The 72,089-nt window shown below is 35.8% G+C and overlaps 1 long non-coding RNA gene across 1 annotated transcript; it reads right to left on the bottom strand.

The window, feature by feature from the left end:
• Positions 1–20,042: 20,042 nt before the first annotated feature.
• LOC119252083 (uncharacterized) lies at positions 20,043–46,645 on the bottom strand. Its single transcript, XR_005126731.2, has 3 exons — positions 46,422–46,645; positions 39,834–39,925; positions 20,043–22,154 (listed from the first exon to the last, which is right to left on the bottom strand). It is a non-coding gene; the product is annotated as an uncharacterized LOC119252083 (long non-coding RNA).
• Between the last annotated feature and the right edge of the window lie 25,444 nt (positions 46,646–72,089).

Here is a 72,089-nt window from a genome sequence, read left to right as displayed (position 1 = left end):
GGCTAGCAATGAAAGTATGTGAAGTAGCAAGATCAGCCAGCAGAGCCCTGATTTGACTGCAGCTCACTTCAGAGACTGCAAAGCATTGGCTGTGCACCAAATCCGATTTGGGGAGAGTGGTTTGACCATATGAGTCCTGTTAAGTAAACACTGAGATCAGGTTTGAAAATCATATATAGACTTTTAACCAGAAGCTGGACTCAATTATTTTTTTTACTGTAATTGGGTATGAAAAATCATCACATCAAATAAACTACCTGTTAGTTTAATACTTTCACATGGCTTGCAAAATAAATCATTTCGATAATATGACTTTTAATCATAAATGTATATTGGTAACTTCATGGACATATGGCATGTAAGAAAAATGCCTGTTACTGATGGACTCAACTCTGTATTTCCTGGCTAGAATGCTATCTCCTTGTGTACAGACATTACGTCTTCCATGTTCTATATACAATATTCTCATTACCCAAATTCAGTGCAAAGTAGATAATCAGTTAGAAAAAGACTTGGTGTGATATCAATGAACATTCACTTATTAGTACTGGATATCCTTTTTGTATCCTCTCACTATAGATATATTAGTAATGCAAATCAATGTAAGTATCAAACTCAAAAGTAGAAATAGAAAGAAGGCAAGAATCAAGAAACTGAAGTGTCATTAGATTATATCATAAAATTGTAACAAACATCTAACAGAGTTATGTGAAAAGGTTATAATGGAAATTGTTGTGGGTGGAACCAAATTTAAAAATCTAAAATCCATTAAATATGAATTTGGAGCAAATCTGAATACGGAAAAAAAAAGGCAGATTAAACACCACTTGCAAATATTAAAAGTGAGCTGACAGCGATGGGCAACTGGCTCAGACCTATAAAAGAAACAAAAAAGGAAATCCATGTGGGTGATTAAATATCTGACTAGAATAGAAATAGGGTACACAGAGAAAGTAAAATAGCAGGGTCAGGAAGACAGAAAAAGGGAAATGTCAGAGACACAATGAAAGGAGATATTTATTTAAAGCCATGTACTTGGCCCAGCTAACAATACTTTATATATATATATATTGCCTTCTTAGGTACCACATTCCTAAGAAATGGACAATTTTTCTATTCCAACCATTTCAGAAAAATACTCACATATAAGTTTCTTAAGTAAATATGAGCCAAACATCACCTACAACTGTGCTAAAAGAGATTAAAAATTACTAACTCAATAGAGTGCCCCCATTAATTAGGACCATACACATAGTATAGCCAATTTAGTACAGTAAATTTAGGAAAATTATTGATTATAAGGGTTAAAAACAGCCTGGAAAATTTATACAAAGTCTGTATTGAACATAATAGTTCTCCCTTTAATTTTTCCATTGTCATGATACAAGCTTTATACAAATAGCTGTTCAAAAATTTTATAAGCAATAGTAATGAAAATCTAATGTTGATTTATCCTTTATTAAATACTACAAACTGTGAGGTGCATTATTAACTGTGTCATCCTATTAACATCCATTACATGAAAACTATGAAAAAGACTACTGTTCTCACCCCACTGAAACTGAGAGATGATATTTTGCAGCACTTTGGTGATAGATGATCATACTTATTATCCATTTCAATCACAGCTTATTCTCTTGCTGTGTTTAACTGTGCTACTCCCCGTAGTTTTGTCAAGATGATGCAAAACTAATTTAATTAATCTCAGTTCATGACCAGTTAGTTCACTCTAAACTAATCTACTAATCTATTGTTTACATATTCCTGACTATTTTACATTTAGCTGAAATGTTAGTCTGAATGTATCCAAAATACAAGTAGGGATTTAGTGAACAATGAATACACAGTTTTCAAGCTTGAAAACAAATGCAAATATAGAGATATTTTGCCCATCAGTTAACTAATTTAGATCACAAAACCTGTTCTTGAAATTAAAAGACACTATCCTTAGCTATCCAAATTTAATTTTTCAGCTGTGTAATTAATGTATTGCAACCCAGATTCATTTCTATACTTCCTCACATTCTTTGTTGTTATAAATATACCTACAGCTTAATGTTTTGGTTTTTAGTTGATTGTCTTTTGGAAGGAATAAACTTAACCTGAAGATCAAAAAATGTGAATCAAAATCCAGAGTTCATTAATCTTAAATTCAAATGAATAATATATTATATATATATATATGCATTGTCACTTAATTTGCTTTAGATTTATTGGAATGACTAATTGCCTTAAATATGGATAACAATGCTTTACAATGATGTTGGGAAAAGTTGGGAAACTAACTTTTTTTTCTTTATAGTTTTACCAAGAATTTTTTTTCCAACTAACTTGTCTATTAAGAAAGAGAGAAAAATAAAATTTCTTGAGCTCACATAATTAAAAGACTTCCAAGGTAGGTGACACATAGGAATCAAAATCAACTATGTTTCATATTATTCAGAATATAGCTCATGTCTGTCTGGTTTTGTATTTTAATATCAGTGGTCTATTTTATATCAACAGTTTATAATGTAAGTGTTTTTCTCTAAATCAAGTGTTTTTCTCTAAATCAAAATAGTACAAGGAGGTATTTCATAATACTTATTTAAGGCTAAAACTTAAGAAAACCCCTTTTCTTGATCAGACTATCTGTTATTAAAAAGAAGGGTGTACGGTCAACAGTACTTTGAGATGGTACTTGCTTGCTCTTTCTTTTGCATATGCCATAGTGGACCTCTTTGAGTATGGTAGACTTCTGCCCCACCATTACCTCCAAGCTGTAGTTTTGTAAGGGAAGAAAAATACAAAGAGAAAGCTAAAATGGAATTAAAATTTTATAATATTAAAATTAATATAATTAAAAGGGATTTTTTTTAATTCCTTAGAATAGTCCAAGAGAGAGTATACAAAACTTAGAAGAGCAAAAACAAGCCCCTGGGGCCTCTCCTGGTGGCGCAGCGGTTGAGCGCTGGGCTGCAAGGCTGCCCGCAGCCTCTGCAGCGCCGGTTCATTCCCCCGCCACCGGTGAGGGTCCCACAAAAAAAAAAAAGCCCCTGAATAAAAGGTTAAGATTAGAGGAGTATTCTAAAAGATATAATAGGTAGAAATACCCTTTTTCAGGTTAACAAAATGCTAAGAATAGTGGGTCAAGATTGATGTTAATGCTGATTTCCAGGAGTGCAAACATGAAACTTATAGAATGCCATAATGCAAGTTACTGAATTTTTTAAATGATATTTTCTGGTTCTATTTTATCATCAGAGCTTGAATAAAAAGTTGCCAGACATGACAACCATGAGGAATATACTGTGGGATAACAGAGTGTATTGAAATACAATTATCAGTAGACACAGAGGCACTCACAACCCATTTGTTCTAGACAACTTTTCAAGTTATTAAAATTGCATAACACATAACCTTGGAATATGAAATAATGTCTCCCTACAAAGTAGAAAGCAGCTTTTCTTTCTATCTAATATAGTAAAGATCTAATGCTCTGAGGCAAATGCTGGGGATGTTTTTTTAGACCCAATGGGAAAGGCTGGGGTTTCCTATCTAAGCTCAACTTCCTCTCTTGTAATGCAGTCCATTCATCCTACTCAAAACATCACTATGATAGTAACTGGGGTTTAGGAAACTGACAAAAGAAAATGGCAATAATGTGGTCATTGATATTACTTTGAATAATAAATTATCATTTGTTTAACCCAGGAATCTCATGTTTTCTATCAACATCCATAAAACTGTGGCAAGGTAATTCATTAGCTGGCAAACAGAGTAAAAATCTAAGACTCTTTCTAGTCTTTAGAAAAAGGTAATATCCAGCATGAGATGAAGCTGCCCAATGAGAAATGACTGTATGTGACAAGTGTTGATATTAGAGAAGGGGGTAAACATTGGTTGATACAGATGAAATGTAACACCTATTCCATGTTATCAGAAATCAAAGATGTTAGGGAACCCACCAAAGAACTTCTTCACATAAGCAGTATGGTTATCAATACATCACATTTGGATATTTTTAAAGGGTGAACTAAACAAATTAGACAGCCAGAAGATACTGGGAAAATCAATTTTATAGCCTTCAATTCTGTCTAATGGGTTATTTCTCTAGCAGCAGTGACTATTTAAAATATTCACAACTGCCAGAAGATATTTGGGCAGAAAATCCTTTTTATGGCAACACGTACTGCTTTGAACAAATTACACACATACATTATTTAGTTGAAAATAAATTTTTGGAATATTAATACACATATTCTATTTGCCACATTCCATTGTTTAATAGATTATCTCCAAAATAAAATTTGGGACATTATGTAGATGATACTTACAATAATGAATACTAAGGAGGTTTCTAACAATTTAATAATGGATCATTACTTTTTCTAATTTTAGAAGTTTGGAATTTGTAGTAAATTTTTTTAAAGGAGTAAACTAGATTTATACTTGTCACTCTGACCATAAAATTAATGAAGAAATTAGCATAGAAATAGAAAATAACAAATTTCCTCCCTTGTAAAAGAATTTCCAGTGTTATAAGAATATCATGGGTGTTGCAAATTTAAAAATATACTTTTAATGAAACTAAAGCCTGATTACATATGGTGGTGGCTAAATACACTACTTCACGAATCACTTCTACATGGTATTAAATGAGGATATCTAATAAAACATTTTATTATATACATAGCTATATAAAGAAAAGATTATGAAACACTTTCAATGTGTAGAATATTTTCTTAAGCAGGCTGACCTGGCAAATATATTGCAGGATTACAAATTTTCATAATAGTAGTAAAAACTCTAAATCGATCTGTAATAAAGTGATGAATCCAATGAATATCTAACCAGAAGAGGTCTGAATCAAAAAGAGTTCTAAAATACTAGTTCCAAGCCAATAGCTAGAAAGGTAATTTAATTCATTCTGTTCTTAGCAATTTCAGAAAACAAAACAAGATAATATCCTTCAATCGGTATGCAATTTGACAAAAAGCAACTAATACACAACTTACCAAATTTACTTTTTTCCTGATAAAATTCTAATATACATATGTAATTCTAGAATGCAAATATAATTCTAGCTATATATGTGCATATCAAATTCTAATTACATCATTTTGTCTTCCCAGCAGGCTTTGAGGTAGTAGAAGCCAAAAGGAGGAAGAAGAGCTGTGGTTGAGAAAGAGTGATGGGCAGGAATCAAGGGGCATATGGATGCAATTAGAGTAGTTTCTAGATGGGATGTTGGCTGATTCATGAATTACTTAATAAAACCAATTAAATACCTAAATTCATATAGTGTGTTTAACACTTTGGTGGCATTGACAGGACTGACAGTGACAATCAGGGACAATCAGAAACACATGCCTGGTGCTCACAAATCTTGTTGAGTTCTCTGTCTTTTCTCACCATTTCTGAGGGTTGTGGCTATTGTTTTGGCAAAGATCTTCCCACAAAAACACTTTACAAGAAGTCATGGAAAGGACTTTGGCAAATACTTTAGAATACAACCTTTTGGTAAATTAAAGACCATGAAACTAATCTGCATTTAAGAAGACATTGCCTCTTATTTAAGATAACTATTTGGGAAAGTATGTAAGTCTTGAAGCCTTTGTCTTTGAGGTTTTGTTATATATCTGTAAACTAAATTGGATCCTGAATTATTCTAGTTTCCTCAAATATTTGCTGACTCTGTAAACCATTGTTTCCAAATCTCTTGTACCCTCTTAATTTGGAAACACTGAGAACAAAGGCTTCCCTTAAATCTCCATGGAAAGCACTATACCCTGTCTTTTTTCATTGCCCAGAAAGCAGTCAAAGTTTAAAGAATCCAAAGTTTGGGAACACTCTCAGCTAAATAAGGATCCACCTGATATCTGGTCTTGTACAGACACCAAAGACCTGTTAAGTAACTGACATGGATATAGACTGCTTCCACATGAGAATGCAGACAAAGAGTTCGTACTTTAACTCTTTTTCCTTCCATCTTTCTTTCCTTTACTATGGCATTGACTTGGTAAAATAATGTCCTCATCCATATTCCTCAAGCTGCAGGAATGATTGCTGCAGGGAGTGATAACTTCTCAGACTGTTGGATTTTCTATGATGCTGATTCTATAGTTTTGCCTATCAACTTATATCTGAATTTTCAATAATTCAGTTTCTTTGCAACAAACTTAAACTCCTTCTAACCCCATGGGTCCACTTCCTTGTTTCTGGAAATAACAGCAAACCCAGGGAAATTTTCATCCCAGTTTTATACAAAGGGACAGAAGGCAATGGTAACTAACACAAAACCACCAGTGTAAGCAACAGACCCTGAGATTTTAGAGGCCTCCTTAGCAGTAACTGTGCCCTACTTCTTGAGTATATTGCAGAATCTGCTGCTAAAGTAGTCCAACAAAATCCTTAGACTCTCTGGCCAAAGTTATTATGGATTTTGGTTATCTTTAAACTAAGCAAGGAAGTGTCTGTGTTGCACCTGGATCAACACTTCTGGAGAAGTTAAAACTCAGTTTCATAAGATGACTGAGCAAGCCATTTGTCTGAAAAGGGTGACTCCTTTAGAAGGGTCTTTGGTTGTTTTGAATACTGGGACCTCAATTCTGAAGCATATTCCAAGGACTGGGAATTACTTGCTTATACTTTTAATAATTCTCCCTGGTACACTGAATTATCCGAAAAGCTGTGAATTTGTGTTTGTAGTCACTGACAACCAAGCAAAAATCTCACTGAGACTGTGAGAAGGAGGAGAGGACACCTATGAAAAATGAATCTAAAGTTGTTATCTAAATGACCTGTGAACGCCACACAGGAGGTCAGAGAAAATTGTGAAAAACCTTAGCTGGGAGTATGCAGATGCATTAAATATTGATCAAAACTCTCAGTGTTACCAGGAAGAGGATCTAAAATACTGTCAAGTTAGAACCTCATGTGTTACGTGTCTGGCCACCCACCACCACAAATGGAAACAAGGGGGCTGCTGGTGCATGGAATAAATGATTTTACACTAACCAGCAGGGTAGAGGGAAAAGGAGAAGGTCCAGATACAGATTGGTAGGACTAGAAGCTGCTGCAGTCACAGGAGCTGGCAGGCAGGGAGTGGCAGGGACCCACTTTCTGCTGAGGATGGGGTTTCTTTGGGACAGTGGTTGCCTTCCACTGCCTCTCAGATGACAAACAGGGAGGCCCTGTGCCTCACTACTTTTCCTTAAAACTTGGTCCAAAATAGGGGCTTCCCTGGTGACCTAGGAGTTAAGACTCAGCACTATCACCACAAAGGCCTGAGTTAAATCCCCCGCCAGGGAGCTAACACACATGGCACAGCACACTTCTCCTGTTTTGCCCACTGCCTCCCTTAGCAGTGTATTTCTGCCTGCTCTGCTCCCCACTCTGTCTCTGGTGAATCCTCTCACCCACCACCTCTGATCTACACCCCACTTCTGCTACACAAAAATAAGTATTTTTTTTTTTAAATTGCTCCAAAATAGTTCACTCTGCTCTGCCCCATTCCCAGCAGCCCCCTTGCTCAGGACATCAGAGGTACAGTTCAGATGAAGGCATTGTCCTCAGTGTCCTGTCCAGGACATGAGGGGAATAGGTTTAATCCTGAATTGTGATGTTTATCCTCATATTCTGAAGGAGAGGGAGACAAATGAGACAATTTATGCACCCAGCCTGGGAAGCCTGTACTGACCATCCTAAGGGGCCAGGTGCAAGGCTGTTCCAGTACCAGTAAAGGCTAAGGGTATTATGATGAAGATGTAGGAATTGTTAAACAACAGAAAAATCAGGCCCAAAATAGCCATTCATACTGGGTCTAGGCATGATTTAATATCAAATCTTCCTGTGGTTTCAACCTCTCCCAAAAGTTTAATTTTTTTTTAAGATTTTATTTATTTATTTATACAAGCACTGGGTATAGTCAGAAGCGAGGGGGGGGGTGAGAGAATTCACCAGAGCCAGAGCGGGGAACAGAACAGGCAGACTGACGAAGTACACTGTTGAGGGGAGCAGCAGGTGGCAGGAGAGGTCTGTGCGCCAGGTGGGACCCTCGCCGGCCAGCCGGATCGAACCTGCACTGCAGAGGCTGTGGGCAGCTTCGCAACCCAGTGTTCAACCGCTGCGCCACCGGGGAGGCCCCCAAAAGTTTAATTCTAAACCAATTAACCTGGAGTTTCCTAACTAGCACCAGTGAGGTTATCTGCATAAGATCTACCAGTGTTCCTCTGAGGGGAGGTGACTTTACCTGAATAATCTTTTATTTGCTAAATTCCTTGTCCCACTCTCTTTTAGTCTATAGATTCCTCCCTGTTGAAGAGCATATTTACAGTATCTTTTGTATCTATATGGGATGCTGACAATTAATGAATTGATAATAAATCCAATTAGATCACTAAAGATAAAAAAGAATAAAATTAGAATAAGTCATATGAAATTGATATTCTAAAATATTCATACTATCATTAATACTTATGAACATATTTTTCAGCTGTATAAACATACATAAAGACCTAAGAATATTTTGTAACCATCTATTAACCAAAAAGATAAATTCTACTTAGTAAATCAATGTTTTCTTTTAGCAAAATAGCTAATGAAGCACAGGCTAACAAAGAACTTTAAAAAGTCAATATATTCATGAAAAACTATATTGGTAAAAATTCTATATCTAAAAATATGTTTTTCTGTGTTCCCTCTCTGTCCCTAGGTCTCCATCTACTGCAACATGGTTGGGAGTCAAGAGCACATTAAACTTTACTTTAAAACATTTTATGAAGGCAAAAGGAAAGCTGGTTAACCCAACTAACATATTCAAAAGAAACAAGTGAACTTATACTTGTGTGAATTATGTTCTGGCTAATTGACCTAGAGCCCAGCTTTAATCAAGCCTAGCTCTTCAAAAAGGATAGTAGCCAAAATTTCATTTGGAGATGTCTGGCACTTAGCATGACATTGCTGATCTCCGTTACACTGTGTCTCAAATATGATCTACACTGATGTCAGTTTAGTTTTTCAACATTTTCCCCCAGTTTCTCTCTAATTGCCAACATTTTTATATCCTCCAGGGAAACTATGTTGTTCTATAGAAGTGGACACAGCTTACCCAACAGGCATACAGATCTTTGTTTAAAGATTTAGCATTTGTTTTGCTTTTAACATTCAAACTTTACTCATAATTTATTTCTATTCCTAGTTTGCTGAACATTTATTTCTTAATGGTCCATTTAGTTATTCAGCAAAAATTCTGCTGAGTCTTCATTGCACATAATATTTATTATAGTCATTTGCACATTTAGAGACATCCGTCTTCATTCCCTCATCTCAGACATTCATGATAGATAAGCTGTAACCTACAGCCTTAAAAGAAATCCTTGCGGGACTCCATAAAGGGAATTGCTTATAAACTTAAAAATACTCTATCAATAAAAACATAATGTTTTGATTCTCCAACTAATTTTCATTTACCTCATTATATTTTTCCTAAAGTTTCAGGTGTCACATATAAAACCAAAGTACTTAAAGTCATAGGAACACTTCAATATCCATAACATTTTCCAAAATATGGGTCAGAATTTTCATATCACGACTATTGAATACACTCTTCACAATAGTGTAAAAAGGTAATAGTGCCTCCGATATTTAAAAATAAATTGTCGATTTTGACTTAAAAGATATTTCATCATTAAATATACACATTAAATTGAAAATGTTATTTCTAAGGCTAATTAGTGAAAATGTCAAAGCACAACTTAGTATGTAACAGTTTTAATATATTGAGGTAATTGAAATGCCTATGTATCACCAAAGCCTCACAAAAACTTCTTTATATAATCAGAGTAATTAGGGCAATTGTTAACACTGAAAATAGTATTCTAACTGGACTGAAATCATTTTGCTTCATTTTTAGCAAACTTAAGAGGCAGTGCTGAAAACAATCCAACCCCCTGGGTATCCTGGTGGAATGGCGAGGCGGGGAGGAGGGTGGGGGGAGGGTTAAGTCTAGCACTATCACCCTACCACCTGAGTTCAACCCCCAGCCAGGGAGCTAACACACATGGTACAGCAGATCTCTCCAGTCTCTCCTGCTTCTCCTCTCAGCAGTGTATTTCAGTACATCTGCCTGTTCTGCTCCTCACTCTGTCCATGAATCCTCTCAGCCACTGCACCTCTCACCTCTGACCTATACCCCAGTTCTTCTACATAAAGAATAAATAAATAATAAACAACCCAACCTTGATAAAATTATGTGTTAAATAAAATGTGTTTACTCATAAATACTTTATAGCTTCTATATTAAAATAATGTGTAGCATGTCCTTTGGGAAAAAAATAAGTGCACAACGTCTCTACACCTCTCAATGCGTTGTTAGTCATTTTAGAAACAATATAAAAGAATACCAGGAAAGGAAAGCAGGAGGCAAGATAATAGATAGTTTTCAGTGACATTATGATGAACTCTTCCTGGAATTTTTATAAAGAAATATCTTTCCACCTGACGGACTATTTTGTTGGGTCATCTCTTCTTCATAAGATGGTGTAAGTTTCTGCACACAATAACACAGAAAGTGAATGAGGGGCAGGAATCAAGACAAGAAATGGTCCAAGTGTGTTTTTTACTGTAGGCAGGTCTGTACCTAGACATGTAAGATTCTAGAGGGCTTCTCTTCAAAACAATATTCTTTTAACATTTTGTTCAATCTTAGTTAATGTGAGCAACTCGTAAACTGTCCATTTATTAAAAATTATTTTATATAGTCTATATATATAGTGCAATATTTCATTTCAACTTACCATATATTTAGAATTATGTCTGTCTTATTGTTTTTCCATCATTCATGAAATGGATGGTATAGTCACTCAGGCTCAGGGTTTGAGTTAGCAGATATTTGCTTTCCACTCTCTTAAAGTTGCTAAATTAATTAAATAAATTTTAAAACAGAATGGCCAATTAAATCTGAATGTTTGATAAATAGCAAATCATTTTTAATAGTAATATATCCTAAATATTGCACGTCCTACATTTTACTATAAATATGTCCCAATTTACATATATATTTATACTAAAAATATACTATCTGGAATTTTATATTTAATTGGCTGCCCTGTTTTTTTATCTGGTAACCCTACTACCCTCATTTATGAACTGTGGGACTTAATTTGAGTTAAAATGTAATAGCCAGAAATGTTCTATGCCCAGAAAAATCCATGGGTTACAAATTTTTTTAAGGGATTAATTGCAGGTCAAGTAATATGAGTAAAGAATACTTCAGGGTGGAACATGCAGCTGGAAGGTTTAGATTGTTATCTGTTCCGCACAAGAGATGGAGGAGGCTTGCTCTAGAAAGACAGTGGAAAAGGTGAAGAGAAGATAGAATTATAGCATATCAAAGTGGTAAAATCAACAGGGAAGGCTATTTGTCTCAACTATAGGAAGCTAAAGCTTTAGGATGCTAATTTAACAAGGATGTTTTCTTAGGGGAAAACTTGGCAGATTATAGTTCACCTGCATAATTCAGTATCCCTGCAATCAGTCTTCACACAGCAACCAGAGCAATCCTTTCAAAAAGCAAATATAACTTTGTCATTTCCATACATAAGATGCCTTCAATAGTTTCCGATTGCCATCAGGACAAAACTCATTCCTTGTCTGCCCTTTGCCTGGATGTCTGGCTACACAAACTGCCCTGCTCTTTTTGGCCAATCTCAAGTCCTCTGTCCACACTGGATCTCTTTATTTCTCAGACCTGATGGTGCTCCCTGGGCAGAAAAGCATTTTATCATCATTTGTTCTTGATTTTCTGTGTCATGTGACCCTTCTGACCTAAAGTGTAACTTACGGTCAAACCATTCTAGATTTCCTTGACTAGATAAAATCCTTCTGTTATATCTTGTCATCAAACTGGGTATCTCTCTCCAACACTTATCACAGTGAAATCTGTAATCTTTACCATTTTTTATTACAGCAAATATTTAAATAATGTGCAAGTAGAGAATGTATTATAATGAAATCTAATTACCCATTGCCAGACCCAGCAGCTAGCTAGCAGTTCATGACAGTGTCATGTCACTGTGCCCCCCACCAAGCGTTCACTATGACACTAGTAATATTTTGAGAGTTCCCACTTCTCTCAAATAATTAGATACATATATATCTTTAAAAGACACCCTTTTAGTAAAAAACATACTAAGATTAAATTGCAAATGTGTTTTTGCAATAATTTGGATATTTGATTCATGTCTATTATCATGGATGGAGAACTTCAAGAAGATAGGAATTATATCTGTTTTTAATTATAGTATCACAGTATCTAGTACAATTTTGAGCACAGCAGTTCTCTGGCCTATACATAGGTATTAATTGAATAGTTTTCTATTTTTTTTCATTTTACATCCCCTCTTTAACCTACATTGTTATTTATTTTTATGGCTACTGTTATTATATTTTGTAACTAGTACAGAAATTGCTACTACACTGCAGCATCAGCTGGTACCCCAGAGAGCTGATTAGCATGCCAAATAAATTTACTACTCCTGATTCAATTGTAGCTTAAGAATTTCCCTCAAGGGAAGATTGATAGATGAATGCCTAATACTACAGCACCTGAAATTTACCAGAGTTTTGAACAGAGAGTTTTCTCAAATGCTGACATAGCATACAAAATTCGAGGTGAGGAGTGAATGTTAAAACAATATGAAATATAAAAAGATCAAATTTAATAAAGAAAAAAATAGTAAAATTCTACACATGGTAAAAAACACTTTAAAATTTCCAGGTATAGACAATTGTTTCATGAGAGTTCTTTTGAATAAGAACAAAGGAATTTCATTAAACGTGTTTCTCTGAAATGTATATCCACACTGTTAACTGTTCGCCTATAACAAAGTCTGTAGTCAGACATTCTTAAATATTTAATGAATGAGAAAATAAAAGAATGAGTGAACTCTAAGTTCTAACTGCTACATGACGTCATTTAAAGCTTGGACTGAATTAATAAAATTTGGCAACAAAACAAGGAGCAGCCCAACTGCAACAGGAATAGGTCCAGTTCTGAACAACATAGTGAAAGCAAGTGTGTAAAGCCAGACAACAAGGAGGCTGCCAAATGACAATGACCCAGTGGAAAAGGCAGAGGATAATTTGGCCTCTGTGCCCTGACCCAGGCATTCACTATGTAAGCCTCATAATTAAAACCAAGTAAGTATAACAATACATAAGTCAGAGGGTCACTGTGTATAAATTCAGTCTTTATATGGAAAACGACTACTAGATTTGTTGCAGGTGGCACCAATGAGTTCAAAAAGTAAATGACTAGTATTAAAAAATTCAGCTGAAAATAATGTATTAAACCCCTCCAAAAATGCCAGAGAAATGTTATAAGTGGTTTTATTTTAATAATTTGCATTGCTTGTTTTGCCTTTTGAAATGCTCAAGCACAAGTTAGGTAAACACCCGTCACAAGGAAGACAGAAGAAATAAACAGAGTAGAAATCTATAAAATACCTCCAACCCTTAATCTTTTCAATATATTTCACTTATAGAAGGAATATAGGGGAACCAAGTAAGGGATAGGGAAAAGAAAATAATAACAATGAATAAAAAAAATCAACAGGCAACTATAAATCAGAGACATTCTGCAGGGGAGGAGGAGGGAAGGGGATCAAAGGGGGAGGGAAAAACACAAGGGACTATGGTGATGGGGCACAGATGACTTGGAGGTGGGAATTTTACAAGGACTGCACCTGAGAGGAGAAAGCATACATTGCACAAAAAGGAAGAATAGTATAAAATATATGTAAAATTTAAAAAATGAAAAATGATGTCAAATATATATAAATTATAAAAAGATATCTCAAAGGTGAAAAACCTTCTCAATCATAAAATTATCAAAGACAAAAACCAAATTATTTTTTTCAGTAATGCAAAGCAAACTTTAAGAGAACAGATAATCTACGGGTTTGAGGATTATCTGGGAAATGTGATGAACTAGAGCCACGAAGATGCAAATTTATTGAGTTTTCACCAGTACTTTTCTAGAAGTAAATTAAGCCACTTATGAGTAATTATCTAAATATTAGCATAATATATTACTAAAATATGATAACATTTTAAATATGAATGTATCAAAAACATTATCATTTATTAGAAGTAATACAAGCTAGTCCTTTGTGAAACTTCATCAGTGTCCCTCTAGCCTCTCATTAAAAGCATACAGATTTAAGATTTCATCCTCCAAGAAGTAGTTAGATTCAAGATGTGTTAATATGTGTTTTAATTGTTGGAAATTATTCTATGGCAAGTTAAATTTTCCCCTCTCAATAATTTTCACCTCCGTGTTACTCAACCTCCAAAATTTCACAAAATCAGTCTAAACCTTCCTTCATATGCTGGTCCTGGAAATAATCTAAAAAGCAAACAAGTTCCTAAGTCTTTTCTTCTCCAAATGAATCATTCTGAGCCCTTTCACACATTCCTTCTTATATTGATTTCCAATTCGCGAAACAGAAATGTGTACACTGCTTGTCTTTGAACATTCTTCAACTTGCTTCAAGAACCTCCAAAAGAGGTTTCCAGGAGAGAATATAGTGCCCTAAGTGAGTTCTGGCTAGCACAGAGTAGTTAAGTCCCATTTCCTTCTTTCATTTCTGTTAATGCAAGATTACCAAGTCCTTCTTAGAACTCAGCATAAAATGCCATGTTAACTAACAGTGGTATTGATTAACAAATATTAAAAGTTTCTAGTATATTGTATCATGGAGTTCACAAATAATCCCTTTAGAAATAAATATGGTATAAATCAAGCAGCTAATAATGGGGTAAAAAATGTTAATATTATATCCATTTTATAAATGAAATGATACCTATTAAATGATACGTAGAGGCTATAAAAAAGTCCAATTAAGTGGAAACATTTTGAAAATGGAACCAAGCAGTAATCACATAGAAATTGCATTACCAGTCTTGTTTGAACTGGACCAAAGACCTTTGGAGTATACCAAAATCACACTTTCAGAAATGATCAGGCAAATAATTCCTTAAATCATCATCTAGATCACTAGGTAAATGACTATGGACTTTCTTGCTTGAGGATAGCAACAGTAACCAATTATGTGTAGCAGAAAACAGCTTAAACTTGTTAACATTAACATTTATTATTTTTAACTAACCACTTATCTTCTGACTTCTGTCCACCCTGATTTGGGGTTTCTATCAGAATCTATACTCTTCAAATTACGATTCTTTGTTCTCAAATAAATGTGCTTTCTCTTTTCCTGAATTTCCAGGTTAATAAGGCCAATAACCAAGAAGTACAAAAATTATTATAGTTATCTGAGGCCTATTTATTTCACATTTCACACATCATGCCACCTTCTTGCTAAGGGTTTTTCATGATCTTTATTGATAACAAATATATTTATATGTGTTTATAACAAATACATACTTAAATAAAATTCTTCATACAGAAATATGAAAAGTAAAAAAAAAGCGGAAACATTTTTACTGTTTGTTTTGTAACTTTCTGTGTATATTCTTTTAAATATATGAAAAAAGATTTGGGATTTGTTTATTTTAGTTTTTTAAATTTTTTTCTTTTCTTTTTTTTTAAAGATTTATTTATTTATACAAGAACCAGGGTACAGGCCAGTCTTGCAGGAGGGTGAGAGGATTCCCCAGAGACAGAGCGGGGAACAGAACAGGCAGACTGACGAAATACACTGCTGAGAGGAGCAGCGGACGAGACAGGAGAGGTCTGCCGCTCCATACGTGTTGCTCCACGGCCAGCGGGGATCCAACCAGCAGAGATTGTGGACAGCTGCAGAGGCTGTGGACAGCTTCACAGCACTGAGCTCAACTGCCTGCGCCACTAGGGAGGCTCTGTTTATTATTTCTGAACAAGTGTAGGGTCAGGAAAACCACAGGGCAGGTTTTCTGACCCAGCAGACCGGGTAAAGGAGGAATCAGAGTCCTCAGTGGCTTTTGCAGGTCTTTTACTGGGGTTTACCAGGTACACAGCAGGCAGGGGTGCTGGGGGTCGGGAGGCTGGCAGGCCTCCCAGCCCCAGCAAGTCTTCACTCTATCTGGGCTCTCCAGTGTTCTCTGCTTCTTTCTTGGCTTCTGTTCGTTCTCAGCTTCTTGGCTTCTGCTGGCGTCCCTGTGACACCAACCTTAAAAGCCCAGTCTTAGCCCAGGTGAATCCCATGTACTTATGCCCACACCCTATTCCAGGTGCCCGCCCTCAGGCACGCATTCAGGACGGCCAGGATCCACCATCTATCTTGATGGTGGGAGGGCAGAAAGCCTGACATTTTTCCTTACCCTACAACAAGTGAGGGTTTTTTAAAAATATTTTAAAAATAAAAAATAAATAAAATATTTTTAAAATAAAAAAATGGCAGGTAATTTTTCTTAAGGGTCTAGAATGATGAAAGAAGCATTTTATGCTAAGACTTGTGAGACAGTAAACAAAATAAGAATTATGTGCTTAAACCAAAACTTATGAACTATGCATTCAAAATTTACTAGCGTGGACCTAACAGCCACTTAAAAAATTGAAAATGATACAGTTTTTATCAGCTTTGGAGTTCCTTTCCAGCAGAAAATTGAACAAATCCATTAGAGCTACCAACATAATTCAGCAGCAGGTAGGACTCCGCTGTACAGAATGTGGTTGATGTCCAGGAAATAACAGGAACATCTTTAAAGTGAGATATCTAAAGAAACTTAATATGTGTAATTTACATCACTCAGCACCCCTGGAAAATGCTTACTGTCTTAGATTCTCAGCAACATTTGGCTACATTTTCAGTTAATTATTTCTGTAAATTTCTGTGATATTATCATGAGATAATATCATTCTATCATGGGATAATATTGCTATTTAAGAAACACTGAGCGCTAAACCACTCAATTCACTGGAAGTTCCTCACACTATTCTGATGCATCTGGAGGCAAACAAGCTGCAAGTGTGTCAACTACTAATTATCTCCTATGATTGGGGACACACTAGTCTGGCTATGTCAGGACAATGATCACAGTGTTGCAAACATGTTCATTTTTTTGTGATATGGACAACCATGATGTAAGGGGCAGGACAGGGCACAAGGCAGGTTTTCTGATCCCATGCAGACCGGGTAAAGGAGGAGTCAGAGTCCTTAGTAGTTTTGCAGGTTTTTTATTTGGGGTTCACCAGGCATATGGCAGGCAGGGGTGCTGGCTGGGGGGCTGGGAGGCTGGCAGGCCTCCCAGCCCCCAGCAAGTCCTCACTCTATCTGGGCTCTCTAGCGTTCGTTCTGCTGCTTCTCGGCTTCGGCTTCGGCTGCGGCGGCTGCTGCTGCTGGTGCTGGTGCTGCTGGCGTCCCCCCGTGATGCTGCCCTTAAAAGCACAGTCTTAGCTCAGCTGAATCCCATCTACCTATGCCCACACCCTATTCCAGGTGCCCACCATCAGGCATGCATTCAGGACAAGGATCCATCATCTATCCTGATGGCGGAAGGGCAGAAAAGCCTGATATTTTCTTTACCCTACAGTCCACCCCCTCAGGGTTTTCTGCCATACAGTCTATACATATATACACAATTTTCTAAGCAAACAAACAATGCAGCCATGGCCCACAAAAGCAAATACATCAAATAACAAAATACAACATAACAAAATACAACAGAACACAAATAAGTCCAGGCAGGGCACCAAGTGCAAAAGACAATTATTGGTACCAGCAGATGAGCCACCAAATCTGCTGCCGAAGGCACTGCTCATACGAGGGAGGGGAAATCACACACAGCATCTGCTATAACACACCAGGAGCCGTCAGGCTTCCTGGCCTTCTCTGGCTGTAGTCTCGGCTACAAGGCACACACAGCATCCACCCCCAGGATGCACTAGCTCTGGGATTGGCAATTTTATTCTGTTGGGGGTAATCGCCAACCCTCAGGGTTTCTGTCTGCAGTCGCTCCAACACTCGGCCTTCATGGCCACCCATGCGACTCACAGACCCCTGCTCTCAAGCCAACCCACTGCACAAGCACATGGGTTGGGGATCCAAACTTTGCATTTGGCTTGGGCTCCACCCCAAGCCACATTCCCCACCCGTCCCCCAAGGACGGGCTCCTCAGCTCCTCACCCTCACTCAAGAATGAGCAGGGCATCACCCATAGGTGATTTTACGAGACTCACAGGGCTTCAGCATACCCAGGCTGCTTAACAGCCGCTTTAGGGCTTCTCAACTTAGCATCAGTACCAGCTTTTGCCACCTTAGTTGGCTTTTCTCCTCCACCTGGCCACTGGGCATACACAGGCTGCTTTTGGCCATCTAGGCCCACTGGCCACCCCCAGATTCTCAAAAAATAAACATAACCTGCTAAGGTCCTCCGCCTTCTGGCGGGATTGTCAGTCCAAAATCATCAGTTCATCAGTCTATCAGTCCATTGGCCTCTCCCTGCTTCAGCAATGGCCTGCTGCCTCAGGGGTCATTGGCTGGTCCTTTCCGGTGTCATTGGCTGGTCCTTTCCGGTGTCATTGCCTGGTCCTCTCGGGCGTCTCCTCCCTGCGAGGTCTCGTCCCACAGCTCCGGACCGTATCCACCTTCTGTGCCGCCATGGTGCCTCCAGCGTCATCACAGGCAAACAGTCTGTTCTCCTTAGTCCCTCCAGGTCTTCGGAGGGCTCCAATACCCGTCTGCATGGATCTTGCCGACATACGCCAATTGTAAAGGCAGGACTGGGCACAGTGCAGGTTTTCTGATCCCATGCAGACCGGGTAAAGGAGGAGTCAGAGTCCTTAGTAGTTTTGCAGGTTTTTTATTTGGGGTTCACCAGGCATATGGCAGGCAGGGGTGCTGGCTGGGGGGCTGGGAGGCTGGCAGGCCTCCCAGCCCCCAGCAAGTCCTCACTCTATCTGGGCTCTCTAGCGTTCGTTCTGCTGCTTCTCGGCTTCGGCTTCGGCTGCGGCGGCTGCTGCTGCTGGTGCTGGTGCTGCTGGCGTCCCCCCGTGATGCTGCCCTTAAAAGCACAGTCTTAGCTCAGCTGAATCCCATCTACCTATGCCCACACCCTATTCCAGGTGCCCACCATCAGGCATGCATTCAGGACAAGGATCCATCATCTATCCTGATGGCGGAAGGGCAGAAAAGCCTGATATTTTCTTTACCCTACACATGACAACTTATCCTCTCGCCCTTCCTGATTATGACAGTCTTCATAGTTATGTGAAAGTTTTCCATTTTACCTTATCATATTTTACTGCATTCTTTGCCTCCTGCTCTCAGGAGCCTTATTTGGCACTGTTCAGGTTGATCAGACACTGCAATCTGAAAAGATTTTCTCGTGAAAAATATTCATTAGGTCATGAAACAAATTTTTTCCTTATAGTTTTATTCTTTCTTTCAAAGAAAATTAAAAGAAAATTCCGCCCCCCTGGGAAATTTAATCATGTGCATTTCCTCTAAAGACACAGGCCTTGCAGCCATTGCAGTAATTTTTTTTCAATTCACCAAGGATTACTCTAAAATAATGAAAAGAGCAATCAACTTGAGGATTTGTCAAAGAATCCAGGCAATGCCACACATTAAGGTAGTGAGGTTATCTCTCTGAGTTTAGATTTCTTCCTAGGAATTAACACATCTCTAAAAGATACTGTGATAATGTAATTAGGCAAAATATGTGCAAATTCCTGGCTCATTTGCTGACATTTAATAGTTTTCCAAATAGGTGTTTAAGTTTAACTAATATTAAATAAATCAATTAGTATAATACTTGGTTTTTCTTAGTTGGATACATAATTCTCTTGATAAAAACAGGTTACTTTTAAAGCCCTAACCATATTGTAGGAGTTCCTCAAGCAAATAAAAATCATTAACCAGGGACACAAGATATATTATGGTAACAGAAGGTAGTAAAATCTCTGCTGAGTAAATTAAATCTGTGCTACTAACTACACTTTACATACTGACAGCATCATTAAAAAGTAACCCAGAAGTATTATTATTGCACAGATTTTATTTTGAAAACAGCCTACAGCTTTATTTCCAAATTTATTCACTTAACATTCTTTGTTTTCTAATTTCATGTCAGAAATAAATATTGAAAATCTACAGCAGTCAACAAGATTTTAGTGAAGAATGATGCCTGTAAGTCACAGAAATCAAAAATTTGATCTCAAAAAATAAACTTTCTTAGTTCTTGCCCCATCTCCCATATTCCATCAATTCTTACTGATAAGGCTTGTAATAATTAGCTCTTGATGGAAACAAGGAGAGAGAATCAGATTCAATTTTTTTTCTTATTTTTGAGGGCAAGAAAGGAGTCAGCATTGATTGATTATTGAAAGAGCAACTTAGTGAAAGATGAAGGAAAGAGATCTCTGGGAGACCGCTCCGGGCAGTAGAGGCTCCCCCTAGTTGCCAGAGCTTAGGATCTATATAGGTTTTAGGACTGGAGTTTGAGAACAAATGATTGACACTTTATTGGCTGAGAAAGCAAAGAATGTGGACTTGGCCAAAGTCCATCTGTTTGTTTAGTAAGATCCATTCCTTATTACTAATTGTGGGCACCAATCAGTTGCAACTTGGTGGTTGCCTAGGATTGTGAACATCTCTTGGGGGTTGTGCATGTATATGTATGCCTGCAGCTCTGTTTGATCCAGTCTGGTTTCAGGGTCTATAACTCCTTTTTTTTCCCCGCAACAACCAGAGGACTTGATAAGCTGTATTAGATAGTTCAGAGTCCAATTAAAGAGTTGTGTCCAATTTCTGGCAAGCAGAAAAATAAAAGGCATTTCACAGCTAGAGCTGTGGGGAGCCAGATGGGTTTTCAAAGTATCTGCTGGTTCCTAGGAATGCTTTCTGTTCTCTCATTGCTGGAGGCAATCTTGGGCAGTCTTTCTGGATCCCTTTGTGGCTGCCATACAGTTAATCTGAGAAAACTGTTCCAACTAAACATAAGTTTGAATATAGTTTACATAACTCCAGATTTAATTTTTGAGATAAGTTGGCTCTTTATTTCAGATAGGAAACAGAATGTTCTTGAGGGCAAGAAACACCTGCTATAGCTTCCTTCAAAACAATGTTTCCCTACAACTATGTCACTAAAGAGAACTGGTGGAAAATGTGTAAGATAATACTCATTTATTCACTTGAATTAATAAATTGTCTATCATAACAAAACAGTGACTAGTTACAAGGAAGATAACCATGATGGTTATATTATTTGATGTATAGATGTATTTTCACATTTCTATAACACAGTAAAAAATTAATTTCCAGAAGCTGATAGCATTTACTTATCATGGGAGAATGTGAATGGAAGTGATTTCTGGGTTCAATTCTAACCCAGTTTTCAAAGAAGTCTGAAAACCATACCTCTTGAAAGAGCATAATTTAAGTACAATTAATGAAAAAGTAATATAAATATATAATAGATGTAAGCAATAAAAATAATGATAAATGTGAGAAGAACATACAATCTTTGTGTATACTTTTAAATAACAGAAGACTGGCTTGAGGGACTTTAAAATGATAGGCATATTTATAAAATAAATATAAAGATAAGACTGAAGGACATTTTTTCATTATTTCTACATTCTGTAGTTTCCTCACTGAATTATACCTTTTTCTAAAATTTTGGTGCACATTTTCAATTTCTCTAACTCTGGCAAAAAATACATAGGAAGGAATAAAATCACAGTTTTCTTATAGTCATGAGAAATAAGTTGATAGATATGATTTAGGGAAACTCACAATGAGTTTGGATGCCATTTTTATTATTTTTGTTCACATTAAACTTTTAGTATATTTTGCTTGGATTTACAAGCTTTGAGAACTAATGTGTAACAATTTTTGTTGCAATGAAAATATTTTATAGTAAAATTCAAGTATTACATTCCATATCTGTTTAAATGTGTCAAAGAGGAATAGCACCCATTAAGAAACCCCTCTCGGGCCTTCCCTGGTGGTGCAGGCAGTTGAGTGCGGCTCTGTGAAGCTGTCCGCAGCCACTGCAGCGAGGTTTCGATCCCAGTCGGCAGGCGAGAATCCCACATGGCAAAGCAGACCTCTCCTGTCTTGCCTGCTGCTCCCCTCAGCAGTGAATTTCATCTGTTGGTCCGTTCTGTTCCCCACTCTGTCACTGGTGAATCCTCTCACTCGCCCGCGCATCTGGCCTGTACCCTGGATCTTGTATAAAAATAAATAAATCTTAAAAAAAAAAAGAAAACAAAAGAAAGAAACTCCTTCCTCTAGAAAAACAGTCTTATTTCTGGAGATACTAGATATTTTTTCCTTCATTTCCTAGGTAATCTCAGTTTTCAGAAAGCTGATATGTCTGGCAGTCTCTGTCCATATCTCTTAGTAAATAAAATAAAATATATTTTATTATAGCAAAGCTTGGTTACATGCAACTAGAAAATTTGAAAGAAAGAAACAAAAATCAGTGTTTCATCATAATACCAATGAAGAAATTTATCTTTTAATTATTTAAAATATAATTACAGTCCAACTCAGAATAAATGTATATCTATTGCTAATTATTTTACTAACAAATCCTCTATAATATGCCTCTCTAGACAATGTAAGACAATGTAAGTTATTGGGAGCAAAACATCTCCTGAAATATAGATCTTTCAATTTCCTATGATTTAAAAATGAGCCTTATTGTAAGTAAACTTGCATTACAGAGAAGTACTATTTTGATATATCATACTATTTCCCTTGGTTTCCAAATTTCACTTCATTGCTTTTCCTCCTGTGTTCAACTATATTTGATGTTCTCTTTGTGTTATATATGCATCTATTTGCAACAATCAATCTCTGAAATTAAGATTAGAAAACGAACAAATGAGTGAATGTGTCAACAAAATAACAAAATGCAACCTAAAGGCCAACTATTTAGAATAGCAAAAATGATGCCAACTGTCATCTAGACTTGAGAATATCAAATTCACCGGATTTTCTGTAAAAAAATTGTTCTTTCTCTTAGTGAAAGGCACGTGAGGATTAGGTAGACCAAATCAGTAAACGTTCTCTACAAAGACCCAAAGAATAAATATTTTAGAATTGTAGGTTACATATCTTCTTTGTCATATATACTTGAGGATTTCCTTTTTTAACCTTTAAATGTGTCACATACTATTCTTAGCAGACAGTTGTATAAAACCAGGCCTTGGGCCTACTTGGGCATACTGTCTACCAGCAAGCAGCATGTTATAAAATGCTGAGGACAGTGCTACTCTATATTGGGGCTGCTTCCTCATTCAAGTCTGTCTCACACTGGCATGGCATTAACTCTCAATAAGTCACCTCTCTGTTGCTCTAAGTTAGGTCTCTGCTGCTGCTTCAATATCCCCAGCGGCAGCTCTCTGAAACACTCCCTGAGCAGGATTCAATAAACTATGGTCGTGAAATGTGCTGAACTTTGGAGTTGTACAAGTTTGCTACCTAATCTGGTTGTATGATACCCTAACAATGCAACCTTAAGTTAAAGGTGTAAAATGTTCCATTTCCTCCCCTATAAACTGGAAACACTAAAAGCAATGCTATGTGGAGAAATGGAATGAGAGTACATTTGAGAAAGTGATAGAGCCTAGAGCACTGTATTGACTCTGGCCTTGCCAGGTTCCTTGTCTGCAGCTGTCCAGGAACAGGAACAGAAGCAAGTGCTGACATCTAGTAAAAGTCAGTGCTGCATGACTCAGACTATTTCTTTCGCTCAGCAGTTGGCCAGCTCAGTGTTACTCTTTCAGAACTTTCTTCCCATTGAGATCATTATCTGCAAATATTTGTCAAGGCACCACTATTTGCTAAAACTCCTAGACAAAATGCCAGAGCACAGAACTAAGGAAATATATCCATGCAAGGGCGTTCTAGAAGATTGACACTCATCTACCCTGGGACTACGTTTCCTCCAAACTAATCCCAGAAAGGCTTGGTTTGAGTATGTGCTTAATGAGATGATGTTAAAAATCACATTCAACATTTATGTAAAGAACTGACCATTTGTCTTTGCAAGAAATAATACTGTAACCATATGTTTGTGTTAGAGTAAAACTGTGTCAAGAAGTGTGATATTAATTGAGAAGGAAGTGATAATAACAAACACGTTCTATGAAGCCAACATTACACTAATACCAAAAGTGAACAAGGACAATGCAAAAAGGAAAACTACAGGTCAATCTCTCCAATGAACACTGATGCAAAAATCCTCAATAAAATTTTAGCTAACAGAATCCAACAATGTATTCATAAGATAATTCACCATGACCAAGTAGGATTTATTCCAGGGACACAAGGATGGTTCAACATCCAAAAATCAATCAATGTAATCCAACACATCAACAAAAAGAAATATAAAAACCATATGATAATATCAATAGATGCTGAGAAAGCTTTCAAAAAAGTACAACACCCATTTATAATAAAGGCCCTTGAAATTCTCAGGATACATGGAACATACCTCAACATCATTAAGACCATATATGATAAGCTTATAGCCAATATCATTCTCAATGGTGAAAAGTTGAAAGCATTTCCATTAAGGTCTGGAACAAGACAAGGATGTCCATTTTCACCACTGCTTTCAATATAATACTGGAAGTCCTAGCCAGGGCAATAAGATAAGAAAAAGAAATACAAGGAATCCAAATAGGGAAAGAAGAAGTAAAACTATCACTATTGCAGATGACATGATAATATACATAGCAAACCCCAATTTCCACAGAAATACTAATCAAACTAATCAATCAGTTTAGTAAAGTTTTAGCAGGATACAAAATCAACACACAAAAATCAGTAGTCTTCCTACACACAAACAATAAATTTGAAGAAGCAGAAATCAAGAAAATCATCCCTTTTATTATTGAAACAAAAAAAACAAATACTTGAAATAAACCTAACAAAAGAGGTAAAGGACCTATACAAAGAAAATCATAAAACACTGTTAAAAGAAATCGAAGACAACACAAAGAAATGAAAAGATATCCCCTGCTCATGGATTGGAAGAATTAATATTATCAAAATGGCCATTCTACCAAAAGTAATTCACAGATTCAATGCTATTCCAATAAAAATTTCAATGACATTCTTCAAAGAAATAGAACATTGATGAAATTCATATGGAGCCACCAAAAACCCCGAATAGCCAAAAAAAAGAAGAAGAAGAAGGGAATGGAGGTATCACACTCCCAGACTTCAAACTATACTATAAAGCTATAATAATCAAAACTGCATGGTATTGGAACAAAAACAGACACATGAATCAATGGAACTGAATAAAAAATCCATAAATAAACCCACAGATTTACAGTCAAATAATCTTTGAAAAAGGAGCAAAGACTATGCAATGGATCAAAGAAAGTTTGTTCAATAAAGGATGCTGGGAACTCTGGGTTGCTACATGCAAAAGAATGAAGCTTGACTACTTCCTCACACCATGCACAAAAACCAACTCAAAATGGATTAAAAAACTAGACATAAGACCTGAAACCATAAATATATATGAATGAAATATAGGCAAAACACTACATGACATATACCTCAGTAACATCTTTAAAGACACATCACCCAAAGCAGTGATAGTGAAGGCAAAGATAAACAGTCGGGACTACATCAAACTAAAGAGCTTCTGTACAGCAAAAAGAGAGAAACCAAAACAAAGCAACACCCCACCAATTGGGAAAAAAATTTTTGCATACAACATTAATGATAAAGGACTGATCACAAAAATCTACAAAGAGCTGACAAGACACAACAAAAACAAAGTAAATAACCCAGTCAAAAATGGGCAGAAGAGCTAAAAAGAAACTTCTTCAAAGAGGAAATACAAATGGCCAACAGGCATATGAAAAAATGTTCAACATCACTTGTAATTAGGGAAATGCAAATCAAAACTACCATGAGATACCATCTTCACCAGTGAGAATGGCACATATTAAAAAAACTAGCAACAACAAATGTTGGCGAGGATGTGGAAAAAAAGGAACTCTCCTGCACTGCTGGTGGGAGTGCAAACTGGTCCAACCACTATGGAGAGCTGTGTGGAGGTTCCTCAATCTGCTAAAGATGGAACTTCCATATGATCCAGCAATTCCACTCCTAGGTATTTACCCAAAGGACACAGAAACATTAATTCAAAAGGGCACCTGCACCCCTATGTTTATAGCAGCACTATTTACAATAGCTAAGCTATGGAAACAACCCAAATGCACCAAAACAGATGACTGGATCAAGAAGATGTGGTACATATACATAATGGAATATTACTCAGCAATCAAGAAAGATAAGCTCATACAATTTGCAGTAACTGGATGGAGCTGGAAGGGATCGTGCTCAGTGAATTAATTAGAAAGAAAAAGAAAAATACCAGATGGTCTCACTCATAGAAGGAATTTAGAAAACCTAAATAAGGGACCAGGAAAAAGACTATAATAAAGTAAAAATCAAAATCAACAAGCAACTATAAACGAGAGACACACTACAGGGGGTGAAAGGGGGAGAAGGCAGTAGGATCAAAACAAGGCGGGTGGGAATTGTGAGGGGACTATAACCAAGATGAAAACATATACATTGTGCAAAAATGAAAAATGATGCAAAAATATATAAAAATAAATTAAATTAAAAAAAGAAGTGTGATATCATGAAATAAAAATGTCTTCATTGACATTATCATGAATCACTGATTTTTGTTTCTCCTTTTCAAATTTTCTAGTTGCATGTAACCAAGATTTGCTATAATAGAATATATTTTGTTTCATAAACTAAGACAGATGGAGAGTGCCAGGTGTAACAGGTTGAAATGAAAGGAAAAAATCTAGTGTCCTGAAAACCATACCATCTTCAGAAATAAAACTCCTTTTCTAGAAAAGGGTTTTAAATGGGTCCTATTGTACTTAATTTCAGTATTAAGAAAGTGATATGATTTTTCACCCTCATAGATGATTTCTCTTGAAGCACTGTCATCACATGTTACAGAGATAGGCACACAGTAGGAAGGTAAGTGCAGTAGCTCCTAAATCTAAAAAGAACTAATTACTTCTGAAATTTAATTTCCCTTATTGTTATAAAACACTTAGTTTCTGCTGATTAGTTTCCAAACCTGCAAAGAAAACTTCCATGCTGAAATTCCTGATAGCTAGTGTTACTAGCTATGGTGTTACTAAAGAAGTGTTACTAAAGAAGTAATGGTGTTACTAAAGAAGTAATAATGATTTTAGAAGTTATCAGATTTTTCCTTCAGAGTCATTATCTAAGTCACAATGTGCTACACAGGTCTTCCCAGTAATGTGCACCGAATGTGCAAAATTCCTCATCATGTCTCTTCATTCTATTACTACATAATTAATCAATATTCCATTTATGAACCCACAGCATTGCACTTGCCCAGGAAGGGAAATTTAACCCTGGATTTGCAACAGAATCTCCTATGGAAATCCTTCCATGTTTTATAGATGACAGGTTTCTATGCCAGATTTAGTTCAGGATATAATTTTTTGTCACAGGAATCATTTTTAAATGTTTGCAGTTTATTCTGATGAATATCTAAGATTGAGAACTTTTAAGCTTGGCCTTGTGAGGATAAAGAAGGGCAAATGAAAGAAGCTAATTAAGAAAAAAACTAATAAGTGCTAAGTCTCATGATGAGCTATTAATTTATATTATAATTTAATGCTCATTAATATTCTATCAAGGATTTCATTTTTCTCCTCATATCAGAAATTATACTCTGAAAATAAAATAACTTCCAAGATGAAGTCAGATGTCCAACTCAAAAGCCCATGAGAGTTGTATCAGTTAAAGAAGCCCCTGTTCTAGTGGAGCCATTGAAGCAGTCAGTGATACCAAGATCCCTGTGACCTGACCCTGCTCAGACCTCGCAGGGCTCTTGAGTACCTACATTGGCTCCACTCAGCTGCAGACACTTCATGTACAAGATATGTGGTTGATGGTAAGAAATGCTTTTGAAATTCCTTTTCCTCCTTTGTTTCCTTATATCTCTGGTTAAGTCCCTTATTTAGTATCCAGTATTCCATGGAAAAGATAAAGATGACACAATAGAATATAGTTGCAGAAACTTGGTGTTTCTCTTATTAAATCCCTAATCTCTTAGAGAAAAGGAAGGTGTTCCTGTACATGAAAAATATACAGTACAATATATCAATAGTAAAAGGAAGTCTTCCCACTCCAGAGAATGGAAGAGACTTCACAGAGTGACAGGGAAGCAAAGATGTAAGGGCTGGGATGACAAAGATTTGAGGGTTGGGGTGAGTGATTCTGAGCTGGAAGTACAGTGGTGCAGCAGGCAGCAGAGATAGCATCTACTATCCACCATGCTCCACTCAAGAGAGCACATTCTGTAGACAGCAGATAGAAACTACATATAAAACCAATTGGGACTGACAAACTATCCAGTCACTTCTCAATGACTGTCATACATTACCTATGCCATGTATCACCTAAGAGTTTCATTATTATCCATCAAAGCTCTTCCTTTAATAATGGGTAACATATTGACAAGAGGTTCAAGACAACCTGACAGGAGTAATGTGTTATGCCCTGGAGGTGCATCTGTTCTCTATGGTCTCAGAAAAATATCCCTCTTTTGACATATACGGGAATATTTTCCCTAAGTCCAAGAGACCAAGAGGCACTTTGAAAACTGCTGTTGCAGATGATGTCTGAAGTGGCACAGTGCATTGGACTGCAGGATTAAAATATTTAGTGTCTAAAATCAAGAGGGCCTGCTTCTTCAACAGTGTATCAAGGATGATACTATACCTAAGGAAAGAGTACATCAGCTGTAATTTACTAAGTACATCCTACTAGACTCTTTAACAAGCAATAAGAAAATTGAATCTCTATGAAATGAAATAGGTATTCAAGATATAAAGCTTAGATTCAAACATAGCTGTGTCTCAGGATCATTCAAAGTGCTAGTGTGTTTTCCAACAGATGTAGATGCATCATACTTTAGTATAAGACTTTGCTCCCTTATTAAATCTCTGGATTAATAAATAGATGAAGTCCTGCATACTAGAGAGGCGAAAACTGCACACAGAGAACGCCAGAGACCTGCACTGGTTAACTGTATCCAGCACACACAAATCTGGGAACAGTACCTGATCTAATCATCCAGAATGGAAAATCTCATAAACCACGGGCACTAGGTGGAGGGTCTCCTCACAGTACTAGGCATTAATTTGTCATGGACAGAGCACTGCTCTGGTCCCATTCAACAAATAGTAAAAGTAAATGTGACCAGGTCAATCTGCTTTCAAGTATCTTAAATGAGTTCCAGAAAAACTCAACAAAATATATGGATGTACAAAAATATCCAGCACCCAACAAAGTAAAATTCACAATGTCTGGCATTCAATATGACATAATCATGCATGTAAACCAGCAACAATATCTGTGGCCCAAAATGATTAGACAAACACAATTATTTAAACCAAGAAATACTTGATGGAAATGTTAGAATTAGCAGATATAAGGGCATTGAAACAATTATTATAACTGTATGCCACATATTCAAAAATTTAAAGAGTTGTGAAACATTTTTAAAGTCTCAAATAAAAATCCTAGAGATTAAAACCACAATATGTGAGATAACAAATATATTGGGTGGAATATAACATATATGAAGTGGGACGGGGAGTTAGCAGAATAATTATTTGATGAAATAATGGTCAAAACTTTTTTTTTCTGATTTGGATGGAAACTACAAATCCACAAGAAGCAAAAAAGTTCAAGTTCAGGAATCATACAAACTAAGGTACATCATACAGCAAACTAAGGCACATCCTAGTGAAGTTAATTAATGGAAAAATCAAGAAAATCTTAAAAGCAACCAGAAAACCAAAAGACACATGACTTAAATATGAATAAAGACTAAGATGTCAGGTTTTTTGCTCAAAAACTGCAAAAAAAAAATTTAAAAAGGCAGTAGATTAGTATCCTTAATGTGTTAAAAGAAAAAAATCGGTACCTCTGGAATTCAATATCCAAGAAAGTGCCTCCCAAAAACAAATAAAATAACATTATTATGATGCATATAGTAGGTTAAACAAATTTATCACCAGCAGATATACACTATAAGGAATGTTAAAGAAGGTCCTTGTGACAGTGAAAGTTGATGCTAAATCAAAATAAAGGCCTATATGAAGAACATAAGAGATAATGTCTTCTGGGTAAATACATAAGATTTTTATCTTTTTCTTTAAGTATACTTAATATAATATTTAGTTTATAAACAAAAATAACATTATAGTATGGACTTCTAACATACATATAAATCAGTGATTATAAGGTTCTATCTAATGTACTATAATATCATTTGAAGTTAGACTGATAAATTAGATAAATCTAGAAATAACAGACACAATAGTGTCTCTAGTTCACAAAAAGAGAGGACGTCACATTAGATAAAAACAGCAAACCCCAACTTATATTTCAAATATACTAACATTAACCAAATGAAAACGGGAAACATTTTACACTAACATTAACCAAAAGGAATCACAACACTATATTAATCAAATAGATTTTAAACAAAGAACACTACTGGAGATTAAAAAAAAAAAAAACTGTGTGGATCAGTTCCAAAAGAGAACATAACAACCCTAAATGATGCTTACCAGGGCTTCAAACACACATGCAAGCATGCACACACTGATAGAACTTCAAAGAGAAACAGATAATTTTACATAGTTGGAGATTCCAGTACTTCTTAATAATTGATAGAACAAATAGAAAGTCAGTTACATGATAAAGAAGGACACCATCAAGTTGATGTAATTAACATTTCAGAACACTCTATCCAAAGATAGGAAGAACAAATAAGACCCAAAGTAACTAGAATGATTGGAATGACAAAGTTTAGAGAATAATTAGATAAAACAGAAGGAAGAAAAATAATAGAGAAAAATCAATGGAATCTGTTAGAGAAAAATCTATAAAAATGTTAAATCTATAGGTAGACTGGAAAAAAAGAGAAAAGACATAAATAGCCAATATCATGAATGAATGAATGAATGAATGGACATCACTACAGTTTCCAATGGTGTTAAAGTCATAACAAGGGAGTTTCAGAACAGCTTTATTTCAAGAAATGTGATAAATAAAATGGAAGGTATTTTTTGAAATCATGAAGAAAGATTACTTGAGTAGATTATCTTTTCAAAAATTTAATTTTTAGGTAAACACTATCTCAGAGAGAAAACATGAGTAAAAGGAGGTTCATTGATGAATTCTATCAAACATTTAAGTAATAATACCGGTTCTACGAAAGTATTCCAGTAAGTTGAAACATAGAAACTACTTCCTCTAATGACACCAGAATTACTCTATAACCAAAATAAGATAACCTCTACAAGAAAATACCAGAGATTAGTAAAGATAAAGATGATGGACAAAGACTCAGACCACGACTTCCTACTAACCTCAAGATTTGGTAAGAAATAGCCCATTTTCAAATGACTTTAGGTATTTATAAAAGACTTTATCTCATGTCGACACATAATAGATGTTTATTAAATATTGTCTACTACCTCCCATTACTTTTGCTTTCCATTAATATATACATCATATGCATAATTTATTACATATCACCAAATATAAAAGAGACGCTTAAGAGGAGAATTTTGCCACCTTTAAGATATCCTTGGTTCTCAACATCATGGCTCTCGATATGAAAAGGCGGGAACTGAAGACAGGTAGTTTCATAAAATACACTTAAGTGGAATATATTACATAGATTTGAGGTAATATTTGAGGCAAATTTCATTCTGAAAGCATATATATCACTATCCTTCAAGTATGACTGTGCGTGTTTTTTTGGTGTATTTATTCCATCCTTACGAAAACACACATGGGACTGTCATCTCTAGGACATGGGCCCACTACTCCCTTTATTTTTGTTTCCCAACCACCAACTGTCTTTTCATTCCCATCTCCTTCACACATGCCTCCTCATGCTCTTCTCTTTGCCTGAACTTTTTGCTGTGTTTAGCATCATCTATCTATATCAGCTCCAGACAGTATGTGGCTTAATCCCATCCAAATTCCCATTCTCATCTCTAGTTCCCATTAATATGTTCAGCATTAAGACAAGCAGGAAAACATGTGTCCCTCTTTCCCACATATTTTGTGAATAATGGCATTTTGGTCGATCATTTCTGTGACCTGGCTGCCAACATCTAAAGCTCTCCAAATGTCATTACTCATGCTCAGATATTTTCATATTTTAAGTGCATTCAGTTTTCCTATAAATACAGTGACCTCCTTCTTCCCCTAATAAAATTATGCATTAAATCTCTTACTCCTTTATCATTTTTTTTCACAGCTCTACATCTACCATAATCTAGTTTGCTCACATTCAGGCATCCAGCCAACTTCCATAGTACTTTACATTACTGTTCTAGCCATATTATAATGTTTTACATTATTATTTCATTTCATAACAAAACGTAGTCCTAGCAGGCTTTACAATATTACCATTAAATTTTTCTAACACTCTCTTGTTTCAGAGAAAAGCCTTACTAGCATAATTCATAAGATAAATCCCTATGAAGTAAAATATAGCACTGTCTCATTATAAGAATGTACATAATTGCAAATACAGCCATGAAGTGGAGTAGTGCTAGTTTCCCATTTGAGCCTGCAATAAAATGACAAGACTGCTCCTAGATACATTAAATCCTGGAATAAACAGAGGTCACTCTCTACACAAGTGAGCTTGTATTTTGAGTCTACTCCAAAAGAGAAGGAAACCCCAGCAACTAGCCAAAACAATTTAATTATCTTCTTATTCTCCCTCAGAAAAGTAATAAGCAATATTCAGATATTATATTTCTTTAACTCTGTTGAGATGGGATTTTGCAATGGTCAAGACTGTTCTAGATCTCAATTTGACAGATTATAAAATGCTTAGATACAGTGGGTGAACATAGATTTTGCCTGTAGCTTAAAGGAAAGCTTCATATGGGTTTGACCATATGAAGGCTACAAAAGGGGGATTATTCAGTTATCCTTCTTACACAGCTATTGTGCAGGAATTGTGAGCTCCTATTGGAATCCTGCCATAATGCTCTTGACTTCATAGGATACTGAGAGCCAACTTTCTTACTGCTCATTAATAAAAGTATAAATTATTGGGTAATATAATTATGAACAATGATAATTATTTTTATGAATTTTAACAGACTTTCAAAGATATATTTACTTTAGTCTATCTCCTGTTTTAATAACAGTCATACTAAAATAAGTTTTATTTTTGGTTTGGGGGGGAGAGAGAGAGAAAGAGAGAGTCTGTATACCTTATAGTTCTTACTTAAAGCTCATTGGTTAACCGCAAGCAGTGCTAGCAAAACTAAAACTCCATACTTTTTTTTTTTGAAATAATATGTTTGAAAGTTAATTGGCATAACTTAACATTTGGAAATTTACTACTTTGGAATTTTAAAAACAGAACCAGAAGAGGTTTATCACTTGTATTCCACTGAGAAATTTAGTAATATTATATTCCCGGAAGTTATATACATAACTATATTTTCAAGAAAATGTATTAAAATAGCTAACAAGTTATATTGCTCAATTTTTCTTAAATATTGCTAAAATGGGCCTCCCTGGCACAGGAGTTAAGTCTCAGTGCTATCAAGTCATGGCCAGCCACTGTGGCCTAATTTTGATCCCTGGCCAGGGAGCTAACCCACATGACTCAGCAGACCTCTCCTGTTTCACCCACCCGCAGCTCCCCTCAGCAGTGTATTTCAGTAGATCCACCTGTTCTGCTCTCCACTCTGTCTCTGGTGGGTCCTTTCACCCCCAGCACCTCTGGCCTACACTCCCGTTCTTATATGCATAAATAAATAAAATAAATCTCTAATAAAATAATATTGCTAAAATGTTTTCATATTAAAATGAGCTGAAAAATGTTCAGAAAAATTTTCAGATGTAGGTGACTTTAATATTATCACAGGCCTCCCCCTGGACTGCAAAAATCCAAATTTAAAGATGACTTTAGGGCCTCCACGGTGGCGCAGCGGTTGAGCACTGGGTTGCGAAGCTGCCCGCAGCCTCTGCAGCGCCGGTTCGATCCCTGGCTGCTCCCCGGCCAACGGAGGAGGGTCCCGCTTGGCGCGCAGACCTCTCCTGCCGCCCGCTGCTCCCCTCAGCAGTGTACTTCGTCAGTCTGCCTGCTCTGCTCTCCCCTCTGGCTCTGGTGAATTCTCTCACCCTCCCGTGCTTCTGACTGTACCCAGTGCTTGTATAAATAAATAAATAAATAAATAAATAAATAAATAAATAAATAAATAAATAAATAAATAAATCTTTAAAAAAAAAATAAAAATAAAGATGACTTTAAAGTAAAAGAAAAATATGGAAGAATATTATTTAAGCTACATATTTTTCATTTTCTATTCATAGCTGCAAATAGTAGACACAATTAAATGAGTTCTAAAGAGATTTGAAAAAGACATATGATATACACACACAAATACACACAAACCTCACATGTGTAAGTTCCCACACACAGCACAAGTCATGTAATTCCATTTTATGTAAGAAAAAACAGAAAACTGGCAGGAATAAAAACTTAAAATTTATCAAGTCATCTACAAAACTGATCATTTTAAAAAGAAACTATAAAAATATGTGAATTTAAAATTAGAATAAGTGCAGAAAGACTGTTTTGGCAATGCACTATCTGGGAGTCATTTATTATACAGTAAAAATCAACCAGTAAATGTACTGATATTTCTCCTCAATGATTTCCTGAAAGATGTAATTGAAGGCTTAAGATGAGAGTTTAAAAATTCTCATTGCAGTATGTCTATGGAAATGTTACAAACACTTGACTTTTGAATTCAATTTTCCATAAGTTATTAAGACAAGCTTTCATATCTATGGTTGCCACTTTATATTACTTGAGAATTAATAATCATTTTGAAAGTCATAGTAAGCTAGAAATTGTAAACATGTTGAATTATATGCTTATTGTATAGTTGACATGGGAACAAGGTAGCAAAGTCAGAATCTGATGAGATTATCAATCAAAAAGGACACTTTGCTCATATATTAAAATTATTTTTTTTCTAAACTCTTCAATTATTTATGATAAACTTCTGAGATTACCCAATTAACTTTCTGAACACTTTAAAATTATAGTTTTTCTGAATTGTATATCTTCTATTATTACATTTAGAAGATCATGCTTTGACCTGATTACATTTCTAAATAGGACTTAATTTCTTGTTATTTTAAATGACACTTATTACCTGCTTCATAAAAAAATTCTTAAATTCAGTGTGTTCTTTTCTAGTTATATTCAGTATCCAGATCACTGTTACAAAATAGGGTCTTGCAAAAGATACCACCTTTCCTTACTATGCAAAGCTGTAAAAAATACTGACTGCATAAATGTATTATAATATGGATAAAACTATCTAGGCTATAGATATGCAGAAGTGTTCAAAGAACAGTAATTATCTGAAGATACTGAAGATGATCACATAAAATTCAGTAACAGCTCAAAAGTAAGAAAAACAGCTTTTTACTTCTAAATATGGTAGAATGCCTATATTTGACAAAACAACTGCTTATTCTTATTCCCAAGAAAAAATATAAATGCTTGATAAAATACTGAGATGAACATAAAATCTACACCAAAAATATTTTTAAGACTTTAAAGACAATACAGATAGCCAGAATGTGAATGTCCAAAACACTAGAAAGAAACAAAATATTGAGAAACACAATGGAGATTTGGCATACAAAGCAGATTTAATTATTTTTTGGCCATGTATTAATCTCTATTTTTTTTAATTTAAATTTTATTTTTATATTCCCCATACAATTAAAACCCCCTTATTTTGACCCAACCCCTCCTTTCCCCGCCCCCCACCCCTCATAGAGTGTCTCTGGTTCATAGTTGTTTGTTGATTTTGATATTTTCTTTCTTATAGTTATTCTTTTTCCTGGTCTCTCATTTAAGTTTTCTAGATTCCTGCTATGAGTGAGACCATCTGGTATTTTTCTTTTTCTTTCTGGCTTATTTCGCTGAGCATGATCCCTTCCAGCTCCATCCATGTTGCTGCAAATTGTGTGAGCTTATCTTTCTTGATTGCTGAGTAATATTCCATGTTGTATATGTACCACATCTTCTTGATCCAGTCATCTATTTTTGGGTATTTGGGTTGTTTCCAAAGCTTAGCTATCGTAAATAGTGATGCTATAAACATAGGGATGCAGGTGCTCTTTGGAATTGATGTTTCTGTGTCCTTTGGGTAAATCCCTAGGAGTGGAATTGCTGGATCATATGGAAGCTCTATGTTTAGTAGGTCAAGAAATCACCACACAGCTCTCCATAGTGGTTGGACCAGTTTGCACTCCCATCAGCAGTGCAGGAGCGTTCCTTTTTCTCCACAACCTCGCCAACATTTGTTGTTGCTAGTTTTTTTAATATGTGCCATTCTCACTGGTGTAAGATGGTATCTCATGGTAGTTTTGATTTGCATTTCCCTGATTACAAATGATGTTGAACATTTTTTCATATGCCTGTTGGCCATTCGCATTTCCTCTTCAGAGAAGTTTCTTTATAGTTCTTCTGCCCATTTTTTGACTGGATTATTTTCTTTGTTTTTGTTGAGTCTCATCAGCTCTTTGTAGATTTTTTTGATCAGTCCTTTATCATTAGTGTTGTGTGCAAAAATGTTCTCCCAGCTGGTGGGGTTTCTCTTTGTTTTTGTTATTGTCTCTTTTGCTGTGCAGAAGCTCTTTAATTTGATGTAGTCCCAACTGTTTATCTTTGCCTTCACTATCACTGCTTTGGGTGGGTGATGTGTCTGTAAATATGTCTTTGATGTGCATATCATGGAGTGTTTCGCCTATATTACCTTCTATGTATTTTATGGTTTCAGGTCTTATGTCCAGTTCTTTAATCAATTTTGAGTTGGTTTTAGTGCATGGTGTTAGGTAGTAGTCAAGCTTCATTCTTTTGCATGTAGCAACCCAGTTTTCCCAACACCATTTATTGAACAAACTTTCTCTGCTCCAATGCATATTCTTTGCTCCTTTGTCAAAGATTAGTTGACCATAAATCTTTGGGCTTATTTATGGATTTTCTATTTGATTCCATTGGTTTGTGTGTCTGTTCTTGTTCCAATACCATGCAGTTTTGATGATTATGGCTTTGTAATACAGTTTGAAGTCTGGGAGTGTGATGCCTCCATACCCTTCTTTTTTTTTCAGGAGAGCTTTGGCTATTCAGGGTTTTTGGTGATTCCATATGAATTTCATCAATAATTGTTCTATTTCTTTGAAGAATGACATTGAAATGTTTATTGGAATAGCATTGAATCTGTATATTGCTTTTGGTAGGATGGCCATTTTAATAATGTTTATTCTTTCAATCCATGAGCAGGGGATGTCTTTCCATTGCTTTGTGTCTTCTTCTATTTATTTTAACAGTGTTTTATAGTTTTCTTTGTATAGGTCCTTTACCTCTTTTGTTAGATTTATTCCCAAGTATTTGACATTTTTTGTTTCGATAATAAAAGGGATTTTTTTTTGGGTCTCCCCTGGTGGCGCAGCGGTTGAGCGCTGGGTTGCGAGGCTGCCCGCAGCCTCTGCAGCGCCAGTTCGATCCCTTGCCACGGGCGAGGATACCACAAAAAAAAAAAAAAAAGGATTTTTTTTTTTTTTATTTCTTCTTCAGATTTATTGTTTGTGTATAGGAAGGCTACTGATTTTTGCGTGTTGATTTTGTATCCTGCCACTTTACTGAACTGACTGATTAGTTGAATTAGTTTTTCTGTGGAGTTTTTGGGGTTATCTATGTATATTTTCATATCATCTGCAAATAGTGATAGTTTGACTTCTTCTTTTCCTATTTGGATTCCTTGTATGTCAAAGCAGATTTAATTTTCACTGCTTCATAGCAGATGCTTTTTATAAAAAGTAGATGCTACTGTGATAGCATAGTAAATGTTAGATAATGCCTACCTTTTGGAATAAATAAATATATAGGGGAAAAAACTAAACACTTTCTGTACCAAATGACATTAGAAAATACCCTAAGAATAGATAATTTTATTTTATTGTGGAAAGCAAATATGCACTAACAAATTAATTGTTATAATTAGGAAGTTTATTATATTATATCCAGGTAGAGTTCTACTTAGGTAAATTTTTTAAATTTTTATCTCTTGGGGAAATGTAATTTCCTGTATGTAAAACAAAGTAATCCAAAATTCCAACATTTTGAGTTTTTCTACAATCTTATTAATTTTATGACACTGAAAATCTGGAAAGTCATCTGTATAGTATTATTCCTTAAGCTAAGCTGCACAGATTTATTTGAATTTCTTTTCTCCTATATGGTAGGACAGTGTATTTATATATGAACATATTCACATAGAAAATATGAGCTTCATTTATATGTTCTTCCCTTTTAAAGCTCTCCCCTTTAAAAGGTCATCCCTCTTTAAAAGATATGTCTAGTGAAGAAATAAATTATAATGTAGAAAAGTACTGATGTACTTTCCCAAAGCTAAATGATTTTTCATACAAATGAAAGAAACTGCAATATATGAGAATGATATAAACTTTCCAGAGACAGGTTGTAAACATCAAAAATAGATCTAAAAAGAAATTTTTCTGTTAATTCTGAAGTAAAAATAAAGGTGATCCATTTTTAATAGACAATAAAATAACTGATGATGATGATGATATACATCATGATTTGCAGAGTGGAATTATGTGACCGTGAGGGTTATAATCCTCCCTAGACTCACTTTGGTTTGTGGACTTTTCAATCAGATGAAACAGGGAGTTGAGAAATGTTTATAGAAAAGTGTTAGTATATCCTCCTTGTCTGATGAAGATGGAACATTACTGAGCTGACATCACAATTAAAAGAATATGAGTAGGGAAATTTGTGAGCTACTGCTCAGACCCTAATCAAGACTTGACTTTCTTCACTGAAAGAATATATAGCTATGCTGCACAGAACTGTGGAGGCTGGGCACTATATACAGGTATATATAAGGGGGTACTGGAAGCAGAAATTCAGTCTGGGTTCCACCTAACAAACAGTGTAATCGAGATATTAAATCACTTGCAAATATATTTGATTAAAATTCACAGTGAATATCAAAATAAAAGCAAAAAAAAGTCAAAGAATTTGAGCATGATTCTATTAATCACATATAATTTATCCCTTCTTTTCTACAAATAATTTTACAGTAAATGTTCAAGAGGTTGCTTAAAAGAGTGGTTAGTCTAATCCACTGCATAAAGGTCCTAAAGTCTAACTGCATGTAAACATTGGGGAAAACATTTCTGCCTATTACCTACAATTCACATCTACAAATATATCTTAAAGCTAACATTTCTTCTAAAGTTGAAAAGATCTAGAAATATCCCAATTATTCCCTATCTTTCAATCACAACATGATATTTTTATAAAACATATATCTTGCTATTAAAGAAATTTAAAAACAGTAATTTCTTGACGTTACTTGAAGAAAATGAAATATCTGTGCTAATAAGTATTTTACATTTAAATAAAAACCAGTCTATAATAAGTGCAAAAATTATCTAAGATTTATATCTAAAAATGGAAAGCCCAAATCATTAATTTTCTAATTCTATTTTATATTTTGATTGTAGCAAACATGAAGGGGTGTAAATATATAAATACACATAAAGATCATAAATTTTGTATTTTTCTTTTTTCCTGTTTTTATTTCCTATACCTGAAAATGGAAAGTTAGATATAACTGAAAATTTATGAAATACTTTTAAAATAATAGCCTGTATTTAATGACTTAAGTTTCCCCAAGCCAATAAACAAATCACACTTACTCTTAAGTCTGCATGCTGGATCAGTTGTTCAGGGCTTGAGTGTCAAAGTTTATGGCTTGCTTTAGAAACTCGTAGAATCTTTCTTCTTTTACCTTAAGGAGAAATTAAAATAAAATGAAATATACCATTTAAACATTTGTAACTGAGACAGCATTAACACTCTCAGCATAACTAAATTTTAGACAGGTTTCTTCCTGTCTACAGGCTCCTGACCTTCCTTTTCTTGTTTACTTAACAAAACTTTTTATTACAAATACTTTTTTTGCCCTTTTGTGATGTAAATCACTTTCTTATCAGTTTTACAAACCAGGGATGCCTGTCTCAAGAAGGTAGGAGCCATCTTTTGAAATATAAACATCAGGGAAGGTTGGGCCCTATCTCCTAATCTCTGTATAAGAGATTCAATAAACTTGAATTAGCATATAGAGGTGACCAAATCACATTGACCAACAAACCCACTAAAAATCTAATGTACTTTTCCATTAGCTCATCCTTCCTAAAGAATACACTACAAAGATGCAAAAGCTGGGACCCAATGTTAAATCTTCTTCATCTGGCATCTAGGTCACCAGTGGGTATGAAAAGCTTGGTTTTAGCTTTCAGATAGCAGATTCCACATACGGGATGCAGCCTGTGAAGATGACTTTACTCTCTGGTCTGCTAGACTAGTATGGGGCAGCCCAGAAAATTTTACAATATGTTCAGTTTTAATTTCCTCTTTATGATTTTCATGATCTTTTAACTTAGCAGACTATTTTGGATATTACTAACTGTCAGAACAAGAAATAATTGCACTCACTGCAATTTCCCTTGCTTTTCCTCTAATTAAATTTAAAAAGTACTTTTTCTTTTAAAATATAATATCTGATGTCATCTCAGTCTAAACAAATTATCTACCTATTGATTTTTGATTTAGCTATCCATGCATTATTATATCTGATTGTATGCCTCAGAATGTCTGGATAATATTCATCAGTCATAAGTATTGCCTATTTATTGATATATAATGAGATTTTTCTATATTTGTTTAATTGCATGTTTCCATATTACTTATATTATTTAAAACATATTTAATAACACTTCAAGATTGAAAATTATCATTGTGTATCATAAGTATAATCAATATAACTAATAACCAATAAAATAATACAAAATTCTAATATGTATGATCCTATTTGTGTTCATAGAAAATAAAAAGATATGGTAAATGACTAGGAAAAATACCAGAGCAATTGACCTGACTTAAAGAATCAGGAAGAGGGAAGCATTTTTTTAATAAACTACATTTTAGAGAAATTTTAAGTTCACAAAGACCATTATATTGCCTTTACCAATTTATCAAAGATCAAAGATATTTGTACAGGTCTATTTCTAGGCTCTCTATATGCCATGGAAAAGGAAGGCTTTTAACTTTCTACTTTGTATCCTTTTATATATGTTACTTTTCTAAACAAAATTATAATCACCTTTCACTGGAGGAGTTTCAGCTATTTTTAAAAATTATAGATGTTTCTTTTATGTGTTAGTCTAAGGATTTTGAATGTATTAAATATATATTACTTAGTCATTAGAATAATAATAAAATTTATAATGATTATCTTTTGAGAAATAAAAGGATTAGAAAAAAGGAGATAAAGAATTTTAAAGGTAAAATATAAAGTCTAGGTTATCTCTACTTGTGTAAAAGTCATAGAGTTAGAAGGGTGACTATGTAGTGGGAAATGGTATAAAAAATGAGCAAAAGCCAATCAAAGCAATGAAGATGGAATCTATGGAAGGGTGGCATCCAGGTGTGCTCTGTTAGAGCTCAACAGGATGAAGGAGCATTCATGCATGGAGATCAGCTGATACAGATTCACATGGGAGGAGTATACAAGGTGCAGTGCCAAAGATCCAGCATGATAGGAGGATCTCCACGTAGCAGTAGGGTCTACTGTGAGAAGTCAAAGCCTAAGCAGACAAGGAGCATGTCTCCAGGAGGCATGCCCGACTCAGAGTGACAAGAGGACATCCATAGGAATGTGGGATGGTCCAGAGCACAAGTGGAGAGATTATTTACTTAAGGAAGTTGGTCAGCCTGGTACGTGGTAGCAGGACCAGAGCTCAGTAATGAATATTTCACATGTGACCTAATGTAGGTGTCAGGCCCCAAGCAAGTGTGAGAGGTTTCTGGGTGGTGAGAAAACATGGTGTGGGATGTCAGAGCATGAGCAGGTTGAAGTAGGCAGGTCTCTGTGGGGTGCAGGCATGGGACATGGTATAAAACTCTGAGTAGGGCATCTGTGTGGAAAGCTGATAATCATTAACATTACAACCTTAGAATAGGGGGAGGGAGTAGAAAGTCTGGCTTGGAAAATGAGAACTTGAATAGTGTATAGATGTCTAGTGTAGAAGAAGAAAGAAGAGAATATTTGCCAAATTATTCAACAACAAGAAGCTTCTGAAAAAGATTAGAAACAACAATGTACTTATTTGGAGAACCAAAAATATATGCTGATCTTTTAAACTAATATATGTGTAGAACTGAAAGTACAAGCCCACATGAATGAGAACAGAAAAATCTAGATCATACTTTTATTTCTTCCACATAGAGAGGAAGGAAAATGATCTCACATTTTGTTAGACAACATCTGTTTATTAGTTTCTTTGTAAATGATTTAATTTAGATTTTGTCTCATTTATTTTTACAACAGCCAGGAGGTAAGCAAAATTATTCTAGTTTTTATCTGGATGTACAAACGTTAAAAGATTAAGATTCTCACAGTCTTCTAGTATATGTGCTAAAGTTTTAATTCAGGAAAAGTATGTCACTGAGGAAATCTGAAGGACTAAGATTTCCGCATTTCCTTATATTCATTTTTGTCTATTTGTCATCCATTAATCATAAGACCAAATTGACAGCCAACATCATTTACATCTCCCCTGCAATACAGTGTTCACCTGTGCAAGAAAATCATATTACAAACCAACCAACCAAAAACTCCAACATCTGTGTTTTACTACCTGTCCAACAGATTATGTCCCCACCTAACAACTCCCTGTCACTTCAGTATCAAAGGTGCTGGCACAGGCTCTTCTGCCGCCTGACCAATACTGTGCTTTCTCATGAGACACTGCACAGCTCGCTTGTCCTTTCTTCTCCAGGAAAATGTGACTAATAAAAATCTCTCAATGGTATTAGACATCTCTAACTCCTCTTATTCACTGCTATAAATTAAAATCCTTTGGTAAATTTTAATATGCTGACACTCCTATAAGTCTTTTCTAATACTTTCTTACTGAGACACCTAGAAGTCCCCATGGTTTGATTTTTCTCATAGCGCAATGAAAAATAAACCCAACTTTTCAACTAAAGGTGGACTTCAACTGGAGGGATTACCATTGTCAAAGGATGAAAAATCAAGGCCTGAAGGTCAAACATTTAATTTGTAGAAAATGATTCTAATCTGGCCTGTCAGTCAGTCACATTTTATTATACTGTGTGCATTAGGATAGAAACCTACTAGATTTCTTAAAAATATAACTTCATTTAAAATTGGACACACTAGTTTTAACTTTTGCATGTTGAAACTTACTTTCCATGCAACAATCACCTCCAATGACCTTGCTCTACAACTTACCTCAGCCTCTCACCTTCATGGCCAAAAGCTGCAATTTTTTATTAATAATAGCTCCACTGCCCCCCCCCATAATCTCATTTGAATATCACATCCCACCCACATGTTTGGCTCACTTTCTCTAGTCACAAAGCATCAAAAACTGGGTCTCCCTGGTGGTGCAAGGGGTTAGGACGAAGCCTATGAAGCTGTCCACAGCTTCTGCAGCACGGGTTTGTTCCCTGGCCAGGGAGCAACCCACATGGCGCAGCAGACCTCTCCTGACTCGCCCACTACTCACCTTAGCAGTGTATTTCATTCAGTCTGCCTGTTCTGCTCCCCATTCTGTCTCTGGTGGGTTAACATTTTTTCACTGACCTTTCCCCTTATACCACTCTACTATCACATCACTACTTACTCACTGCATTGATATTTCCATTATCTTTCCAAAAATTGGAGTCACTTTTTAATCTTGTCATCATACATATCCAAAGTAAAAGCATATTCTGCCAAAGCTAACTACAAAAATACCCAGAATTCTAATAGAATCCTATACCCAGCATTTTTTAAAATCTATATTCATTTCTAGGTGATTTATTTAATCTCATGAAACTTAAATACCCCTATATAGTATTGTTTTCTCAAAGGAGTATTGCCAACTGGTTTTCTCTTCTGAACTCTAGCTGTACCTACCCGCCTATTTGATACGCATGTGGTTGTCTATATGAATCTCACATTCACCACATCCAGACAAACTTCCTAACCTTAGAACACAAAACTATTTATACTGTCTTCCTGGGCTTGGAAAAGGTAAATCTATTTTCAGTTCAAATCTCTCATATCCTTTAGTTCTTATTCAGAATTCACCCAGATTCAATAGATTAGGAAATTCGCATTTTACTACTCCCAAATGTATCCAAAGCTTGAGCTTATTCCAGACCAACAGCATCTCCAGTCTACAAAATTTTATCATTATATTTCACGCTATATTTTAACTAGCCTATCTGCTTCTTCCCTTCAGCTTAACCTTAGATACATGAAAGGGTAGTTTCCTTTTAAAATTTAAGAGCTGATACCTTTCTATTGTAATTCATCTTTCAGCTTTCAACTATCTTATTTCACATTCCTTCTTTTTGTGTGTGTGCTTAAATTACAAGTATGTCTTTTTCAATTGCCTCTCTGTCACCAAAGTAATTATCCCCTAATTCATTCCCCAACTTACTGCCAATAAGAACTTTGTAAAACAACACTCGTTTTATTGCTTAAAACTATTCTATGGCCTTCTCCTTACTACAAATTAAAGTCTCAGATCCTTAACACATCAGAATCCCAAAGTAAACAGAGACTTCCAGCAACGGCCAAGGCAGTTATCAGACTTGTACATGTGTCAGACTAAATATGCTGCCAAAGCAACTATAAAAACTGGCCAGTATATACTACATAAGTAATTTTTTCAGACATTGGAGTGCAATCAATTCAGATAAGACTTGAGAATGTAATAATATCACTGAAGGAAAACAATCTGAGAAGAGTCCCATATTCAAATCAGTCCGAAAGAGAGTACCATTTAACAGAAAGAAGAGTTTGCTAAAGATGCAGTTATTTGAAGGCATCATCTTGGAGGAGAAAGCAACAGAAAAGTAAGGTCTCAAATTCTATAGGCAATTTTCCCTTGATATTTTGACTGACCTCTAAGCTCCTATATATAGGGTGAGATATAAATAGGATTCCTGGGCCCAACTACAATGTGTACTTATAGGCTTTCCTACACAAACAAGCAATCCTCAGGCACTGGCAGTGTATCAGAAAATTCAGCTCAATTCTGACTCTGCTATCTACCCAGAATTAGCACCAGATTCCACAGATTAAGGGTTCAGTCTCCCAAGATCACTTTTCATATCAGGTGTGAGCTGCAAGCTCAAGCTGTAACCTGTGCGTCTTACCAACAGGCTAGAAATCATCGTTTCCCAGGAACCACGCCCCCCTCAAATAATTTGCTAAAGTGGTTCACAGAACTCATAAAAATCACTCACTTGGGCCTCCCCGGTGGCGTAGCGGTTGAAAGCTGGGTTGCGAAGCTGCCCACAGCCTCTGCAGCGCCGGTTCAATCCCCAGCTGCTCCCCGGCCACTGCAGGAGGTACCCGCATGGCTCACAGACCTCTCCTGCCGCCCGCTGCTCCCCTCAGCAGTGTACTTGGGTCTATTTGCCTGTTCTGTTCCGTGCTCTGTCTCTGGTGAATCCTCTCACCTCCCATACCTCTGGCCTGTAACCCCGTACTTGTATAAATAAAATAAATCTTAATAAAAAAAAAAAACATGCTAAAATGGATCAGCCATTATAAAGCTTTATACCAAAGCTCAACAACAGCAAAATGATCTCCTGGTTGTTCCTGTGCCTTGATTAGGAAGAATATGATGCCTAATGTCATTCAGAATACACTTCTTCATACACAGTTTGTGGAAGTCACTAAATTTCGCTAAATGCCAAAGATGAAGCTAGAAAGGAAATGGAACAGAAAATAAAGGGAAGAAGAGAAGGGGGTTAGGGAGAGATAGAGGATGGAAGGGCAGTGTAGGAGGAAGAAAGAGAGAAGGAAAAGGCAATGGGAGAGGAAAAGAGGACGTGCAGGGTAACTGGCAGTTTTCTGGAGAAATTAAGCACAATCTTTCACAAATAGAAACGAACTCACAGAGAAACATTACTGGTGGTAAGGAAAGAGGGATGCCTGCGTGGGAATGTTTTCTCCCCATCCCTCGTTCATGTGGACCGAGAACTTCCCTTCCTCCTGAAAGGTTCCTTTGGGTGCACCTGCTGCAATCCTTTCTGAAACCAAGGCAGGGACAGATGTGGCTTTAAGGCTCCCCAAACTATTCTAATTTCCCAAAACACTAGGTGAGAGGAGAATGTACGTGGAGATTAAGCTCAGGGCTGGAGCTTCTACCATTAAAAGGGACAAGAGGCAATCAAACAACGACAAACATTCAGAATACCGGGAGGTTTTATGGAGAGAAGCCTCTGAAGTCCTGGGTTCCAAGTGGCAGAGGAGGGCGAGGTCCTGAATCACGAACTGGCAAAACGCAGCTTTTCCATAGGCACTAGTCTTTCTCCACACTTTGCTAATTGAACCAGACCTAGATAAAGGCACCACGATCCCCACAGATACCTCTGCAGTTTGGCACGGGGGAGCTGGGGGGGGGCCTAGGCCTAGCGCCCTCGATTCAGCCAGCCAATGACCTATAGTGCGCATGCGCAAGGCTCCCAGGCCTCTGCAATGCGCATGTGCAGTGGCGTTTCGTGGCCCGAGGCACTGCCATTAGCCTGTAAAGCGAAGTGCTAGGCTGCCGGGCCAGCGGAAACGCAGGGGGAGAGAAGGGTTGCTGCTAGAACCGTCTAAAACCTCCTCGGCCGCTCCCAGAGCGCTGAAAAAGCTCTAGTTCTTCTATAGAAGGTGAGTGGCGCTTGTGCTCCTCCTCAGGCCGGAGGACAGGCACCTCCACAGAGGTGCCTGCGTGGGACGGGTGGGAGCGCCCTGCAGTATTTTCATGGGAACTCAAAACTTCAAGAAAAGAGTAAAAATAACAGGTCGTGGAGACAGCGTGGCAGGAAATCAGCGCCTTGTGGCCCCGAGATATGTAAGTACAGGCTGAGGGAAAGGTGTGTGCTCTGCTCTGGACTGCAATCCCACAAGGAACTGGGTCTATTCTCCTTGATGTTCTTCACTTCCAAGGCTCGTCAGCACCAGGGACAAGACAGTCCTTTTGTTACTGTGTCCTCAGAGTAACTTTCCTTCAGTTGGCCGGTTTTGTGAGTCTAAAAGGAAAACCAAGTCATTACAACATTGACAGCAATAAAAATAAAACCCCATCATAGAAATTAAAGTACATGTAAACTGGAGCATTCTTTACATTTTGCCCAACAACTTAATATTGAAACATTATGGGGGGATGAGGATAAAACTGGTAACAAAAGAAAACACTTCTGTAATATGTCAACTTCATTGTCTGAAAAAGCTTTCATAAAAATACAAATCATACACAAGTGCACACACACAGAATCATGAAAGACTAGAAAATAAATACATGTGTCACCTTAAATGAAAGAAATATCAGTAGTTCTCCATTAAAGTCAGGGATATGTGATGATTATTTAAAATCACTATTCTCTACTCAATAGAAATAAAATATGAAATATTTAGAAATATGGAATATATGAAATAGCCAAACTTTCCTAAGGATCATAAAAAAGAAAAAATTGAATACTTCACTGGGTCTCCAGTGGAATCTCTGATTCTTAAAATGCAGTCTTTTTCCATACTAACCTTCAGCTGACTTAAATTCAGTTAGAGAATCAAACAGATTTTTATTTTATTGAAATTGCATGAAGTGACCATCGGGAATAACATGATTGTAATGATAAAATGTTTTAGTAAAAATAAAAGCTATTGGTGGAACTTTCCATCTGAATAATAAAATATTTTCTAGAGTTTCATTAATTGAAATAAGGTCTAATTGAGAGAAAACCAGTGATCTCAATTAATTAGGGCTAAAGAGTTACTTTATTTTTTTTATTTTTTTAAGATTTATTTATGCATACAAGAACTGGGGTACAGGCCAGAGTTGTGAGGGGGTGAGAGGATTCACCAGAGACAGAGTGGGGAATAGAACGGGTGGATCGAATGAAATATACTGCTGAGGGGAGCTGCGGGTGAGTCAAGAGAGGTCTGCTGCACCATGTGGGTAGCTCCCAGGCTGGGGCTTGAACTTGTGACTGTGAATTGCTTCATAGGTTGCATCTTAAACCCTTTTGCAACCAGGGAGGCCTCTAAAGAGTTTCTTTAATGGACTTCAGTGTGATCTAACCACAGTCCCAGTCTTGTGGATCACTATTCTGTACCTTCTCTGTCATCAAAAATTCAATTGTTCATCCTCTTGTTTCCTGCTCAGCTGGTAACTTGCTTCCTATTTCATTGAAAAGGAAAAAAGCACCTAGAAGGGAATTTTCCCAGATCTCAGAACTACATTTGCAAATCTTTAATCACCTTGCCTTTCTGCTATTACTGTGAAATGTCCCACCTTTTATAGAAGCCAGCATTTCCTTTTGGGAAAGAGTTCTTCACCTCTTGCATTCTTAAAACTCTTGCTCAATTAATTATCCCCTCTAACTCTTCCTTCATTTATGTTTTCCACATATCTGAATATATGTTGTCATTGAACCCATACTTAAAAATATTTTTAATTTCCCTTCCCTTTTCAGTTATTGCCCACATCTTTGCCCAATCTTTCTCTTAACTTAAAGCTCTTTGAAAAATGATATAGAATGACAGTTTACATCCTTGTATTATTTCTTGAGAAGAGTAAATATAGTACTGCACTGTATTTACGGATACCATTAAGTTTACATGGTCTGTTTATAAGATCTGTTCAGTGGAACTGCATAGTTCAAACCTGTGTGGTTCAAAGCTCAACAGTAATTACATCTGCAATGACCCTCTTTCCAAATAAGGTCACATTGTAAAGGTCCTGGGGGTTGAGCTGGATGGATAAGGAGTTCAACATATGAATTCAGGGGCAACAAACACTTCAACACATAAAGTGAAAAAATTAGTGCCAACAGATATTTAAATTTTTTCAGATGAAAATAATTGTTACCTAAAGTTCTATTTAGGAATATATTGTTTTGATGACAAATAATAATATAATGCTTATGTTTATAAACAATTGGGGGGGAAAGCATCTTGTAAGTTATGAGATAATGCACTAGAAAACTCTCAAAAGTTCCGTTTAGCAGTATTACTCTCCAGTTTAGCCTAGGTGAATAGCCATTCAGCTGTGATGATATTCCTAGTGGGTAGAAATGCTAATAGGACAACTTTTATGTTGCCTATGCTCCAGTGTAAAATATACTTGATTCATCTTCTAGATGAATTCGTAAAAGTGAATTTATCCCACTTAAATATCACTCATTGATATAAACTTTGGAAAAGTTGCTCTTTATTTCCAGAATTTATTACCTACTTTTATATAGTACATTAACTCACTGTACAATGCCAGGAGGAAAAATGTACATCCATCCTCTTAAAACATGCTACAGACACAAGTTTTTGTGATAACAAATGAAAAACTACTATGCATTTTACTGCCTATGGTCAAAGCATGTTAAGTTTCAGCAACAGTGTGATCAGATTGGGCCCATCTGAATAATACAAGATAACATCCTTATCTTAAAGTCAGCTAACTAGCCTTCTTTCACCTACAACCCTTTCTTCCTTGTCAGGTAACATATTCATAGATTCTGGGGATTAGGACATCACTATTTGGGGGGCTCCACATTGTTCTGCCTGCCACCCAATTTGGCATTTATCTTCTTCTTCAATTGAAAAATTAATACAGTTTTCAAAAAGTGACTGTGGTAGAATGGTAATAGCCCCAAAACATATGTCCATTTCCAAATTTTTGGAGCCTCTTACATGGAAAAGGAAGTTTGCAAATGATTAAGGTAAGAATTTTGAGATGAGGAAATTTCTGATCCTGAATTTCTGGGTATTCCCTTTTATGATACTCTTGATTTCATTTCAAAAGATATGGCCATGTCTCACAACATCACTCTTATAACCTTAGTCCCAGCCACTGTGATCTTGTAATAACCACTTTTCATTTTTTATTAAACTGAAGAGGTGTGACCCTTCTCAAAAACACAAGGAGGGCCTCCCCGGTGGTGCAGAGGTTGAGCAATGGGTTGTGAAGCTGCCCACAGCCTCTGCAGCGCCTGTTCAATCCCTGGCTGCGGGCGAGGGTCCCACATGGAGCGCAGACCTCTCCTTCTGCCTGCTGCTCCCCTCAGCAGTGTATTTTATCAGTCTGTTCTGTTCCCCGCTCTGGCTCTGGTGAATCCTCTCACCTTCCCGCGCTTCTGACTGTACCCAGTGCTTGTATAAATGAATGAATGAATGAATGAATAAATAAATCTTTAAAAAAACAAAACAAAACAAAAAAACACTGGGATTATTCTTGGACCAGACCTTTGTCTGTTCCTTTTGACTAAAATACTGTTCTGTGCTAGAGACAGTATTTCAAACTCTTCATACTCCATCATTTCAGTCAGATCTCTCCTCTGAGAATCATTCATAGACCACAAATTTTAAAATAGCATCATCATTCTGAATCACCTTGCCCCACTGATATTTTATGTAGGTTTATTTCTTTATTATTTTTGTTCTCTTCCTCACAGAAATGACCTTCCCTAAGGGCAGGATATCTGCTTTTTTCCTAGATCTTTCACAGTAACTAGAATAGTTCCTGGCAAGTAAGTGTTCCAGATAAACTTGTTGAATAATGAATGTAACAGAGAAATAAGTTAATTACCAAAACTCTTACTTTCCTAACAGCTGGATCAATATTCTTTCTTTGATTGCACCCCTTATTTCTCTTCCATGTGTTGAAAATTCTGCTAGAACTGATTACAATTGTGTTTGTCTGATAAGATAGTAACAGCCTTCACTGTAATATCATTTATCATTTATATTTTTTCACTAATCTAGCATGGCATTATGCTTCTTATTGTCTGAAACCACTCTGAATATATATTTCTCTGAAATATATTTATAATAAAACTTAGGGAAAAGATGGTCTTAAAGTGAGTATTGTTCTTTTTATGGTTTACTACCCCATTATGAGGGCATAAAGTCATCAACACGTGAGTCCTTTCTTTAATATTTAGATATAAATACTATAAAATCAAAATACCTAATAAAATAAAATGATCTTGTATTAAAATGCAAGTTTGTAAATTAAAGAATAATTTGGCCTATGTGATTACTTTAGAGAATGTGATAAACACTGGTTAGAGAGTAAGCTCCCTGAGATCAGAAGTCAGGCTTTATTTTCTTTTATTCCCTGAATAATACAGTGTTTATCACTATGAACGAAATTAATTCATGGAAGAATATTGACATCTATAAAAGATGTTTTATTTGTACTGCTAACATAATGGTAATGATTTTACAATAAAATAATTCCGATTGCTTTTTTTATTTGTCCACTGTATAAAACCCTCTAAAAGACTTTGTGATATACATACATACATATATTGTATGTATTACTGACTTCAAGCACTCAAACAGTTGGAATAAAATTAAAAATCACTAGACAGGAATAATGTGTGAGAAAATTAACATAAAATTCGTTAATATCAGATTTGTCAGTTTCTTCCTTTTGTTTGACATCTACCAATTATACTTTGCTAGTATTTGTAAAATATTTTTTTTATTCCTTTTCACACCCACAGTGGTCAGGTATCATTTCACTTAATGTTGTAGGAAAACTTTGCAAACAAAATTTGGGGTGACTAAGCACAGTGCTCTAGTTATTTCAAAATGTCTCTTCCATCAGCCTGTCATGAGCCAGGTTTCTCTGTCCATTAAAAACTTACCTAGTCTTATTATATTTTCTGGGTGCCCTCAAGTGGCACCTAGGCTAATTTGTTTAATAAAAAGCAATGTCCAAGGATATGTATGTTGTCTTGAAATATTAGTTATAGAGCTAAAAATGATCATTGAGTTTATATATTTTGCATTGTTTCACAGCTCTCAGTTTCTGGCTTTTATTCTCCTAACACTGTTTTCTTCAATGTTTATTTCTGCTTTGTGTTTTATAATATACACATTTTATACATTATATTACTTACTGATACATCTTTTCAACTTTCTGCTGCCAAAGGCAGTTCTATAATGAACATGCTCATACATGATTCATTACAGACATGCACATGCCTTTCTCTGGAGTATTAACCTAAAAGTATGGTTGTTGCTCATGAGTTACATGTTTATGAAGTTTCTGGTTTGTTGTCAGAATGATCTTCACTAGTTTAATTCCAGTCTCCAGATATAACAGTTCTTAATCCATTGTGTATTTTGTAAATTTGCATTATGCAGATTATTTTTATTAAATTTAATATATATGACAACTATATGCTTCATACTCTTGTAAGCGCTTACTTATATTAACTCCCTTAACCCTTATAATAATCTATAATAGCCAATCTATGATCTTGATACTATTAAACCTATGAACATGAATTTGGAAATGGAAGCCCAGAGATATAAAGGAAGCTGTTCTGTATCACACAACTAACAAATGATTCAGACGGGGCCCATTTGTTCCAGTCTGTGCTTTAATCTCTTTTTCATGTGCTACTTATTTGGATTTCTTCTTCATGAATTTCCCATTTGTATCCTTTTTGCCCATTTTCCATCATTGGTGCCAAGATACATTAGTGAACCAAACACAGACCATGTGCTCTCAATGGGGTAAAATGATGAATTATGCTATGGAGAAGAATAGAGAAAGGTTATGGAGCAGTGACTACATTGTGGAGGTTTAATCTTATGGATGATATTATGATGAAAATATGATGAAGACAGGGATGCATTGGAGGTAAGATAGGGATGCAATGTGAAGGGGAGATAGGCTAGACTCTGTTGGACCTTGTGCATCTATTAAGGGCTTTGACTTTTACTCTCAATGAGATTAGAAGTCAAGAGTGTTTTGAGAAGTGTTTACACACCATCTTAGGGTTTTGTTATAAGATCTGCTTCAAGTTTGAGAGTAGACTAGAGGTGAGGATGGGAGAAATGAGCCTAGCTAGGAGGATATTGTGGTTATGCAGGTAGGAGATTATGGCAATGATCTGCTTATTCAATATGTATAATTTATGATGCAGTGTGTACAGAATTAGCTCATGTCCTCTTTATAATTTTCAGATTTGTGTTTATTAGTTGGGTTTATGATTTTTTTTAATACTCTTCATATTAGTGTTTTAATGGGCTCATTATCTAAGTTGAGCAGATGACCCTCACTTGTAATTTTTCCTTCGTCTTCATATCAACTCAGGTAAAAGGGGTTATCAACGTGTGCACGTTATGATTATCAGTTCAGTTCTCTCGGTATGCATCTTTTTCTCATTTTAAATCTCCCTTATTTTGTCTTTGGTACATAGTATTAAAAAATAATATCTATTGTACATTTCTATAGTTTTATTTGTTTTTATTTTATTTTTAAAAGTCTTGTCTTATATTTTTCAGATGTTTTCATTTTGTGTATTGTTTATGTGCACCTTTCCTTTTTTTTATAAGTTTTGCCAGAGGTTTATCAACCAGCAGAGGTTTATCAACCTTTTGTTTTCTTTAGTGACTTTCTTCTTAATTTATTTCCTGCTTTTAAATTATTACTTTGTTCTTAGTTGTTTTTATTTTTGTTTGTTTGTTTCTCCATTGTGTATGTTTTTCTTGCCTTTACTGTTTTATACTACGTATTGCTGGGGAATGTAAGTAATGTTATACCATACACTTGTGTTTGTGGGATTTTGGGGTTTTTGAAAATTATTTCTACATTAGACTAATAAAAAATCCTTCAAAAGTATCATTTTCATATGTGATAGTACTCTTAAATTTTTAGATATTTTTGTCATTTAAACTGATTGATAATGGGGCCTCCCCTGGTGGCGCAGGCGCTTAAGCCCAGCACTGTGAAGCTGTCTGCATCTTCTGCAGCTCCAGTTAGATCCCTGGCCACCAGAGAGGGTCCCACCTGGTGCGCAGACCTCTCCTGCCGAGCCTGCTGCTCCCCTCAACAGTGTACTTCCTCAGTCTGCCTGTTCTGCTCCCCGCTCTGGCTCGGTGAATTCTATCACCCTTTGCGCTTCTGACTGTACCAGTGCTTGTATAAATAAATAAATCTTTAGGAAAAAAAAAAGAAGTACAAATATTAAAAAAATAATAAAAAATAAACAATATCTGCAGGTGATTTTCTATTAAGCATCACATATATGTTTAAATAAGCATACATTACATACCAATATATAAAATATTTAAATTATATAAGTATATAAAATCTAATGTATGATCATATATAGGTATAGAAATAAAATGTACATAACATATACATATATGTAATGTGTAAAGTTTGATGAGATATATGTCTAATTCTACAGCATATGCTTGAGTTAGGCATAATTTCTATCTGTTAATACTTTTGAAGGGATTTCATTGAAATAAGGTATTGCTTATTGGTCACTATATCTATTAAGCTAGTTAGTATGTTCTTTAATTGTCTAAATCCTAATTACAGAGCATTTTGTGAAGCAAATCCTGAGTACACTGTTAGAGTAATTCTGGTTACTGAGGTTATTTTTTGTAATATCATTGGTGAATGATACTGTTCAGGATGACCTTCTTATTGTTAAAATGATGTTTATAATTTTATTCACTGATAATTAAAAAAGGAATTAACAGACTCTGTTGTTTTATCCAAGTCTTGTACTCTCACCGTGCTATATGAAGTTGCATTTGGCATGTTCTCTCCCTTTATTTTGCAAAGGAGATGCCAGAGGAAAACTGAAAGAAAAAAAAAAATTAAAAACCAAACATGCAAGTCTATGGAATTCAAGTTCTAATTGTGCAGAGGTGATTCATCTCACCTTATTTTGACATTTTTTGGACAAAATTTGGCTGTGATTCTTGACTGAAGGCACTATGCCATCCAAACAGATGGCAAAAATATGGGTAGCTTAGAGATCATGTTTGTCAGACTTGTTTCAGTGGCTATTACACACCAATAGAAATGAAGAATACTACTCTCTTTGACTTTCTTTATCATTGAGAAAGTTTCCTAGTCTCAACTGAATCTACTTGAAAAAGTATTCAGATTTCCTAGTTTGGTAGTGGAAACCTTACATTAGTGAATCACTATTTCTAGTAGAATCTATCCTGAAAACTACTGGAGTGATTTTTTGTCTGTTGATGTAGGGAACTGACACAAAATCTTTTTATAAAAATGATCTTTGAGAAAGTACATTGTAACAATGGTAAATTTTAAAGGGGCCCTGTGATACTGTAAAACAGGGACTCGCAAAGTCTAAAATTAACAAATCTGTTTTTTTGTGTTGCCAAATAGCTTATGGTAAGGAACAAAACTTCCTCATATGACTTAAATAACATACCTGAATATCCACTTTGTTTATCCATGAAAATGCTAAACACAGGCAGAGACTCTCCAAATTCTCATGCTCTGCTACATAAATCAACTGACTAAATTTTGATAAGCCTGTCTCTTTCACTCAGGCTCCTGAACTAGGAAAATCCCTCTGTGACCCCCTCAACCCCTCAGGCTAAGACACTTCATAATCAACTATCCAGTCACACCAACCACTACTCTATACTTGTTCATTCTGACCTTTCATATGGTTGAAGATGACATAGAATTTCTCCCTATTGCAGTCGCTCCCCTTTCAATATGGCAAATGATCCCTTTCCCTGTATTGCAAAGATCTTTTGGAATAAAGTCTCTCCTTACCTAAATTCAGATTTGCTTTTGACAGTTAAAAATATATAATTTTTCCTATTCTGTACTAGCACAGTATGATTTATTTGGTCAGTAACACATCATTCATCCTCTAGAAGTCTCTCTTGGTCATCCTCAAAAGGAAAACCTTCAAATTCTTTCATATGTGGAGCAGAGTGATTTACTTATTTTTTGTTTTATGTGTGAGTATCCAACTTGGACTGGCTACATCAGACACTTGATTTATAGCTATCACAAATTTTTAAAATCAGCTCTTTTTTTCTTGCTAAGTTTAAGAATGAGTCACAAAATATATTTATATATTTTCTTCAAAAAGAATATATGTATAATTATATTGTATTTCTCTAAAAGGCAGATCTTTCTTTCAAATCTAAAGATTTTGGATAGTTTTGGAGTTGGGATAATCACCATTTGTGTTACTTGCTATAGATGTGACCTGGCATGTGACCATATTTCTTGGCATCCTACAGAAGATGTCCCTGGGCTATGGTCACCTAGAAGCTCCTGAAATTTGTTCCAAGGAAGATGCCCTGACCCCTATGTCTCTCCCTTTATATATATTAAAGTCTTTTTTATGGTTGCCAGAATAACTATTTCTTTTTTAAGTTATTTGATATTAAGAGAAAAGCAAATTTATCAGCGGCAATTAGTTTCTAAGAAGGAGATTCTATCTCCATCATTCTGTAGTCAATCCGATGTTCTCAGACCTGTACATAGGCAAGTATAGTATGGTGAGAGTAACAGTTCTTTTGTAGATTAGGTGCAAGGTTTTTTTTCAAAGAGTAGAAAAATGGGCCTCCCTGGTGGTGCAAGGGGTTAAGTCTTAGCACTGTCAAGCTGTTGGCAGCCACTGCAGCATGAGTTCTATCCCCTGCCAGAGAGCTAACCCACATGGTGTAGCAGACCTTTCCTGTCTCGCCTGCCGCTCCCCTCAGCAGTGTATTTCTGTCAATCTGCCTGTTCTGCTCCCTGATCTGACTCTGATGAATTCTCTCTCTCACACACACCACCCATCACACCTCTGGCCTGCACACAGCTCTTGTGTGCATAAATAAATACAATAAATCATTTAAAAAAAAAAGGGAAGAAAATGCAGCTGCCCAGACCTCTCATGTTCTTAGTTCAACTGGGAAATTGTGCTGTACACAGCACCCCATTCTGGATGGAGGGGGAGCCAATTATCTAGACCAGCTCATTGGTTACTGATGTGCACTTACCAGAAACATTGAAAGTTTCCTCTCTCTTACAGCAAGGCTCAAATTTGATGAATGGATAAGCCTCTAAGTATCCTGAAGGACTAAAATTTTTCCCGAAGGCCCCACAGATTTTTGGCCCTTGAAGTTATTCATCCGTAACCTTTATGACCTTAACCTTTAACTTTTCTGCCAAATCCCTCTTGATAAACTCCAATTGTCTTAGCAATAAGTACTAAGCCACAATGAAATGACAGTATTCCAAGAAGAGATTTTGACCCAATTGTCTTGAAAATATCAGAGCTTAGGCTAAACTAACTCTTACTAAGTTCTATGAAATTATTCCCCTTCTTCCCAAAATGTGAGTAAATTCTTTCAAATGAGGGCTTATGCTTAAGGATGCTCTGAGTTTCTTCCATGGTAGTCACAAAAAGTACACCCAGACAATGGAACACTACTGACTTTTGGACATGATAAAAGTGGGAAAGATTAAAACACAGTAGAGTTGATGGATTAGTATTTCTCTGAGTTTTACTTTAGAAGACAAGTATAAACATTCTACCATTTGCTTTGGTCAGACAATAAAGTTTATGTGGTGCAGATAAGCCAAGCAGTTAATGTTATTAAACTTGGAATATTATCTTGCATGCCAAATGCTGCTGCTGATGATTAAAAATAATTTTAGGTGAACCATGTACCCATCTGCATGTACTTAATAATATTTTCTATGATTTTGATTTTATTTGTCCCACCATTTCACACTCTCCCTATTTTGCCCATAGAAATATTTATTGCTCCCCCTATAAGACACTATCTTGTTTAATTGATTCTGTCTCTCCCTTGGAGATTGTAATCTTTTTGAATAAAAGGATCATGTTTTATCTTTGTGAGCCAACATTTAATATTGTTCAGTTTAGATAAACGGTTGAATTAATGAATAAGTAAATGAGACTAGGTAAACTATACACAAATGCAAGGTAGGAAATTCGCATATAAATAAACAAAGGAATGATAAGACCTTGAGAAGCCACCTGTAAGAATACTTGTAATTAATGGCAATGAGATGATTGAGAAAATTAAAGAATAAATTTTAGGGGTTATTTCCTTATGGTGAACACTTGTGCAAAGGATGTGATTTTTTTTTTCCCTTTCTATTACCCATATTCTATTCTGAAGATTTCTTTTTTAAATCATTTAGCAGCAGCCTACTGATTGCTCATTAATGTATCTGGTTTCTAAATGTGCATTTCTCCATCCAGTGACAAAGTTGTTTAAGTGTTAGGAGGTAATGGCTAAAAGAAAGAGAAAAGGTGCCATTTTCTACCTGCAACTGCATCATTAACTCACCTTGTGAGTTGCACACGTTATTTAATTCTTCTTGCCTCAGTCAACTCAGGTGTAAAATTGGGTAGAAATCTGTAACTGATGGTCCACATGAGTGGTTTGATTAAAGATGTCCAAGCAAATTAAATTAGATTGAATTTAAAGTGCATTGTAAGCCTAAAATTTGCTCAGACTAAACATTTCATAAAGTTGTTTAAGTCTCTACTGTTACCAGAAAATTATTCTATTTCTTATTAATGTTTATGGTATTTTATAGGATAAAGCAAATTTATAATAGGTAATTTGATCTAAGAAATTTATGCTCTTCTTTCCATTTATTCTAGGAAGGCTCAGAGTCAAGGACTTAAATATCATTGTGAATCTATTTATATTTGTAAACTCCCACCGGTTCCTCTGTGATTAGACTTTCTCCCCCACCCTGCCTCTTCTCTTAGGATCATTGTGCCTTCATCTGGAATGGTTTTATGGGTACAAGTTACCCATTTTAAAAAGTCCCATATGGATACTTTCATTTTGCTGATGAGGACACTGAAATACAAAGTGAATGGAAGGTCTTCGAACATAATTGTAAGTTAGTATTTAATAAGGAAAACAAATTGAACAGCTTATGTTTTGAATTACCTTCCAAATCTTAATGATGATGACTCAGATTTAGGAGAAGCAAAAAATTGTAAACTTGCTTTTTGATGAATTATATTTTTCCATCCTAACTGACCTTAAGAGGGTTGACAGGAACAAATTTCTAGTTATTAAAGTGTTTTAAAGGGCCTCCCCGGTGGCGCAGCGGTTGAGCGCTGGGTTGCGAAGCTGCCCGCGGCCTCTGCAGCGCCGGTTCGATCCCCGGCTGCTCCCCGGCCACCGGAGGAGGATCCCACATGGTGCGCAGACCTCTCCTGCCACCCGCTGCTCCCCTCAGCAGTGTACTTCAGCCCTTCTGCCTGCTCTGCTCCCCGCTCTGGCTCTGGTGAATTCTCTCACCCTCCCGCGCTTCTGACTGTACCCAGTGCATGTATAAACAAAAAAACAAACAAATATAATAAATAAATAAATAAAAACATGCCTCTATAAAAAAAAAAAAATAAAGTGTTTTAAAAGCATCAGATGACATATAATGGGATAGAAGTCCCAGGCAGAAGAAACAGATAGCTCACTTTATAAATTTAAAAACTAGAAAATAATATGACATCATTTTTTAAATGAAAAAAGGCTTACTTTTGGTATTTTATAACATTTAACATGTATATATATCACTCAAGGTGAAAATGTGTCTATAAATTTCAGAGAGTTTTAGTTGTGAACAGTTCTCGGTTCATTGTATTCATCAAGGTGAATTTTTTAAAAATGTGTGTTTAGAATTAAATTTTGAAACCATCCTGGTGTAACAGGGTGGTCCCCAGGAAAGGGGGAGGTTCCCTGCCCCACCCAAGGGAGGGTGGAGCTGAGCAGGAAGAGAAGAAGCTGCAGAAGAGACTGAGGAAGGAAGCAGGATGGAGCCAGGAGACCTGGAGGAGGCGCATGGAGCCTAGAGACACGTGAAGAAACTGCGCTTGTCTTTTGGTCGTGGACTGGGTGACACAGATGTGGGTGAGACCCGTGGAGAGGTGACCATGGCAGCTTTTATCTTGATGTTGATTTTGCTCTTTTCCTTCCGGCCTTGTGTGGTTGTTTCTGTCCCTTTTCTGTGGGTCCCCACTGGAAGATGCTTTAGACTTGTGGCAGGATTTGGGGCCTTGTTCTGGGCCGATCCCATATGGATGGACTTTTACCCACGAGGGGACGGGTAACTTTGGGTGCTTCATTTAGAAACTGGACTCTTTGCCTTACCTGTATTGTTTCCTAGTTTTATTAAAGATCCTTCCCATTAAAGTCTCATATGTTTTGTGTTGATGCGGCGGATGGCAGAACCCATTTAGAATGGGCAGGTTTGCGGGGCTTGGGCTGCCCCTCTCCCTGCCCTATAACACTGGTATTTGAAGTTTACCAGAACTTTGTCTGGTCTTTATGCTGATCACATTGTGAAGGACACAAGGCTATTAAAATAACATTAATTTTAAATGAGGCTTTTGTTCTAATTGGCATATATTGTCATTCATACTGTCTGAATTCTTTTTTTTTTTAGGTTTGCATTCCTAAGCCTCTACCATCAGTATATTCCATGACACAGATGGATAGCCATCTGTATAAATTTAACTCACATATGAATTTCAGTGAAATTTTATGTCTAGACTGATATAAATGCAGTGAAAGTGCAGCACTTATTTTATGGTCTCACGTTCCACAAAAGGAGTATGTAAGCTTTCGGTCCTTTAAAATACTATAATGTGATTTAAGAAAAATCAAGCGGTGTGGTGTGATAGCTTGAGGAATGACTGACGCACAGGAAATATGACTCTAGATTCTGCTCTCAGTCCTGGGACTTTTGAGGTCAAAATTGATACTAAAGGCATGAAGTTAATCTAGGGGAATTGTTCATTTAATTTTATAATTTCACACTTGATTGACACAACATTTCAAATGTTATTCGGGGCATAAAATCCTAAGTTAATCTCTGTTAGGAAATATTTTTGAAACTTAAATTCTTTTAAATCCTAAATAAATGCTAGTAGACCACTCATTATTTCTTTATCATTCTCAGTAGACATTTGTATTGAACTAAATAAACTTTTCCGGGGTGGGGTATTTTTTGGGCAGGTGAGCAGGTACGTTCTGTGTTCATAATTAGACATCCATCTTGAAGCCTTCAGCTGTTGCCTCATTGACATGGTCTTCAATATCAGCAGCTAGCATAAAAAACATAGAGATCTAGCTTTCTAGCTTTCTTCTTATTTAATTTGTCTCTTCTCCATTTCACATACTCCTTTTCTAGCTACACTCTAGTTACTGGAATTCTGCAGTCTTCTGTGCTTTCTTTCTCCGTGTTTGTGACTATCACTGCAATGATTTTTACATGCACGATGTAACAAAAGTATATCCTCTATCCAGACAGCCTTTGCCTGCATTCAGTTTTTTACTTGCCATATGTGTGCTATGGACCTTTCAAACTTTTGTGCTTTCTTTCTTCCTAAGGACAGCAAATTCAGATAGCTCTAAATGCTAATTTCCTCTCCCCTGGTGAGAGTTTAGCAAAGGGCTGTTTCAGAATATCAGCAGCTAGCATAAGGGAAGCTTGCACTAGTGCCTACCGCTCTAGAGAAACTATTCATTATGAGGCTCTTTCCTTTATCAGGAGTCTTCCACTATTTGTTGTAAGGAAGATATTCTTTGTAACTCTTACAAATTTTTAGCCAGGGGGGAGATGATTCTGGGAGATGGTTTTGCTTATTGGAGAATGTTCTGGATGAATGGAGCTATAACTAATCTAAGCATACTGCTCAGTGAGTGGAACTTCTCCGGTAAACCTTAACTCCTATACCATGCATTCCCTTTATATGACATCTTCTCTGCAAACATAATTTTCTTAGTAAATTGCACTGATAGTTACCAAATATTTTTGCACCATAATCAAAAGTCACTACTCTGCCTCTCACTCTCCTTCATATTCACATTCTACCAGTTTTCTTGTCCTGTCTGCCTCCAAAATATATCTTAAATGTATTCCTATATCTCCATCTCCACTGCCAGTTCTCTGTCTACATGAAAGAAAATAGTGAGATGATTAGTGAAATTTGTAAAGAATCTGTACGTAGAGGAACAGTATTGTATCCATTTTAAGATGCTGAATTTGATCATCGTACTATGGTTATGTAAGGGAATGTCTGTTTTTAGGAAATGCTCCTGATATATTTAGCTGTAAAAGAGCATCACTTATGTAACTTACTCTCAAATATTTCAGGAAAAAAAATACACATATGCACATGTACATAGTAAGTGAAGAGAGCAGGGAGGAATGACTGATAAAATAAGTATGGTGAAATGTTAACATTTGGAAAATTTGGGTGAATTTGTACAAAAATTCTTTGGTTTTTTTTTTTTTTTTTTTTGCAATTTTGGGGGAAAGTTTTAAAATAAAAAGTTAAAATGAGACAAAACTGACCAATCAATTTATATTTCCACTAATAGAGTATAAGAGTTACGTTTTTGTGAACCTTCACCAATACTTGTTATCTCTTGTCTTTTTTTGCAATATCCATCCTCTAACAAATATATTATTTCATTGTAGTATCAATTTGAATTTCCCTTACAGTTATTTATACTGAAATTTTTATTTCATATACTCTTGCACATTTATATGTTTCCTTTGGGAAAATGTCTTTTTTGTCTTTCACCATTTTTAATGGGGTCATTTGATTTTTCAGTATTCATATGTTTGAGTTTATTGTGTATTTTTTTATATTAACCCCTGATAAGATATGTGACTTGCAAATATTTCCTCACACCCTCCCATTCCCATTTTCTCTATTTCTTTCATTTTGTTGATTCTTCATTTTGTTGATTCGTTTATGTAGTAATCTAGTATGCAGAAATGTTTTCATTCGTGTAGTTCCATTTGTTGATTTTTGCTTTTTTTTTTTTTGCTTGTGCTGTTGATGTCATATTCAAAAAAAAAAAAAATTCCAGTTGCAATAGCAACCAGATTTGCAATGGAAAATGAATCGTACAAGCTTGAGTTCAGACTTAAACATCATAAGTGTAATTTCTGATATATTGAGTGAAAAGTATGTCATTAGTGTAACTTATAGATAATATTATTCAAAGCTCTAAAGGAGAAAATTTTAAAAATTTAACATCAATTATCCCTACTAAAAATTTAAACTTTTCAATAAGGTAGTAGGTCTTGAAAAATGTAAATTTAAACTTTTTTCATGATAGCCTGAAAAAAAAATTGGACTACAGTTTAGCTGGGGAAAGCTAATTTTGTGCAATTCTATCACTTTATCATTTTTTCTCATTAATTTTAGTGCTTATATCCCTAACTTTGTAAGTATTGATTCACAAAGTGATTTTCTTCTTTCTTTTCAGAGTAATAATCTCCCTGCATTTTTCCTTTTGTTTAACTAGAAACTGTTATTGTCTCCTCGCTGTGTACTTCCAATTAAGCATTATTCCTGGTCCAGGTGTTCTCAAGTATTTTTCTAGCTTTGGCTTTTGAAATACTTCAACATGATTCTTGGCCAACTTCAAGGTTGAAAAGAAAAGAGTGAATTTGCAGACTAAAATTAAAGACTCCTTTGCTTTTTTTTACTTCACTACTGTTTGACTTCACATCTCTTTTAGAACAAATAGCACTTTAGCAGTATCCAGATTGATATTCCACTGAAAATTATACGCATCATGAAAACAGCTTCATTCAGTACTAATGAAGCAGTTAGAACTGCTTATACCAATGATTCAGAGAAATAATATAAGTATTCTTATTTGACCTCATTCTCCCATAATCTATCAGTTTATTTGCATTTTGTGGTTTGGGCAAAGATCTCTTCTTTACCAGCCTGCAGAGTATATTTATTTAACAGTTCTCCAATCAGAAAAATTTCAGTCTTATTTTCAGTTAGTGTATTTATTCATTGAGTTTGGCAAAATAATATATTTCAGGAAAAAATGCAACAAAAATATGATATCTCTCATTGCTAATTCTTGTCATCAAGATATGATGTAGCATATGAGGATGGTACTCAGTGATTAATAGAAACATGGCTGAGCCTCTTCATCAAGTTGTGTTTAATTTTATCACACAGGACAGCATGGCAGCCAAGTTGTGTTCTGTGGAAGATCATTTCTCAGCTCAGATCCCAAGCAGGAAGTCACTGCTATCATGAGGTATGGTATCCCTTCCATATTTACAGTATGAACATGTCACAAAGGAACAGAGGATTGATGCTCAGAGTACAGTGAGCCTGGGTTTATGAACAGAGTTGTCACAAAGGGTAAACATGAAGAAAAACCCCTCAGCAGACAGTAATTGTTAGCATAGACACTTAGCAATGTTGTTATTGGAGCAAACCTCATCAGGAGTTGAAGAGAGTAAAATTCACCTCACTTTAAACAGTTCCAGATGAGAAGATTGTATTTTTCTTCAAATAGTTTTATGTGCCTGGAAACAACAAAACAATACAGGACAGGAGGAATTTGATATAACAACATCAACCCCATTAGGATAAGTCAAGGATGAAAAGAAACACTATGTGCTTCAGGAAAATTCATTGTCTATTCGTAGTACCTCAGACATGTTCAATATATATTTGTTATATAAAATAACTAGTCTAAAAGATACATTTAAGTCACACTTGATTTTTTTCTGTTTTAGTGAATATTGGAAATAAATTAAGAATGTTCATGTTCAATATTTATTTATAGATACAATATGGTAATACCATCTGAGCAATGTAATGTATTTAATAGTGATTGTTTAGTGACATCTCAAACATTCTCAACTTTATTTATTTGATTTAAAGAAAACATCCAAATATTCGTATATCAATACCTTGCAATAGATGATGATTGAGAAGATTTTTGAACCAGAATTAAAGCATAGGAATCTAAATCTCATGTAGTGCACTACCTTAACCACGTTGATGTATTTAGAAAAAGTGTATCTTATATGAAGTCTTGTATGAGAGATGTCCTGATTACCATCTTTAGGAAAAAGTATGTCTGATTATGGTATGTTTAAGATGAACTAATATTGAAAACATTGTTGAAGTGTAAGGTTTGGGATAAAAGTTTATTGCAAGCTATCCTTACACTCTGAATTTTATTTCATTAATAATTCTGTTTCCTTCAAAGACTTACTGAATATGAAACACTTGAATATTTTATTTATAGTTTCATTTAGGAAAATGTCATGATTTCTCATTATTTTTACTGCGGTAGACTTCAGATCTGATACCATGAATTTTCAAAGCCATTTTTGACTTTTTAAGATTTCTTGACATAGTGTTTATTTTTGCTATGAAAACAAAATGAAAAATACTCTCATCTCTACTAAAAGTGCTTCTTTTGAGCATGTTTCAGGAGTGATTTCAGTGTTAATATTGTCTGCCTGTCATCTCACCAAATATTCTATTTCATCTGTAAAGACAAATTATATAGGTTTAGAGCTAGGCTAGCATTGGAATCAGTGACCAAAGACGAAGGTTTTCCATGACTGGTTGTGGGGAGTTGTGTGAGCAGAGACACAGCTGAGTACTGTAACTGGGATCTGGAAACAAGTGAGAGCTGATGCAGTTGGGACACTATACTAGTTCTAAGATCAATCAGATGAATTTGATTGATAGTTAAATTTGAGGTTTTTTGAGTGATCTTCTTGTGACATTACTTAACACTATTTTTAAGTTACTTGTATGCTTATTTATGTAGAATATTGTCATATCTGGTATAGTTAACACATCTGAATAATTTTCAAATGTATTCTGAGAAATCATATCATATACAAGAATGAAACCTGGAAAACACATGGGGTTTATTAATATTAATCTGTTGTATGTTAAATATATATATATAATATAAAGTGAACACACACATATATATGTACCTATATATACATATATAATACTTTTTTATTTTAATGGCCAAGCTATAATATTGAATATACTATCACTTAATATACATATGGTTGACCAGACAATAAACTATTTAAGGGAAGGAAAAGTGACTTTGCACACCAAGAACCTGAATTGCCTCCTTTTTATGATAAAAACATTCCTTGCTTACCTATTTTTAAATTATCCCTCTAATTTGAGTTGTCTCCAATGGCCCAGGGAGGCATACATCTCTTTTAAGTGGCATTAGATCCAAAGTCCAGCTCATTTTGAGATACTTCAGTTACTAGTGTAAATTTATCTCTCATTTGAAAATGATATTGTCAGCATTAAATAACAAAAATATAGTAATATTATTATTTCCTTTACATTCTTTTCATCTTTTCTAATTTATCTTGTTCTCTAAATATGCCATTCTCCTGCTATTTTTCTTTTTTAAAAAAAGATTTGTTTATTTATGCATACAATATCAGAGGTGCAGGGGTGAGGGTGAGAGGATTCACCAGAGACGGAGTGGGAAACAGAACGGCAGATTGACTGATATCACTGCTGAGGGGAGCATCAGACTCTTCTGCACCATGTGGGTTAGTGGGTCAGTCCCCTGGCCGGGGATTGAACTCATGCTGCAGTGGCTGTGGATAGCTTCAGAGTGCTGTGACTTAACTCCTACCACCACCAAAGAGGCCCCTCCTGCTATTTTTTTTTTTTTCATTTTCCGTTTTCCTCAACTTAATCATTTCAACTAGCCTATACTACAAAGGTCTGTTAATTTAAAAAAAAAAAGATTAATAATTTTAAAAAAGCATAATGAGGTACCAAATCACATCCTTGAGTATGACTATTAATCAAAACAAACAAAAACAGAAAATAACAACTGTTGGTGAGGTTGTGGGGAAATTTGAGCCCAGGTGCACTGTTGTGGGAATTTAAAATGGTGCAACTGCTATAAAAAACAGTGCAGCCACTCCTGAAAATAAATATAGAATAAACATGTGAACAAGCACTTCCATGTTTGGGTATATATAGAAATTATTTGAAGGCAGGGTCTCAAGAAGATATTTGTATCCTACCTGCCCCTCCCACCATTTCATAATAGTATTATACACTAAAGCCAAAACATGGAAGCAACCTAAGTGTCCATCTACAGATACACACATTATAAGCCAATTTAAAGACTTTAACTTTTTCTACTTCTCAGTACAATTATTTATCGATAGAATCATTTCCAGTTATGTCCAATATGTGTGCATGTACTTTGTAACTGACGTAGTATGGTGGTCCTAACCAGGCTTTAAGTCTGGTAAGAAGAAAAAAAACACAGAAAAACATCCATGGGTTTTAGATATTTTTGGAAGAGAAACACAATAATTTACTGATTAATTTTTATTGACAAAAACTGCTATCATTTGTCTTGGCCAACTGTATTCTTTGTGTAATGTTGACATTACATGTAGTGTAATGTCTGCAAGTTTGCATGCATGATATTCTCTTTATAAGTTTCTCAAGTATCAAGTGTAGAAGCTGGATCTAAGTTCAGATAAATTATTTAAACCTCAAAGGAATTTATGCTGGCCAAGTATATAATTGTGCACAGGCTCTTAGAAAGTTTGATAGCTCTGAAAGTTGTACTTTTTTATTGAAGGAATCTTATTGAAACAGAAATCATTTCAGATAGTGTAATTGCCAGGGGTATTTCAAAGGAAATGATTTTGTGGTCATTAGAAAGCCATATATTTCAGGAGCCATCTAATGAATACTGCTCTCACTCATTTCTCTTCTCTGAATTTTCCTGAAACATTTTGTCGCCTTGCAGAATTCTTCAAGGAGAGGTATAAGTATTTACTAGCATAATAATAGTATGTTACAAAGGAGGAAGAAAATATACATTTTTTAAAATGTGTGCAATTTTAAAAAATGTTAGCATTTAATAAATAATAATTTGTGACCACAATAAAGTTATAATATTTACAAAATACAAGGTTTCTTCAATACTGTTCTTTTAAAATGCTTAAAAAGAATACTCAAATGCATTTTATTTTATATCCAGTAAGAAAGGAACTTCACATTTGCCATTTAAATCATCATCAAGACAACTATTTTCAAAGCCAAATGTGGGACAATGTGTGTGGCATTAGACCTTGGTTATGAAGAAGAATGAATCATAGAATTATTTAAGTCGGTCTATGCTGACTATATTTCTAGCTAATGTTTTTAGAGTCAGAACTCCCTCTATAAAGAAGTGGACAAAATGCTGGCAATATATTTTTCTAGAATGTTATCATTAATGTAAATGTCCCTATTCTGTTTATATTGCTACCTTCGCTACACTGTGATAAACAAAACACTGTGAAGGATGAAGCATCATTAATGCTATGGAGACATCACTTTCATTGTTCTAACAAGTATTTACTGAATGGACATCGTAGGCCAGGTGCTGTTGTCTGTTGCCATAGTATGAACATGAGTAAAGAAAACATAGAATGGAAGCAGGGAGAAGAACTATGTGCTTGGTGACTGGGAAGACTGCTGAAGTGTTATTTGAATAGACTTATTTGAGGTAAGCGAGGTAGGGAGCCATTTAGGCACCTGTGGGGGGTTGTTTCAGAGAGAAAGAACAGCAATTGCAAAAATCTTGTGCTGTTATGCTTTTTATGTTTGGAAACTCGTAAGCAAGCTAGTAAGACTAGAGCAACATGAACAATTGTATAATCATGGCAAAATATTTGAATTTTACTCTGAGAGGGGATACCATTAGAGTATTTTTAGAAGAACATTGAAATAATTTGAATTACATTGTAAAAAGATCATTATAGTTTGTTTTGAAAACAGGCTGTGTGGTATAAGGATGGAAAAGAAACAAAGTAAGTCTGTGTGGCATAGGGTGGTGATTTAGATGGGTGTGTTAGATGAGAAGTGATTAAATTCAGGAGTGTACTGCAAGTTTACTAAGAGATTAGCTAGGTGTACAGTATGAGAATAAGAGAGAAGGCAAAGTTTGGCATGACAAAATGGAAGACTTCAGTTGCCAATTATTGAGATAAGGATGATAGAAGAGAAATAGATTTGTGCAAGGAAACCTAGGCCGCCTTTTGGGGCATAATGTATTTGTGATGTAATGTTAGACCTACTAATCCAAGATGTCAAGTAAGTAGTTGAAGCTTTAGAGACATTCGAGATTTTACAGAAAATAATACTCCAACCTGGAGATACGTAGTTTGAACTTACCAACATGTTAGGAGACTGGATGGGATCCCCTAGGAAATTAACATAAATCGAGAAAACGTTCAAAACTTGAGCCCTAGCGTCATTGTGACATTCAGAAATTAAGAAAGTGAAGTAGCTGTGGGCAATCATGTAAGAAGAGAACTGAGAGAATTTTGTTCTAGAGGCTGTCCAGTGCAGTTGGCCAAGTTGAGTCTAGGTCCCTCCTACATATAGGACAAGTGGCAAATGGGGACTAAAACTTTACATGGGTCCTATCTTCCAAATCATAAATTCTTGTTCAGGGCTGTGTCTGCCTTAGTAAAGAGTATCTTTTATTAATTCAGACAAAGTTTTCTTGTAAGCAGGAAGACCTTGCTTTCACTAAAATTAAGTAAAGAGAATATTTCAAGATAGATTAAACACTGCCAAATGCTTTGCAATGTTAAGTAAGGTGATGGAATTGAAAACTATACTTGGATACACCTAGGACAATCATGGAAGTCTGATTTACAAAAATGAAAGAATTAAAGAAAAGGAAATGGAGAAAATTAATACATGCGAATCATTTGGGAAATTTCAATCTAAAGGGTAACAAAGAAAATGACATGATGCCTGAAGGCAGATGTAGGGTTCAAAAGAGTGGAATAAAATTGTATATGCTAATGGGCAAGGAAAATGAGATATAAAGTAGAAAGATAAGAGAACAATCACTGTCCTTTGGTGCTCAATGGGGACAGGTCATGTACAAAATTAGAGCAGTTGGCTTTAGAAACAAAGCTAAACCTGCCATAGAAAACAATATAAAGAAGCCTGAACTTATGGCTACAACTGCAAAGAGGATAATGCATATGGTTTTAGGAACAGTGGGAATTATCTTTGAATGCTTTTATTTTCTCAGAGAATTAGAAACAAGATTCACAAGGTTAATAAGAAGGATTAGGACTTCACAGAAGTTTTTAATAGAGAGGAAAAGTGATGAAAATGTTTTCTTAGGAAAGTAGAAAGTAAATATCATTGATATATTTATGGGCCTATGTAAAGTCACTGGAAAGAAATATAAAGTGATACCTATATTCATGGTTTAGTTCTTTTCCAAAGGTATATCCATCTGCCTTGCTTCTGACAAAATAGGTACTTGGGGATTTAGCCAAGTGAATATAATGAAGGGTATGCAATGGAGTGAAAGTAATGATGGATCATTTCTTCCAGCTATGTTGGAAGAAAAAGTGGACATTAATTGAGAAAGGTCTGTGAAAAGATTAAAGGTCTCGATAGAATCAAAGACTTTTTGGAGTTGAGGTAATAAAAGGAGTAACACTTGAAATTTTAGTGGTAATGAACAGAAAGCTAAATGCTGGGAATTGAGGTTATCTTAAGAATGCAGTTCTCGGAAGTTTTAATTATTGGCCCAATTGAATTTGAAGTTTCTATGTAATTCACATGTGAAGAGCAGAGGAAAACAAACTGGTAGAAGGTAGAAACTTGAGACTGTTAATGTTTAGATGGACAATGGAGCCTTGAAAGTAAATGAGACTGAAATCCCACATAGAACCCAAATCCAAGAATACCTCCATGTCGTTATTGAGTTAACAGGAGAACATTGGATAGATCTAAAAGTTAAATTTTGGATTTACTAAGAAATTGGCACTAAGTCATGGAAACCAAGTTTCGCCACATACTTCTACATGAAAAATCATGGCAGAAAGTTGTCCAAGTTGTTAATTACGTAAGAGAAGATAAGTCAAGAAGTTTGGCTGTGACGTGATGAATTAATGTTCAGGCAGTTGTTATGAATTGGGGCTTAGAGGAATTTTTTTCATGTATTAAAATTGTTTAGTATTTAAAATACTGAAATGATCTTATAAGTAAGAAATGATCAGAAAAAGAAGCTAAATAGTAGGGAAAGGTTCCTGTAAAGGCAGGAACGGGCACAGTGCAGGTTTTCTGATCCCATGCAGACCGGGTAAAGGAGGAGTCAGAGTCCTCAGTGGTTTTTTGCAGGTCTTTTATTGGGGTTCACCAGGCATATGGCAGGCAAGGGTGCTGGCTGGGGGGCTGGGAGGCCAGCAAGTCTTTACTCTATCTGGGCTCTCTGGCGTTGGTTCTGCTGCTTCTCGGCTTCTCTTTCAGCTCCGGCTTCGGCTTCGGCTTCGGCTTCTACTTCTGCTGCTGGCGTCCCCATGACGCCGCCCTTAAAAAAAAGCACAGTCTTAGCTCAGCTGAATCCCATGTACTTATGCCCACACCCTATTCCAGGTGCCCGCCATCAGGCATGCATTCAGGACAAGGATACATCATCTATCCTGATGGTGGAAGGGCAGAAAAGCCTGACATTTTCTTTACCCTACAGTTCCCAAAGAAAAGAAAGGAAATTGCATGACTATTACAATGGCTGAATAGAATTTGACTGTGTGTTCCTGATTCTGTGCTCTCAATCACCTCCTAAAACCTAAACAGGGAGGGCCTCGCCGGTGGTGCAGCTGGTTGAGTGCCATGCTGTGAAGCTGTCCGGAGCCTCTGTAGTGCGGGTTCGATGAGAACAGCCGGGGAGAATCCCACATGGCGTGGCAGACCTCTCCTTTCGTGCCCGCTGTTCCCTTCAGCAGTGTGTTTCATCAGTCTGCCTGTTCAGTTCCCTGCTCTGCCTCTGGTGAATCCTCTCACCTTTCCACACCTCTGGCCTGTACCCCAGCTCTTGTATAAAAATAAATAAATCTTGAAAAAAAAAAAAAAAAACTAAACAGGGAGCTAGAGACCATTAAAGCATCTAAATACAGAGAAGTCACATTTCACTTTAAAATGGCCATGAAGTAGATCTGAGTTTAGACTCAAATGAAAAACTTACAAAAATCTTTTTTAAAAACCCAGCAATTTGTTTTGTGATTGTTATATTGATTAAACAAATGCAAACCAACAGATATGACCAGACCTGGACATTGTTCAAGGCAGTACTCTTTTGCTTTATGTCTTTACTAACAATAATTTGTATTTATTCCGAAAGGGAATAAATCAGAGATCCTGGAACTTTTGTCAGAATGATATGTGTATTATCCCTGTCTTCTTAAATCTTACACAAGTCTTAT

This window comes from Talpa occidentalis, unplaced genomic scaffold, assembly GCF_014898055.3.
Source record: "Talpa occidentalis isolate TD23 unplaced genomic scaffold, MPIMG_talOcc4v2.1, whole genome shotgun sequence".
NCBI classification, from domain to species: Eukaryota; Metazoa; Chordata; class Mammalia; order Eulipotyphla; family Talpidae; genus Talpa; species Talpa occidentalis.
This window is presented reverse-complemented; position numbering and strand designations above follow the sequence as displayed.